Source organism: Phocoena phocoena, chromosome 8 (assembly GCF_963924675.1).
Source record: "Phocoena phocoena chromosome 8, mPhoPho1.1, whole genome shotgun sequence".
NCBI lineage: Eukaryota > Metazoa > Chordata > Mammalia > Artiodactyla > Phocoenidae > Phocoena > Phocoena phocoena.
The window spans coordinates 71,034,942-71,095,889 of record NC_089226.1 but is presented as its reverse complement, the minus strand read 5'-3'; the positions used below and the strand labels follow the sequence as shown (position 1 = coordinate 71,095,889).

The 60,948-nt window shown below is 37.2% G+C and overlaps 1 protein-coding gene across 1 annotated transcript; it reads right to left on the bottom strand.

Moving 5' to 3' along the window:
- Nucleotides 1-233: 233 nt before the first annotated feature.
- On the bottom strand, nucleotides 234-30,388 carry C8H11orf58 (chromosome 8 C11orf58 homolog). Its single transcript, XM_065882275.1, has 5 exons — nucleotides 30,195-30,388; nucleotides 25,249-25,332; nucleotides 5,049-5,109; nucleotides 3,436-3,545; nucleotides 234-2,714 (listed from the first exon to the last, which is right to left on the bottom strand). The coding sequence occupies exons 1-5, from the start codon at nucleotides 30,255-30,257 to the stop codon at nucleotides 2,484-2,486; spliced, it is 549 nt and encodes a 182-aa protein (XP_065738347.1). The 5' UTR covers nucleotides 30,258-30,388; the 3' UTR covers nucleotides 234-2,483.
- Nucleotides 30,389-60,948: the final 30,560 nt, after the last annotated feature.

Here is a 60,948-nt window from a genome sequence, read left to right as displayed (position 1 = left end):
TGATAATGACCTGATTTGAACTTGTGTAAAGGAATACAACTGTTATGGTCAGAGGTGAGGTTTCTACATTTGTGATTTCAGAGGTAAAGTTGTTTTGGGATATTGAAAGTAGCCAAGATGTGGCTGCTGTGGAGACAAGAGTAATGGAACTAAAGCCCTGTAAGTGGCCACTGATGTCAACCAGGTAGTTGCAATTTATTTCCTCAAAATTTACTCAAAGAATATGACCTTTCTGCTCTCAAACTGTTGTTTAATCAGAACAGCAATCACTTCAGACTTTCTTCTGTACCTGCAATTCATCCGGATTTAAAAAATTAGATTTGAGAAGAGGATTTTTACCTATCAATACACACAAAATTGGAATCTGTGTTCCTGAAAACCTTTACAATAGAAAGATCACTGGATCACTGGTATAGTCAAGCACTTGGGAGAAGTGTATTTCAGGTAAGAAATTATCAATAGTAAGAAAAAGTTGCCACTCAACTTTCCCCTCAATAGCATGTTTCACTGCCCCCCCCCAAAAAAATGTGTTTTCCCTTATGGTACTTCAGTAGGGATATCAAAATGCCATGGCATCTCTCTTCCTTTAATCCACCCACCACACACACACAATGATAAGGAAAAAAAAAGCAAAAACCAACCCAGTGTTCATGCTTAAAAGACAGCCATGATATTTAATGTGGTGCTGGGACACTAGGCCACATGGACCAACACACCTAAATTTATTCCAACCCTGAATTTTGTTAATGTCCAATAATATATGAATTGGAATGAGAATTTCTTTCTCTGAAGATGAAGAAAAAAGGTCTTCCAGTGTAGTTATTTTAGAAGGAGGCTCTTCTATTTACATATAAGAACCAAGACTTATAAATAACCAAGCATATTTAAATAAATTGATGAAAATACCTTTTAAAACATAATACTGGTCTCTCCCTCTTCCATTCTTAAACATATATCAGTCTTCACTTTCTACTTAAATTAGTTGTAATAAGCAACCCTACAGACTAGCTATTTGACAATCAGTGGCCAAACTGAAATTTGAACAAAGCCAAACTTGTTTAAACCAGATACTATTTTGTTAAATGTTACACATTCTACTAGTCACTGACTCAGTATTTTACTATATAGGGTAGCACCTATTATAAAACAATGTGAGACATAAGAAAAAGTGAAATGTTGGGGGTCTGATACATGAAAAAAATTTCAGGATAGATTGCATAATCCAGAAATCACTTGTTCTATTTGCTACATTCCTCGAAAATTCTAAACTTCAAAATGACACAGGAATTAAAAAAAAAAAAAATCAACACATTAAACACATACTTAAGTATCTAGATGTGTAACAGTTCAGCAAACAAAAAGGTTTAACTCAAAGCCTTTGAACATGTCACTTACTTAAACATTAAGATTTTGAACCCAATTACTCAAAGATCATTGACTAGCCCATACTGCAGTTTGTGTTAATCTGCTGTACAAATTGACCACATAATAACAGTCAGATCTTACTCCAACAGAAGTGGTGATAAAATCATACAGCAATACTCCTTTTTGTAATTAGATAATCAGGATAACAGCACTGGGATAAAATGAAGAGAATATCTTGTTTCAGCTTCTTGTTCAATAAGCCTATTCCTCATTTTCAGATAATGAGGATAAAGGTATCAACAACCACATATGAGAAACTGCTTTCTCTTTATTTAGGTGTTAGGAAGAAAATTAACTTTGGTCACATATTACCTTAAAAAAAAAAAATCCAGTTTTACATATTCCTAAATAGATAGGACCAAATGATCAGAGAAAAAATTTCTTCTGTAAAAACTGGCCAATTTTATCAAAAATCTAACATACAGTGTCATTCGAATTATGTGAAGACTGCTTGGGATCATAACATTCCAAATATATGACAACTGCAACTCCATCCTAACCGGTGTGAAAAGTATTTGCTCTCATGTTGCTTTGGTCCAAAAGAGTAGAGCTGATTCAGTAAGAGTAAACTAAGTACCTAATCTTTTGCCAGCATTAATTTAGATTTTTACTGGCAGCAGAAATATCCATGGTGAATAGTTCTACTATAAGAGAGTATAATAAAAGAATATTTTTATGAACACATCACAGTACCAGATAAACTTTTATAAGAGAGAAACATGAAGGAACAAAAAAAGATAAACAGCTACCACACAAAAAATACTGTTTCCCCCGTAACTGTATTTGAAGGGGTAAAAAGTTTGATGATGCTAACATGAAAGGAAGTTGAGTACTGTATTTATTTCTTATTTTATACAACTCTTACTGTTTACAAAAATGGTTATAGTCATGCCCATAAAAGTGTAACCCATGGCATCTGAAAGCAAACACTCTTTGTAATTATTTAAAAGGGCCTTTTTAAAAATTATAATACAAAGGTCTGTGCTCTATAAGCAGTCCTCCACTGTGCATTATAACAATAAGGCTTACTTTTAATACAAAGACTAAGTGTTTGGGAGTTATGAACCACTGGATTTAACAAACATCATCTTATAGTTGCTTTTTGCATCTTTTTTGTTTTTGGGATCCTCCACTTCATCAGGGTGCTCAGTAGCTTGGAGTTCTTCAGCAGATTCTTCTTTCTCTGACTCTGAATCACTTTCAGAGTCATCTGGACTCTCAGGATCAGGTGAATCATCATCATCATCATCATCTCCAGCCACATCACCTTCTCCATCATGATCATCTACCTAAAAACATCAATCAACAGCTATTAAAATACATTATCCAGTACAAAAACTGGAAAAGACCCCAAAATTTTTCTCTCACTCCCTAGCCATTAACAGTTTAAGATCAGAGGCTGCCTAGGGAAGAAATGAGGACTCAGGCACCTCCATGTGTTTTATACACTGGGACTTGAGTAGGATTTTGGTTTAAGAAAGGGCTCTGAAGACCACTCACCTTCTCCCCTCCCCCCTAGTTTGAAAATAATATATTATCTTCCTGATGGAAACAGTATTATTTTAAGTAAATAAGGCAAGTTAACCACTGATCCATGGGAATATTTAAACAGCTATCAATGTTTTGTATATTACATTACTTTGGAGTAATGGACCAATAGTTATTATATGAAAAGAGATGATGTAGGAAACAACCAAGAAAACTCTCCTGAACCGGTATTTACATGAAATATTTCATGTAACTTGTATGTTGTTCATGCCTACTTAAGATGTGCCCTAATGATTATCTAAGCAGAATTTATATTAAGCTAGTATCAGAAAACATATTTCTAAAACTGTCAAAAATATCTATTCTCATTATCTACAGAGACCTAGTTTGGCATGTAAAAATGTAACTTCATAAAGAAAGCTTTCTACATAGGATTCTTGATCGCTAGAGTAATTTAACACAAATAAATGATAATCAAATTGGAAATTATCTTCCCACTTAATGAAAATACATAATTACTACCTCACTGAAGCCAAGTCCACAATGTCGTCGATATCTTCCTGATAATTTACTGTCCATACTTTGTTGATATTGAGACTCCAGTTCTTCATTAATTTTCTTGTCTTCTTCCCCTGTATGTCCAGTGTACTTTGATTATGTTTCAGTCAAATTAATAAAAATATTTGATTACACAAAAAACCCACAATACAGATGCTATTATATTCAGGGCTGATTTCTCTAACTGTGACTAATTTTACAGCGAATTTTGTGGATGGGTTTATAAACCATAGGTAGTTACCCAACAGATAAAATAATTGAAGGATGTATTTATGATTACTTCTTTAGTAACCAACCCCTTGAAGCACAAGTTGTTTATTAAAGATGAAAAACTTAAATTTTCCCATGTAATAATTCAAACCAGATACAGGAATCTCAGAACTGCTTAAGTTTACATATTGTAACTATTAATTACTAAGAACTTTGGGCATCATGTTTTAGTTTATTTATAGTCTAATAATGGTTCTCCTGAAAGTTTCCTCCTAGTCATGCAGAAAAAATCCTCCAACAAACAAAAGCTTCTGTCTTTGAACAGAAATAATGAAAAGGCACACAATTTTGTTTAGAGAATGGCTAAATAAAATGTAAAATGACCTTGGAATGGCTTCCCTTTATGCCTTTCTTTGCATATCAGTTTACTGCACCAACATAAACTTATTTGTAATTTTATCATGCAACATTTGATATATAAATTATTTTTAACATATATTGTTATATATATAAGTTATGAAGCAGAATACTAAACAACCACCTATAAACTTACCACCCAAGAAGTAGAACATTACCAGTACCAGTGAAGCTTTCTGTACATGACATTTTAATTTGTAAATACAAGAAGAATTTCATATTTTAAAAGAATGAATGCAATATATTTCCATTCTGCCAAAGCTCAGGGACTCTTTTGCCTTTTGTAGCAGTGCAAATCAATTTGAAATAACTGTTCAACACCAGAAATATAAAACGCCTATTAATTTCTAATGTCTAAGATTAGGGCCAATTTTAAATGGGATAAAACTTTACTTTTCAGTAGACTGAATTCAAATCCAAATTCTAATGCATTTTCTGTTTTTACTTTTAAAGTTTTTCCCCCAAAATCAAAAGAAAAATTAATTTCTTCAGGCATTCCAATGAGTTTATACTCTTCGAAGATTTCAGAGCAAAACTCAGTGAATAAACTAAAAACCAGTATAATATGCCAACTACAACACTGTATATTAAATAATTTACAAAATACATGTAAACTCTAGATACTATAGTTGGCAAGATGAGGCATAAAACCTCACTACAATTAAAATACTACATGTTGTGAGTTAGTAAAAATGAAGACAGAAACTGGTCAGTTTCTTGGTTAGAATATCATATCGATGTACATATACTCAAATCTTTTATGAAAGTATATACTAACTGTTAAATGATATACGTAACATGTTTACATATACTACATATATTTCTAATATTTATTAATCATTAGAACTAATCAACAATTATACATGAAAGTTAGAATATCCCAAAATATGTACAAATATTTCATATTCCAAATTTAGCACCTCCACTTTAATTATATTTTACTTTCTTACCTGTTCGGAAGTGAGATGTGGATTTGTGATCTCCTATAACAAGACGACCAGTATGTTCTTTCTGTAAGAAGGCAGGAAATTTATTAGAATTTGAGACCACTAATTCAACATAATTATTAAGTGTCTACTATGTGCCTGACAATATCCCAGGCTTATGGGATACAGTGAAGAAAAAGAACTAAATTAAGATCCCTGTCTTTATGGAACTTACATTCTTGCATGGATAGGGATGGGGAGGGGAGACAAAAATCAGTAAGTAAATTACAGTATGTCTGAAGGCAGTGTAATTACAATAAACCAAGCAGAGGAAGGGGATAGAAAGTATGTAGAGTTCAAGCTGGAATTTTAAATGGGATAGACAGCTAGAAAAGTGGATCAATCTAAACATTTTCTTTCCTAAAATGCCAGTAAAATGAGTTGCTTTGATTTTTCCACCTTTTCTTTCTGATGTCTCAGGCAAATATCATGGAAAGAAAGCAAATGAGATTTAACTGAATAAAAAGAATAGATTTATAATGAACAATGTGATCGAAATTTAAAATATAAAACATAAAAATAACCATTACTATTTAACAACATACCACAAATAGCTAGCTCATTACTTTTGACTACAATAAACACCCACTTTCAAACTATCAAAAAGCACAGAACTTAAAACAATCTAGTTCTATAAAACATAAAAATAAATCTGACTCAACTAATTGGTAATTAGTTACCAACTAATCAGCTTACATAATTCCTCTCAATTTATCAGTTCCAATCCACTCTTCATGGTTCATATTTAGTTTTGAAACCAAGCATGAGCCTGTGGGGCTCCCGGGCATGGAAGGCTTTCCGTGTCCCCAGTTTCTTGTTTATAGGGAACAGACTCCAGCCTCCGTGACACTCCCTGAGTTCCAAAGGGCAGATTTGAACTGTTGCCATGCAGAGACAAGGGAGGAGCAGTCAAGAAACAACAGTGTAGCCTTTGGATAGGGTCCTGGTTCTGCCTGAAGGGATACACATAACAATGAGTTCTTTACAGAACGAAAACCCCCAACAAATGTAAGATGTTAGCATTCTTTATCCCAGATTAAAGGAACCAGAGAAGCTCTTCAAGAGACCATCTGAGGCCAGATTAAAGGAGTCACAGAAACTCATCAGACCACCTGAAGCCAGGCCCTGCACACACCCTGATCCTTATCAGCAACCCTGCCTTTGAACCACTGCTATAAAACTCCTCACCAAATGAGAGGTACTGAGTCTGCTGTGTCCCCCTTTGCCTGGCAGAGCAATAAAGCTGTTCTCTTCTACTTCACCCAAAACTCTGTCTCTGAGATTCAATTCCATACTGGCACACAGACGCCGATTTTTCGGCATCAGTTTCACAAGGTAAATAAAGTGTTTGGGAGACTGGCCAAGATGGCAGAGTAGAAAGATCTTGAGCTCACCTCCTCTCATGAGCACACGAAAATCACAACTATCTGCAGAACAGCTATCGATGAAAAAGACTGGGAACCACCAGAAAAGATCTTCTACAACGAAAGACATCAAGAAGGAACCACAACAACCTGGATATAATCAAATTCCATACCCCTTGGGGTGGGTGATCCACAAACTGGAGAATAATTACACTGCAGAGGTTCTCCTACAGGAGTGAGAGTTCTGAGTCCGACATCAGGCTCCCCAGCCCAGGGGTCTGGTACCAGGAAGATGAGCCCCCAGAGCATTTGGCTTTGAAGGCCACTGGGGCTTAACTGCAGGAGCTCCACAGGACTGGGGGAAATACACTTCACTCTTCGAGGGAGCACACAAAATCTCACTTGCACCCGGACACAGGGCAAAAGCAGTAATTTGATAGGCACCTGGGCCAGACCTACGTCTTAGTCTTGGAGAGTCTGCTGGAGACACAGGGTGGTAGGGGGACTGTGGCTCACCCTAGGGACACAGACACTGATGGCAGAATACCGGGGAACACTGTTGGTGGCTGACATCTTGGCTCATTAGTTCCAAGACCTTATCCCACCCAACAGTCTGTAGGTGCTAGTGCTGGGACTCCTCAGGCTAAACAACTAACTGGGCAGGGACACTGCCCCACCCCTCAGCAGACAGGCTGCCTAGAGACTTACTGAGCCCACAGCCACCTCAAGATATGCCCCCTAGACATGGCTCTGCCCATGAGAGGACTAAGACCCAGCTCCACCCACTAGTGGGCAGACACTAGCCCCTCCCTCCAGGAAGCCTGCACAAGCCTCTAGAGCAGCCTCACCACCCAGGGGGCAGACACCAGATGCAAGAAAAATATGATTCCCGCAGACTACGGACCAAGTCTGCCCACAGCAGGCCAGACTGTGCCCGCTAGCAGGCTAATGCAACCTTCAGGACACCCTGGACCCCATAACCAACTGTGTCAAGAACCACCTCCTAACCCCAAATCTTTTATGTGCTCTGGGATCCAGGGGCCCTGCAGCCAGACTCCAGGAACCAGCTCTGACTGCCCAGTTGCCTCCAGAATCCGGCTTAACCTGCCAATGGGTGGGCAACAGCCCCAGAGTCTTCATGAACCTGACTCTGACCACCCAGCCAGCACTAGCCTTGGGGCCCCCTAGGGTTCTGCAAGCAGTCACTTCATGACCAGGGCCTGTTGAACAGCAGCCAGCAGCATCCGCACAAGGCAGGGCCTGGCAACCAACCAGACTAGGGGCCAACCAAGCCCACCAGATCACCCACATAGTCAGGCCACCACAACAGAAGGACCCACACAGCCCTCTTAGGAGGAAACTCTAGAGCATATAGCTTGGGTGGCGAGAAGGGAGTGCACTGCTGGGATGCATAGGACACATCCTAGAGGGCCACTTCTCCAAAGTCAAGAAATGTAACTAACCTACCACATACATAAAAATACCAACTTAGACAAAATGATGTGGCAGAGGAATATGTTCCAGATGAAGGAACAAGATAAAACCCCAGAAGAACTAACTGGAGATAGGCAATCTACCTGAGAAAGAGTTCAGAATAATGATTGTAAAGATGACCAAAGAATTTGGGAGGAGAATGGACGCCAGAGCAAGAAGTTAGAAGTTTTTAACAAAGAGTTAGAAAATTTAAAGAACAACCAAACAGAGATGAAAAATACAATAAGTGAAATGAAAAATATACCAGAAGGAATAAATAGTAGACTGAGTGATATAGAAGAATGGATCAGTGAGCTGGAGGACAGAGTACTGGAAATCACTGCCACTGAACAGAAAAAAGAATGAAAAGAAATGAGGACAGTTTCAAAGACCTCTGGGACAACATCAAGCACACTAATATTAGCATTAAAGAGGTCCCAGAAAGAGAAAACAGAAAGAAAAAGCCTGAGAAAATATTTGAAGAGATAATAGCTGAAATATTCCTTAACCTGGGAAAGGAAACAGTCACTCAAGTCCAGGAAGTGCAAAGAATCAAGGAACACACCAAGACACAATGTAATCAAGATGACAAAAATTAAAGATAAAAGAGAATATTAAAAGCAGCAAGGGAAAAGCAATAAATAACATACAAGGGAATTCCATAAGGCTATCAGCTGATTTTTCAACAGAAACTGAAGACCAGAAAGGAGTGCCACGATATATTTTAAAAAAGTGATGAAAGGGAAAAACCTACAAGCAAGAATACTCTACCTAGCAGAGCTCCTGTTCAGATTTGATGGAGAAATCAAAACTTTTACAGACAAATAAAAGCTAAAAGAATTCAGCACCACCAAGCTAGCTTTAGAACAAATGCTAAAGGAACTTATCTAGATGAAAAAGAAAAGGCCACAACTAGAAACAAGAAAATTAAGAAATGAAAAAGCTCACAGACAAAGGCAAACATAGGAAATAATCCAAATGCAAACCAGTAGGGAAGCTGACAGACAAAAGTAGAAAAATTATCTGTATCTACAATAAGCAGTTAAGGGATACACAAAGCAATTAGATATGAAATATGATATCAAGGGCTTCCCTGGTGGCGCAGTGGTTGGGAGTCCCCTGCGTCGGGTTTGTGCCCCGGTCAGGGAAGATCCCACATGCCGCGGAACGGCTGGGCCCGTGAGCCATGGCCGCTGAGCCTGTGCTCCCCAACGGGAGAGGCCACAACGGTGAGAGGCCTGCGTACCGCAAAAAAAAAAAAAAAAAAAAGATATCAAAGACAGTAATTGTGAGGGGAGGAGAGTACCAACACAGGATTTCAAAAATGCATTTGTAATTAAGAGAACAGCAACTTAAAACAATCACGTATACATACAGACCGCTCTACAAAAATCTCATGGTAACCACAACCTAAAAATCTATAATAGATATACACACAAAATTATCCACAACACTAGAGACAGTCATCAAATCACAAGAGAAGAGAACAAAAGGTGAAAGACCTACAAAAACAAATCCAAAACAATTTTAGGAGAGGGAGCTGTGTAAGAGGAAAGGTTCTCTAACCTCAGGAACCCCCTTCACCAGCTGGGAAAAATCAGCCAGGACAGAAAGTGAGCTTCACTGGCTCAGAGGAGTGCAGCAACAGGCTTTAGGAAGGCAGAACAAAGAGAGACCAGCACTGATGGTCCTGGCCACCTCGCTCTACTTACTCCCCAGCCTGAGATGTGTGTCTGCTGGTGCGAGGGGGCTGGGTGCTAAAACTCAGGCTTTAGGGGACAGACCTGGGGAGAGGACTGGGGTTGACTGCGCGGAGACAGCCAAAATGTACTGGAGTATGGCCCAGGCCACAAGGAGTGAGCAGGATAATGCCTGGGTCCACCATAGAAGCCCCACTGGTAATGTGCTCATGAAGGGAGGGTCAGGACCCCACCACAGCAGCCTCATTCTCTTTGTGCTCACAGTGGGCACAACTCTTGACTCTATGAGCTCTGCTAGTAGACAAGCCCTGATGGTTGCCTACACACAGAGGTGGGGCTGAAATATGAGCTGTGTCCAGCCAGCACCTTTGAGACTTTGGCAGATTTATGCCTCTGGTGCCTTTGTAAGCTCAGCACCTGGGGGACATCCAAGCAGATTATTGGTGCTTCTGTGACTAGGGCGGGTCCAGGGCTAATTCCATAGCTCCCAAGGTGGGTCCAGGTGTCCGACTATGGTGGGTCATGGTGCCTGACTTTGGCAGATCTGCACTGGTTGCTTTCTGATAACTGCGCCTGAGGGGCATCTGGGCCAACTGACTGCATTCCCACAGCTGAAGCGGGGCCAAGAGCAGTGTAAACAACAGTGTACTTTGTGAGTACTCATGACAGATGACAGGAGACACCACAGAGCATACTTTCCAGTGGACAGCTCCTGGGAAGAATACCCAGTGGCTCCTCTCCCAGTGGGAGCACTCTAGTCCCATCTACCTCACATTGCAGTTTAGCAACGGATCCGAGTGCTTTTACTCCAACACCTGGGGAGCAGACCCTGCCCCTGGCAGGGCTGTGACAGCTACAGGGCAAAGTGGAGGCCCCTGTTCAACATCCAGTGCAGGCTCTGGTCACCACAACACCAATCACACCCCCTATCAAGGGGAAAAGGGCAAGCACACATTGAGGAAAGACGTGGCAGTCATCCATACTAAAAACAGCCTTTGTACCAAAAATATTAGACTCATCCAGGCTACACAGGGGCATTCCCACATAAAAACAGCCCTTTAAGACCACAGTAGATAACTGTTTCTCCTAAAGTCATAGAGTCAGAGAAACAAGTAAAATGAAGAAACACAGGAACTGCTCCCAACTAAAAGAACAAGAGAAATCCCCTGGAAGTACAAACGATGAAACACCTCTCCAGTCTACTAGACCCCGAGTCCAAACAGAAGGTAATAAAAATACTAAAGGAATTAACAAAGACTATCAGAAGAAACGCAGATCACTGTTACAAGAAACTAGAACTATAAAGAGGAGCCAATTAATATTAGAAAACTCATCTGCCAAGACAAAACTTGAGCTAAAGGCAATAAATAGCGAACTAAATAATGCAGAAGAACAAATAAGTGATCTGGAAGACAGAATAATGGAAATCACCCAATCAGAACGGCAGACAAAAAGACAAGTGAAAAAAAAATGAAAGCAATATACGAGACTTATGGGATAAAATAGAGCAAGTCAATCTACACATAATAGGATCCCAGAAGGAGAAGAAAGAAAAAAGGGGATTGAAAATGCATTTGAAGAAATTATGGCTGAAAACTTCCCAAACCAAAAGGAAACAGATATCCAGGTACAAGAAAAACAGAGTCGGAAACAAGATGAACCCAAAGCAAAGCTACACCATGACATATTATAATTAAAATGGCAAAAGTTGAAGTGAGGATTCTAATGGCAGCAAGAGAGAAAGTTACTTACAAGGAAACCCTCATAAGTCTATCAGCTGACTTCTCTATAGAAACACTGCAGGACAGAAGGGAGTGGCAAGACATATTCAAAGTCCTAAAAGGGAAAAACCTGCAACCTAGCATACTCTATGCAGCAAGATTATCATTTAGAATAGAAAGAGAGATAAAGAATTTCCCAGACAAGTGAAAACTAAAAGAATACAAAACCTAAACAGACATTTCTCCTAAGAAGACATACAGATGGCCAACATGAAAAGATGTTTAACATTGCTAATTATTAGAGAAATGCAAATCAAAACTACAGTGAGGGATCACCTCACACCAGTCAAAACAGCTATCATCAAAAAATCCACAAACAGGGCTTCCCTGGTGGCGCAGTGGTTGCGAGTCCGCCTGTTGATGCAGGGGACACGGGTTCGTGTCCCGGTCCGGGAAGATCCCACATGCCACGGAGCGGCTAGGCCCGTGAGCCATGGCCGTTGAGCCTGCACGTCCAGAGCCTGTGCTCTGCAACAGGAGAGGCCATAACAGTGAGAGGCCCACATACCGCAAAAAAAAAAAAAAAAAAAAAATCCACAAACAATAAATGCTGGAGAGGGTGTGAAGAGAAGGGAACCCTTCTATGCTGTTGGTGGGAATGTAAACTGGTACAGCCACTATGGAGAACAGTATGGAGGTTCCTTTAAAAACTAAAAATAGAGCTACCATATGACCCTGCAATCCCACTCCTGGGCATATATCCAGAGAAAAACATGGTCCGAAAGGATACATGCACCCCAATGTTCATTGCACCACCGTTTACAACAGCCAAGACAGGGAAGCAACCTAATGCCCATGACAGAGGAATGGATAAAGAAGATGTGGTACATGTAAACAATGGAGTATTACTCAGCCATTAAAAAGAAGGAATTAATGCCCTTTTTAGCAATATGGATGGACCTAGAGACTGTCATATTGAGTGAAGTAAGTCAGACAGAGAAAGAGAAATCTCATATGATACTGTGGTGTGGTACACATATACAATGGAGTATTACTCAGCCATAAAAAAGAATAATGTCAGTTGCAGCAACATGGATAGACCTAGAAATTATCATACTAAATGAAGTCAGACAGAAAAAGACAAACATCATATGCTATCACTTATATGTGGAATCTAAAAAAATGATACAAATGAACTTATTTACAAAACAGAAACAGACTCTCAGACTTTGAAAACAAACATATGGTTACCAAAGGGGAAAGGTGGGAGGGGAGGGATAAATTAGGAATTTCAGATTAACATATACATGCTACTACATATAAAATAGATAATCAACGAGGACCCACTGTATAGCACAGGGAACTCTACTCAATATCCTGTAATAACCTATATGGGAAAAGAACCTGAAAAAGAATGGATATATGTATATCTATAACTGAATCAGTTTGCTGTACACCTGAAACTAACACAACACTGTAAATCAACCTTACTCTAATATAATATAAACATTAAATTAAAATAAAAAATAAAATAAACAACAAAGTCCTAGTGTATAGTACAGGAACTATATTCAATATCTTGTAGTAAACTATAATGGAAAATAATATGAAAAAGAATATATATATAGTACAGCAAAGTATCACTTTGCTGTATGCCAGAAAGTAACACCACATTGTAACTGAACTATATTTCAATAAAAAATATATAAGTAAACAAAATGAGAAAAAACAGAAAACAAAAGCAGTTATAAGAGGAAAGTTAATAGCAATACAGGCTTACCTCAGGAAAGAAGATAAATCTCAAACAGCCTAACTTACACCTAAAGCAACTAGAGATAGAAGAACAAATAAGGCCCAAAGTTAACAGAGGGAAAGAAATCATAAAGATCAGAGCAGAAATAAGAAAATAATAGAAAAGATCAATGAAACTAAAAGCTGATCCTTTGAAAAAATAAACAAAATTGATAAACCTTTAGCCAGACTCATCAAGAAAAAAAGGGCTCAAATCAATATTAAAAATGAAAAAGGAGAAGTTACAACTGACATCACAGAAATACAAAAGATCACAAGAGACTACTACTACAACCAATTTATACACCAGTAAAATGGACAACCTAGGAAAAATGGACAAATTCTTAGAAAGGTACCATCTCCCAAGACTGAACCAAGAGGAAACAGAAAATATGAAGGGACTAATAACAAGTATTGAAGTTGAAACGGTGATTTAAAAACTTCCAACGGACAAAAGTCCAGGACCAGATGGCTTCACAGTGGAATTCCATCAAGCATTTAGAGATGAGTTAACACCTACCCTTCTAAAACCTCCTGCAGAGGAAGGAACACTCCCAAACTCATTTTATGAAGCCACCATCACCCTGATACCAAAACCAGACAAAGATAACACACAAAAAGAAAATTACAGGCCAATATCACTGATGAACATAGACACACAAATCCTCAACAAAACACTAGCAAACTGAATCCAACAAAACATTAAAAAGATCATACACCATGATCAAGTGGGACTTATCCCAGGGATGCATGGATTTTTCAATATCTGCAAATCAATGTGTGATACACCACTTTAACAAACTGAATAATAAAAACCAAATGATCATCTTGTATTCACAAGATGCTGTGGCCTGCTGTATCAGTAAATGAAGGATATTGTGGCCATCAAACCAGCAGCCACCCCCAACTGTGCACCCTGAGGGGATTCAGGATGGTGAAAAGCATGAAACTGGCCCTAGATAGTTAAGGTGTACATCAAAGGAATGATTTCAATGAGTCCAGACTCTTGAAACTTCCCACACGTGGAAAAGTGTTAAATTCATTAACTTGACATGTTTGGATTTCCATAATTAAGTTTCTTTAATTAACAGTAATCCTTTGATGTTTCAACTACCTAGTTTTTGATGCAAAATGCGTATATCCTGGCTCCTCCCTTACCTCTTTGGAGCAGTCCCTCAGAGCAATATGAGAGGCTGACTTAAGTCCTCAGGAAATCCGCCAAATAAAACATAATTCTCCACTTTTAGGCTGTGTATTTTTTTCAGTTGACAGTTTTGGTGACCAGGAAGGGACTCAGAGCAGACGTCTCTGCTTTGCCTGAACTCTACAAGGAACTGGGGCCTTGGTACCAGCAGAGGCCTGTTGTGCCCATCCGGCTCCGCAGAGTCCAGATGAATTTGGGTGAGTCCCTCCTGGTTCTTGGATCTCCCAATTACTGGCTGATGATCCTGAGTTTTATTTGGCGGTCGCTAACAGGTACTGGCTCCGCAGTTAAAAGATATTGGGGAGGGCTTCCCTGGTGGCGCAGTGGTTGAGAGTCCGCCTGCCGATGCAGGGGACACTGGTTCGTGTCCCGGTCCGGGAAGATCCCACATGCCGCGGAGCTGCTGGGCCCATGCGCCATGGCCACTGAGCCTGCGCGTCCGGAGCCTGTGCTCCGCAATGGGAGAGGCCACAACAGTGAGAGGCCCGCATACCGCAAAAAAAAAAAAAAAAGAAAAAAGATATTGGGGAGTGGCCCCTGCTAGTTGAAAAATACTAGGGGAGCCCAGTTGAAAGACACTGGGAGAAAGTGCCCCCTACCTGAAAGATACTAGAGTAACTCAACTGAAAGACACCAGGATTTCCTCAGTTTGAAAGATACTGAGCAGTCTCAGCTGAATGGTTGGTTAGGTAAGAGGTTTACCTGACATTTTCCTCAAATTGGCTATCTTGACAAGAATGTGTCAGGATAAAAGTGCACTAATAAAATTTTATGCCTGAGAAATTCAAGTTCAAATGGGAAACAGATTCTCTCAGAGAAATGAGGGGCGTCAGAAAGCCAACCTCCAACTAGCACTCTAGCCAGATTCATGTATGTACAGAGCTCATACCTGCAAGTAAATAAAGGAAATCTTGCTCTGAAAATGACTAAATGGAGCTCTTTTATTGTATACGCAGCTATGTTAGAAAAAGTTGGCTTGATAAAAACATATTTTCAGAATTCTGATGTTAAAAAAACAAAAGCCCTTCTAGGGGGAAGTTGCATTCCTCCTCCTGTGTCTTTGAGATGTAAACGTTTTATCTGATCTTCAGGCGTGTGCGAGTGTATGTGTGTGTTTTGAGTACTTGGTCTCTGTCATCCAAAAGGTACACATATGGTGTACATTTAGCAGCCAATCGAATAGACTGAGATTCTGAGCAGGCTTTTTTTTTTTTTTTTTTTTTATGGTACGCGGGCCCCTCACCGCTGCGGCCTCTCCCGCCGCAGAGCACAGGCTCCAGACGCGCAGGCCCAGCGGCCATGGCTCACGGGCCCAGCCGCCCCACGGCATGTGGGATCTTCCCAGACCGGGGCACGAACCCGTGTCCCCTGCATCAGCAGGCGGACTCTCAATCACTGCGCCACCACGGAAGCCCCCTGAGCAGGCTTTTGTCTGAATTTTTGCCATCTTAACCTTCATTGCGTCAGCCTGTTTAGTGAGGGCCTTTACTTTCTTAGACTATTTTTGGGAGTAAACTTTCTGGATCTGTTTAGGTCGCATCCTTCACACTCTCCTGTGGGGAAGCCTCTTGCATCCTATTGGTTTAAGTCACTATTAACATATATCTCATTAATGGCCAGACGACAGATCCTTTAAATTGGAGAAACTTCTAAATTGGTAAATTTTTAGAGAACTCTCATTATCAACAGGTGTTTTATTGATATCTATGGGGAAAAAAAAATTAAAGGTGGGAAAAAAATATATAATGGTTTACCTAAGAACTCGCTTAGTTTAAAACAAACCAAAAAAACTGGTTTGGGAAACCTTATTGTGGTTTCTGCTTTCCCTCTTACAGATGCTAATAAAAACATTAGATTAATTAGGTTAACAGAAAAATAAGAGAAAAAACTAAAGGGAAAGTCTAGAGACTCTTTCCCCACAAGGTAAACTTTTTAATGGAACTTATCCCAAATGGATAAAGAAATCTTAAGATGATTACTTTAAAATGGGATAAATAAAATGAATGTTAATGGGATTAAAACAAAACATCTTGATACAACATTACCTAAGGTTCAATGGGCCAAATGGAACCCCCCCTCCACTGTACTGGTACCCAACATTAAAGGACCCCAAGCAAGTCCGCTCTCTTTACCCCTGTTTAAAATATATATATTTAAATGGTGGAAGAAAATTACACTGAGGTACCTGACCAATAATTACTTGGGGCAACAATTAGGCCAATTAATGAAGTTGACAAAAGGGCCTGAGTCAGTTGGCTCAACCCCTCACTGGGCACCCCAGAGCCTTTTATACAAAATAGATAAAATGGTCAGAGAATAAAAGGAAAGCTTCTAGGACTCCTTGTAATACCAAGACTTGTTGATTGGGTCCTAAGAGAAACTAACGTCAAATGTGTAAAAGTTGGCAGAATTGAGAAGAAACTTTATAAAAATTGGTATTTATGTTCACCAATCTACAGAATGCTAATGTAAAAGACAGTTCATAATTGCTTACTTCTTAGTATTCACTAGAAATCGAAGTTTTTAAGGGTTGAGAATTCTAATTTAAATATGAAATTAAAGCTACTAGAAATAATACAGAAAAACAGTTCAGTATGCTAGAAAAATAAGTGTTGTGAACAAAGAAGGTATGAGGAATGGATCTGCATTTTGTTAAGGGAAAAGAAAATAATTTTGTCCTAGAGCTAGTTGTTTCTAGATGAGAAAAGTAAGAGACAAAATAATACGGATATAGAAAGTGATAGAAGGATTGTGGAAAAGGAACCCTGAGAAAAGAATTTTGTACACGGTCAGGATTGACTAAACTCAGGTTGAATTTAATTACGTAAATGGATTTTGTTATTAAAAGTAGACTGGTACACGATTGGATTTGGTTCCTCTGTTTAAAGAACAAAGGTTTCTTAGAACACTGCTTCTGACAATGGATTGTGTGAGTTTCTCTGTCTTTAAGTGATCTATATTTGCTTTTGAAATCTTTTGTCACTGTGGTTAAGTATTATTTCACAGTGACATATGATCCTATTTGACCAAGTGTTGATATTTTTGACAAACTCCCCAAATATCAAATTCTAAAGTTCTTTTGACCTCCAGCTAACTCTGGGATGCTTCAAAGGAACCAAGACACCTCAGAGAGTAATGTCAAACTAATTAGCTTATCTGGTATGATAAATTAATCAGTTGGCCAAAAAGTTCATTCTGTTTTAAAGTAAAAACAAAAGACACCACATTTTTCATTTTCACCAAGAACTTTATTTATTTTTAAAAAAATATTTAGGGACTTCCCTGGTGGCACAGTGGTTAAGAGTCCACCTGCCAATGCAGAGGACACGGGTTCGAGCCCTGGTCCGGGAAGATCCCACATGCCGCGGAGCAACTAAGCCTGTGCACCACAACTACTGAGCCTGCACTCTAGAGCCCACGAGCAACAACTACTGAAGCCTGTGCACCTAGAGCCCATGCTCCACAAAAAGAGAAGCTACCACAATGAGAAGCCTGTGCACTGCAACAAAGAGTGGCCCCCCTCACCGCAACTAGAGAAAGCCTGCGTGCAGCAACGAAGATCCAATGCAGCCAAAAATAAACACACAAATATTTATTTGGCCGTGTTGGGTCTTAGTTGTAGCACACAGGATTTTTAGTTGTGGCATATGGGATCTTTAGTTGCAACATGTGAACTCTTAGTTGCGGCATGTGGGATCTAGTTCCCTGACCAGGGATCGAACCTGGGTCCCCTGAATTGGGAGTGTGGAGTCTTAGCCACTGGACCACCAGGGAAGTCCCACCAAGAACTTTACTGAACGTATTCACTGTTTTGTTCCACTACCTTCTGCCATTTTTCAGGCAACTTCATAATTCCATCTTCCTAAAAATTTTATCTTTTTGAGCAAAGAACTGTTCCAGCTGCCTTTTACAGTATTCCAGGGAATTGAAATTCTTTCCGTTAAGAGAATTTTGTAAAGACCGAAATAAATGGAAATCCAAAGGTGCCATGTCTGGTGAATATGGCAGATGAATCAGAATGTCCCAGCCAAGCTGTAACAGTTTTTGCCTGGTCATCAAAGAAACACACAGTCTTGTGTTATCCTGATGGAAGATTATGCATTTTCTGTTGACTAATTCCAGATGCTTTTCGTCGAGTGCTGCTTTCAGCTGGTCTAACTGGGAGAAGTACTTTTTGGAATTAATCATTTGGTTTTCTGGAAGGAGCTCATAATAGAGGACTCCCTTCCAATCCCACCATATATACAACATCACCTTCTTTGGATGAAGCCCGGCCTTTGGTGTGATTGATGGTGGTTCATTTCGCTTGCCCCATGATCTCTTCCATTTCACATTATTCTACAGTATACACTTTTCATTACCCATCACAATTTGTTTTAAAAACGGAACATTTTTGTTAGGTTTTAGTAGAGAATCGCATGTGGAAATACGGTCAAGAAGGTTTTTTTCACTTATGAGGAACCCAAACATCAAAGCGATGAACATAACCAAACTGGTGGAAATGATTTTCAGTGCTTGATTTGGATGTTCTGACTATGTAGGCTATCTTCCATGTGGTGTAACACTGACTGTTCTCAATTAATGTCTTGATTTGATTGCTGTCAACTTCAAATGGTCTACCTGACCACGGAGCATCGTACGGCGAGAAATCTCCAGCACAAAACTTTGCAAACCACTTGTGACACATTCAATCAGTCAAAGGTACTTTATCACAGTACCTTCTCCATACACTGCACAAATCTTTTTTTGCGTTTTAGTTGTGTTTCTACCTTTCTTGAAATAATAAAGCATAATATGCTGAAACTGTTGCTTTTTTTTCCTCTTTAATATTAAAATGGCTACACAAAAATTCACCAGTTTTGATAAAGTTTTTTTAAAATGCACACTGATATGACAACTGTCACAATACAATCTAACAAAATTGTTTCGAATGAAGTTAAAGACAACTAAGTGCTACTAGAGACAACCTATGGAAAAACCAAACGAACTTTTTGGCCAACCAATACTTGCAAAGCACTGCCAAGTAACTAGTGATGAACCTTATGTTATATTGTATGTATAAATGTCATTAATACAGATATTCCAAAATTTATATGAAATTACTAAAATCTGAGATATCCTGGTATAATGTTATCAATCATAATTCTAGTTATTATCAAAATATCCAACTTCCTTGTCAACTGCATTGTAATCAGATCTTTAACCATGGCATTTTAAGTCCTGTCATTTATAGTCATTGTTTTATTCTGATGCTTTTATAAAAGGAAGATCTTCAAGATGATTCATAAAAAGGACTTTTTAACAAGTATAAGTTTCTGATAACTTTTAGATCATACCACTGAACTGGGTAAGAAATGACAAAACTCTAATGTAAAACCTGACTACTTCATCCAAATCAACAGGAATTACATGGGACTGAATGAATTTATAAATATGATTTATAACTTTATGACTTTTTTGGGGAAATATATTGGCTTTTCCTCTTTGTTTTTCAGAAAAACTTTTCCTCTATTATGCTATGACCTACAAGTTGATCAAGTATTCTTTTATAAACAAAAATAAAACATTTTTTCCTCTCTACCTAATCCTTCCATATTTGGCTTCTCCACCTGGCTCTCCTATGGACTTGATGGTTTACTGTGACCAGATTACAACTAGTTATACTAATCACTGTTTTCTCTTTGAATTTTATTTATTTTTTTATACAGCAGGTTCTTATTAGTTATCTATTAATCATTGTTTTAATTTGTTCTCTTTGTTCCTGAATTGTTTATGCTCTGTGTCTCTCTCTGCTGTACTATGACCTTATTAATGTTACTGACTATATTAATTATCCTGTCTAGTTTATAAGATTGTCTCTTACCCAATGTGTAACCAGGTCTCCAAAATAATTAATGATGGCTAAAGGTCTTGAAACAGTTGATCATACACAAACACACACAAATATATATATATATATATATGTATATAAAAAACTCTACACAGGATAACTGTAACAGTGCAACTCTCGTATGGAAAGAAGCAACAAGAGAAAACATTTTCTAGGTCATAGCAGACTAGCAAGATAGGTGATCCAGAGAATTTTAGATTATTAACAGGTCCTAATCCAAAAATCTGAGTGGCCTATCAACAGAATCTTTGCCTGATCTAGGAATGAGCCTTCCTAACACTGTGGGACAAAATTGGTCATGAAATGCTTCCCAAATGTTGGTTGAATTTATGATCAAGGGGAAGCACTGTGAATGAAAAATGCTGCCCTATCAGTAAACAAAGGATGTTGCAGCCATCAAACCAGCAGCCACTGCAGCTACTCCCAACCGTGCACCCTGTGGGGGTTCAGAATGGAGAAAAGAAGGATACTGGCCCTAGATAGTTAAGGTGCAAATCAAATGAATGATTTCATTGAGTCCAGTCTTACATCTTCCTAGATGTAGAAAAGTGTTAAATTCATTAACTTGACATGTCTGGCTTCCCTTAACAGTTTCTTTAATTAACAGTAATCTTTTGATGTTCCAACTATCCGGTTTTTAATTGCAAAACTCCTATACATCCTGGTTCCTCCCTTACCTTTTTGGAGCAGTCCCTCAGAGCAATCTGAGAGGCTATCTTCTAGGCTTAAGTCCTCAGAAAATCCGCCAAATAAAACATAATTCTCAACTTCTAGGTTGTGCACTTTTTCAGTTGACAATCTCAATAAATGCAGAAAAAGCTTTTGATGAAATTCAACATCCACTTATGATAAAAACTCTCCAGAAAGTGGGCACAGAGGGAACCTACCTCAACATAATAAAGGCATACATACATGACAAACCCACAACATAATAAAGGCATACATATATGACAAACCCACAGCTAACATCATACTTAATGGTGAAAAGCTGAAACCATTCCCTCTAAGATCAGGAACAAGACAAGGCTGCCCACTCTTGCCACTTTTATTCAGCATAGTACTGGAAATCCTAGGCACAGCAATCAGACAAGAAAAAGAAATAAAAGAAATCCAAATTGGAAAGGAAGAAGTAAAACTGTCACTGTTTGCAGATGACATAACACTATACATAGAAAATCCTAAAGATGCCACCAGAAAACTACCAGAGCTCATCAATGAATTCAGTAAAGTTGCAGGATAAAAAATTAATATACAGAAATTGGTTGTATTTCTATACAGTAACAATGAAGTATGAGAAAGAGAAATTAAAGAAACAATCCCATTTACCATCACATCAGAAAGAATAAAATACCTAGGAATAAACCTACTTAAGGTGGCCAAAGAACTGTACTGTGAAAACTATAAGATGCTAATAGAAGAAACTGAAGATGACACAAACAGATGGAAAGATATACTGTGTTCTTGAAGTGGAAGACTCCGTATTGTTAAAGCGACTACACTTCCCAAGGCCATCTACAGATTCAATGCAATCCCTATCAAATCACCAATGTCATTTTTCACAGAACTAGAACAAATAATTTTAAAATTTGTATGGCCCCAAATAGCCAAAACAATTTTAAGAACAGAGCTGGAGGAATCACATTGACTTCAGACTGTACTACAAAGCTACAGTAATCAAAACTGTATGGTACTGGCACAAAAACAGACAGAAATCAATGGAACGGGATAGAAAGCCCAGAAATAATCCCATGCACTTATGGTCAATTAATCTATGATGAAAGAGGCAAGAATACACAATGGAGAAAAGACCACTAATTTCAAGAAGTGGTGCTTGGAAAACTGGACAACTACATGCATAAGAATGAAATTAGGACATTCTCTAACACCATATACAAATATAAACTCAAAATGCATTAAAGACATAAATGTAAGACCATATACCACAAAACTCCTAGAGGAAAACACAGGCCAAACACTCTTTGACACAAATCACAGCATTATTTTTTTGGATTCGTCTCCTAGAGTAATGGAAATAAAACAAAAATAAACAAATGGAACCTAATTGAACTTAAAAGCGTTTGCAGAGCAAAAGAAACCATAAGCAAAATGAAAAGACAACCTATGGAATGAGAGAAAATATTTGCAAATGATGCAACCAACAAGGCATTAATTTCCAAAATATACAAATAGTTCATATAGCTCAATACCCAAAACAAAACAAACAAAAACAACCCAACCCAATCAACATACGAGCAGAAGACCTAAAGAGACATTTCTCCAAAGACAAACAGATGGCCAACAGACACATGAAACAATGCTCAACATCACTAATTACTAGAGAAATGCAAATCAAAACTACAAGGAGGTATCACCTCACACTGATCAGAATGGTCATCATCAAAAAGTCTACAAATAATAAATAATGGAGGGGGGTGTGGAGAAAAAGGATCCCTCTGATGCTGTTGGTGTGAATGTAAATTGGTGCGGCCACTATGGAAAACAGTATGGATGTTCCTTAAAAGACTAAGTGTTACCACATGATCCAGCAATCCCACTTCTGGTCATATATCTAGAGAAAACTAACTCAAAAAGATATATGCATCCCAATGTTCATAGCAGCAGCATTTACAACAGCCAAGACATGGAAGCAACCTAAATGTCCATCAACAGGTGAATGGATAAAGAAGAAGTGGTACACACACACACAATGAAATACTACTTAGCCATAAAAAGGAATGAAATAATGCCATTTGCAGCAACATGGATGGACCCAGAGAGTATCATACTAAGTGAAGTCAGACAGACACAAATATTATGATATCACTTATATGTGAAATCTAAAAATTATGATACAAATGAACTTATTTACAAAACAGAAACAGACTTACATAGAAAACAAACTTATGGTTACCAAAGGGGAAAGGAGGTGGGAGGGATAAATTTGGAATTTTGGGTTAACAGAGACAAACTACTATATATATATAATAGATAAACAACAAGGTCCTACTATATAGCACAGGAAACTATATTCAAGATCTTATAATAAACTATAATGGAAAAGAATCTGAAAAAGAATATCAATCTGTCTATCTATATATATGCATAACTGAATCACTTCGCTGTATACCTGAAACTAATACAACATTGTAAATCAGTTATACCTCAATTAAGAAAAAAAAAAACCAACTGAAAAAAAGGGAAATTGTTCACTAAAACTGAGTGAAAGTGAGATTAAATTTGACTTTGCAAAGCAATCTTAACCAATTATCTGTGTATATAGTAAATAACAAATCACCCTATTGTGAAATCATGACACATTCTCCATACCCAAAGATGATACTCCTGAAAAGGTTCAAGCATTAATGTTTATTGCCTTACATGTTATTAGCACAAAAGCAAATCAATAATTCAGTAGTTTGTTCCTTTATTGCAGAAGACACCTCATGACAAGATTTGAATATACATAATGGCATCAAGTTATTCTAAGATGATAGTATTATACTGGTCTATCATAATTTCTCAGCTGGTTCTCCCTGTGACCAATAAAATACTCAGTGGCTAGGATTAGGAATGTACTTTGGGGCCACAAAATAGTATAAATCTAAACAGCCTACGTAAAAGATCAAAGCTATGATCTTTGCACTTGTTAGCAAAGAATTTAACGTATGCTATGCCCACTGATCGGCAGCCAAATTTTTTTTTTTAATTGTTCAATTTGTTCTCCACCCACCCCTGCCCTGTTTTATTGAGATATAATTGACTCTTGGTAGCTAAATTTCATACATTTTATGTTACGGTGTTTCTTCCTAGGTACTTAAAGAAATGTGATCCTACTAGGTTGAGCATACCCTTAAACTATTACTTTATATATCCTTAGCAAAATCTTTTATTTGCATGAACCAAGAGAAACTTCAGACTACTTTCTATGACAAATCACAAATTATTGGGAAATCTGGATTAATGTGATATTATACAAATGCTTCCTTTGTATAGGGCTTAACATCTTACATGATCTCTCCCTATGCCCAAATCCACTGTTCTAGTCTGGCTAACTCTTAATCCCCTCAGATTCAGATCAATTCTATTTCTGGGAAGCTTTCTTGTGCTGCTAAGCCAGAGTGAGCTTCCCTTGCCTGTTGATTCCACAGCATTATGTGCATAGCTCTTCCATAGCAATTATAATTCTATATTGTTATTATCTGGTTTCCTCCAGCACATGATAGCTCCAAACTTATGTTACTGATCTACGTGACCCCCCCACCCAGGACCTAGTACAGTGCCTGGCATGTAGTAGTCAACAGCTGTTGGTAAAATGCATTCCCATACAAATAAAAAACAAAGGGCAGAACTTATTTCTAAAGAGCTTAAAAGAGAAAAAAGTTTTCCTTTTTCTTCCACATCAGGTTTGCAGAAAGATTACTGGGACAGTGTTAGGAAAATAAATGTACTTGCTTACAAAAAAAAAATCAGTATTTAGAGATCACTGTATTTGCATGTAAAAATTAATTGCTAGGAACAAGAGTTTTTTCCAACACGTGGTGTCTCCTGGCACCTATATTTTATATCTTCTATTACGTTAGTCGAACTGAAAATTATTTCAAAATATACTGAACATTTTTAAAATTAAGTTTTTGACAAAGGCTATTCCCTTGGCTACTACTTCAAGGGCTGGAAGGAACTATAAAATATGAAAGACCTACCAAATGGTCTGCCCAGAAGTACCTTGTATCAAATTATCAGGCTAACAGATGGCAAATCATGAACTTTCACGTTTTCTTTCTTCCACGGGAGTCTCCTCAAACCAAATTTTTTCTCTATGCAGTATCTAAACATTACCAGCCAGTGGCACTGAGCATCCTAGAAGCAGCTCAGTGAGGTCAGCTATATTTCCGAAAGCCTAAAGTAGTCATGCAGAACAGTAAAATGGGATCCAAGTGTATTCATTCCTTCTCACTTAACATACATAAAAAAGGGCATTATCTTCACAGAAAAGGTAAAAATGTATTCTGTCTGATGCTTACCTTTCCTGCACCCATAAGTCTCAAGAACTTTTGTTTTCTTTCTTCATTACCTAAGTCTGCTGCCTCCCAATTGCTAGATCCAAGCTGGAAAAGAAATTAGCCAATTAATGTTTTTTGCATAGTAATAAATATTTAAAAATTTAGAGTCTACCAGTAAACCCCAAGCTTTTTCCCCCTGTCAGTTTTCACTACAAAATGGACTCACTCTTGCTTAGGAAGTTAAGCATATGCATAATATTCAAATTAGAATATGCTCCTTTTCTGTTACTTTAAGGGAAAGTCCTTTAGTTCTTTTGCAGCCAGAGATCTGGTTTTCAAAAGTTTATACTATAAGAATTACCTGGAGGGCTGGTTAAAACACAAACTGCTGGGCTACACCTCAAGAGTTTCAAACTTAGTAGATCTGGGGTGGGACTTGAAGATTTATTTCACTTCTAACAAATTCCTAAGAGATGCTGATGCTGCTGATGTAGGGTACCACACTTTGAGACCTACTGCCTTAGAGCCTTGCAGGGCCCTAGGGTACCTAATACTTTGAACCCAGGAGGCTGCTACAGCTGTTAACTGAACTTAAAACTCTGGCTATATTGATATTCTAAAGAACAGTACAATATCAGAGTCAACTGGACCCAATTTTAGTTTCTTTTTTGAACACTTTCCTTATTTGTAAGGACTGATGTGTGAGGACTTTTTTTTTTAAATATTTATTTGGTTGGGCCCAGTCTTAGTTGTGGCAGGCTGCCTCCTTAGCTACTGCATGCGACCTCTTAGTTGTGGCATGCATGTGGGATCTAGTTCCCTGACCAGGGATTAAACCCAGGCCCCGGGCATTGGGAGTGCAAAGTCTTAACCACTGTGCCACCAGGGAAGTACCTGTTAGGACTTTTATTCTTACTTAAAGGTCTTCCAGAGAACAAAGAGAAAATTTACTAATTTTTTTTAAAAAAAGAATAGAACTCATTCTATCTTGTAATTATCAAATGGGTCTATTGAACCCTTTTATAAATCTAATATATATTATGGAATCCTAGCGATATTTTTCCCTACATATTGAAACAAATTTAAGAATTATTTCATTATAATTCATTAATCATTCCCAAATATGCTAAAAATGACTAAAATAATAAGATAGAAAAGTGGTAGAAAAGTTTCCTCATCATGTTGTCCAAAGTGCTGCATCATCTTTCAAGAAGACATCACCCCTCTGTTGTATGCTTCTAGCTCTTTGGACCCAGTTGAAAATTTTAATTTCTACTCATGACAACCGAGTAAAAAACTGAAAACTGACAGAAGGCATTTCACAATTATTAGACGAATAACAAGGTGAATGCAAAATGACAGGTAGTGTCTAAACTAATGATAATAGCAAACTTAACTGCAATTAAATGAGTTTTTGGATGATGAAATACTAGATAACATTTCTCCAACCGGGAGTCAATGAGAGACAAAATAACAAAAATATATGGTACTTTCATCTAGAAAGCCATTCAATAGGAAGAACTTCATCTTGCAATATTTTGCAATATTGCTACAACAGCCTGGACCATCCTGTTTTTCTAAAGAGGTATGTGACTATTTAATATCATCTTTTATGATATTTGTACACCAAAATTTACTTGATATGGTTTGTAAGTGGACAAGTACCGAGGGCAGGTGACTAGAAGGAATATAGAAATGAAAAACATTCATTGGATTGATCATTCTAATTGAGTTTATAATCTAAAAATGAAAATGTTTTGCAATTATAGAGCAAAGAAGACAAACCCCGTTTGACACAAAACTATGAGCAATGAAAACACTTCAAAAAAATTCTTCAAGTATCATATTTTGATGATGCAAATCCAAGAACTAAAATAAAGCTAAAATCTATTAGAAACAGATTTGAAATCTGAAATTATATGTTTCAGTTTCACACATGACAACTGATAAGCTGTTAGCTATATTCAGAAAATGCTAAACATTTTGGGTATATATATAGTGAAAAATCAAGAAAACTAGGTTTGCTATGGTTCAGTTCATATCAAAATTTCTAATAAAGCTGTTCTTACTATCCTTTTATTCTTTTGAATATTATTCATAAAAGACTAATAGAATAATACATATATCAAACAATGATGACCCTCCCTCCGGGGCATATGAGAGTTGAAGTATTTGTACCATACTGGACACCCACTTATGGCTATTCCTTTTGGCTACCTAAGTTCCAAATCTCTACTTCTTTCCATCTGACAGTTCATATTTTTTCATAGACTAGTTAGTTCTTAACTGTTTCTGGCTCAATATAGTTAAAACAAAACAAAAAACAAAAAAACAAAGTACCAATGAAGCTTAAGTTCTGATTCTCACTAAATCACTGTTCCCTGGACCTGGCATAGAGTAGCAAGTACCTTGCTCAAGTGCCGCATTCTAAAAAGCACATGGGTGCCTGATACATTCTTAGAGATTCTCCACCAGTTACTGAAATTAACCTCCCCATTCCTCTTACTTCCTGAAAGATAGCTTTCAATTCTGCCCTCCAATCAAACCAATGAAACCATTTTTAAGTTGGCTTCATCCTTAATACCCTTATTATAGAACAGCAGTCAATTTACCTCCTCCTCAGTACACACTGTAGTAACTCTTAGAATTTATTTCTACTATTGTCAGTGTTTTCCTACAACTGGATTCAATGATTTGTTACCCCCATTAAATGTGTGAGGTCAGTGGGCAAAGAAAACTTTATCTTTTACATGCAGAGGTTTATTAGAAATTGCTGACCAACTACACACTATAATTGGGTTATTTTCTAAACGTAGACATATATTTAAAAAACTTAAATATATTATATTCTGGGGTTTCCCTGGTGGCGCAGTGGTTAAGAATCCGCTTGCCAATGCAGGGGACTCGGGTTCGAGCCCTGGTCTGGGAAGATCCCACATGCCGTAGGGCAACTAAGCCCGTGCGCCACAACTACTGAGCCTGTGCTCTAGAGCTCGTGAGCCACAACTACTGAAGCCTGTGCCCTTAGAGCCTGTGCTCTGCAACAAGAGAAGCCACTGCAATGAGAAGCCCTTGCACCGCAACAAAGAGTAGACCCCCCTCTCCACAACTAGAGAAAGCCCGCGCACAGCAACAAAGACCCAACGTAGCCAATAAATAAAATAAATCTACTAAAAATATATATTATGCTTAAAAGATTAAAAACACAAGCACTTAAAGATAACTCCCAATTACCAACAAAAACAAAATTAATATTAAAGAAACTGACTAAAAAAAAAAAATCACTGTCAAGGGACAAGTTACTACTGTATTGCACTAAAATATAGAATTAGCAACATAATCCTTTTCAGATAATGTGTGAAGGTCCTAGGACCTAATCTTGAATTGCAACCGTAACCACCTCTTTTAAAGAAAATGCTTATAGGATTGGAAAAGGTCTTAAAGGTCATCTAGTTAAAACTGATCCCATCAAAAGCTGTAGAGATTTAATTACTTAATCCCTTTACCTTTGTTAAATTACCTAATATCACCTAGAGTTTTGTGTCAAACTAAAAGATTATTTCTTTGATTCTAGCAAAACAGGTGCTTGACATTCTAGCAATCAAGTCACAGTTAAATACCAGGAGGAAAACAATGTAATAGTTTTTAGAAGGGCACCCAGATTACTCAAAAGCCTAGATACATTCCTGGTAGGTACTGGCCTACCACATTAACAAGAAAAGATCTCAAAGCCAGTTGTAGGGAGGAACAGCGGGTATGAGTAAATCTCACTATATAACTATTTGTCCCCAAATCTTTACTGATTACTAATCTTTCTGCACAGCTAAAATCAATTTCAGTAAAGAGCCTTACTATTCTGGACCTAACCCCACCACTTACCCAAAGAGGGATGAGTCTTAGCATCATCTCATTTGCTACAACTGATGCACTAACAGTGTTCAGTGAGCTTTTTATAGTTCGCAAAGTAAAATATTATGAAAGGAACTCAACTGCACTATAGAAAATAAACTCTACACATTCAGAAACTGACAGCACTTTAAACAACCTAAAGAATACTAGATGTCCTCCCTTCTTCACTCTTAACTATGACCTCTCCATCGCCCCCCCCCCCCCGCCCAGTTTCCCCATCAACGTTTCCATGGCATTTATCCATTGTATGAAGGACCCAGTTTTACGTTTACTGGTTACTGCAGCGTCCATGACACCGCGCTAGGGGCTAGTACAAACACAAAAGGCCTAGGATAAACACCACAGTTATTCATCTTTGAATTCCCAACACCTGGCACAGCAGTAAATATTTAATGGTTTACTTTAAGGAATGAATGCTTTGCAATTTAAACTGGCAACTGTAGGGGGAGGGAGGAGAGGGAAGAGAGGTACTTGACATCGAAACGGGCTTCTACGTCTCAACGTATTAGGCCTCAGCACGGTGCGCCAGAACCAAATTATTCCCCTGGTACCATTTTTCCGTTCAATATTTTCTTGGTTTACTCTTAATAGTACAGTTAAGTTTAACTCTTAACAGTACATTGCAAAAATAATCCCGGCCAGAAAAATCTTCCCAAATTTGCATGAACATCTTGACTTTATCACAGTAGCATTTTAAGCCTAAAACAGGGAGGATCTTGCCGTTTCTACTGAATAGAAAGGCCCCATAAAGAAGCTGCATCAGCCCACGAACAGGCAAACATGGTCCCTTGACTAAGCTCTTTCACTTCTCAACCATTCAGGATTTCCTTCCTCGATTCCCCTTCCTACGCAGGCCTCCGGCTCTTAGCATGCGGACCTCTTCAAACATTCCAACTCAAATTAAGCAAAAGGGATATTTCCCATTCTTCTCGGTCCTCCCCCTCGGCCCTCCCCCTTCAGGTCACCTCAGACGCTTCCTCCGTCTTCATCCACCCTTCCCGGCCTACCCGAGCCTTTAGTAGGCCTCAACCCTCCACCACTCCGCCATTGTTATTTACATCGTCGTCTGGGGAGGCTGAACGCTTCACCCCGTGCGGATGGGACTCTCTGGCAGCACTCATCGTTGCGGAGACCCCAACGGGAAATGCCGAACCCACTCGCCGTTCTCCTCAGCCGCGGCGCCAGCACCCCTCAGTCCGCCACCAGCCCAAGGAGCGCCACTCCACAACGCAGAGCCTCTCCGGGTCTTCTCCGCCACTGTCGTCACCGCCGCGTGCGCTCTCCACCCCGGAGCGCTCTGGGAGTTGTAGTTTTCTGGTTCACCACATACCGCCTGAACAAAGGGGACGGAGGGTTGACTAAAACTACAAATCCCAAGAAGCCCAGCGGCGCAGCTCGCGCTGTGTGGCGGGAGTGCCCGCCGAAGCTGCGTCTTCCTCGGCTGGTGGAGGGAGCTTTTCCTCGGGTGGATATGGCGGTGATCCTTGGGCTCAAGCTTCGTCGCTACAGAAAGAGACTTAGGCCGGCTTTTCGCATTTCCCTGTGAGACGCTGCCCCATTGACAAATGCATTCGTTATAGTTAAGCACCTAGGTTTAAAGGTAATGTTTGAGGCTTATTGAATCCTCACGAGTACAGTCACCGCAAGACAAAAACCGTTCAGAAAAAAATATGGCTCCTACCGTTTCCCCCGTGGTGTTCTCTTGCTCGTAGGTGATTTCTAAATCGGTGGGGCAGCTTTTAAAAAACTCCCGCCAAACATTTTCCCGCTTTCTCATTCTCACTGAAATGAGTTCATATTGGTGGTAAATGCCACTTAATTGGCCATTATTGTAACTAGGGTTCGTATGAGGGAATCCTGTAAGCTTTCCACGCGGCTTTATGTGAAGTGGGAGTGACCCTCTTCAACCTCGCTGCTGGTATGTAGGCTTTGTACTTTGGGGGCCTTAGCAAAGTGAAGTCCATCTCTGCGAAAAAGCCCTGTATCTTTTTCTTTTCTTTTTAAGAAATATTTACTTTAAAAAAAAATTGAGGTGAAATTCACATTATACAAAATTAACCATTTTAAAGTGTACAGTTAAGTAGCACTTAGTACATAAACAGTGCTGTGCAACCGTCACCTCTTACTAGTTCCAAGACATTTTCATCACCCCAAAAGGAACTGTCAATACCCATTAAGCAGCCCTTCCCCCATCTCCCCTCTCCCCACCGACCACTGTCAGAAAGAAAGCACTGAATCTATAGGTATTACTAGGATACTTGAGTTTAATTCATGGAGTGTCAAGGTATCTGAAGATTTAACTAGGCCTGAATCTGAACCTTCTTTTTCCTTACTTATTCTGAAGCTTTCTGACCTTGTTCAGAATTTTAATTTTGTTCTAAAACAAAAGTAAGTACAGTCTGTACAGACAATACAGATGAAGAGTGCATTTTGGTACTGAGAGCAGCCTGTGAAACTGCTTAACTATTAGCTTATGATCTCAGCAGTTACACTAGTTTGCCTGCCTGTGCAGAAATAGTATTACTTTCCTAGATTTCAGATAATCACTGGATCTTTTATAGAACTGTGACTAGTGGAAGACAGTTCTTTAACTTATGCAGTCATGTATTCAAATTTTGCTCTTTTATTTTGGAAGCAAAGGAATAACAATTCTAATTAGGGTAATATTTTTAAAAATCTAAGGTAGGGTCATATTTTATAACCAAGCAAGGGTATCTTTATCAATTAGTTCTGTGGTAAGAATAAACCTTAAGGAGGAGAAGAGTAAACCCCTGAGGAGAAAAGGTATTTTTGGGAAGTGGTTGCTTGCTCTTTACTATTAATTAAATTATTTATAGTGTTTTGCCTAACTCCATGATTCTACCAAGTTTCTATTATCATAACTACAATGAAATAGTTAAGTTACAGAATTTTCTAGGATGGACTACAGTTCATACTCAAAGGGTTGGACAGACTATAATATATATAATTTAGAATCCTTACTTTTATTATCAATAAACAAATAGGATGGCTGAATAGGTAATGTAGACTTCTGAAAGAATTCTGAAATAAAAAAGGGCCATCAATAAGGTTAGTAGTTAGTAAATAGTTCAAACTTTACTAATTGATGAAAGTCCAGAAAAGTTTAATGAGCTAGTGACCTTTTATTTCTTCACCAGAATTGTTGGCACTTGGACGGGTAAATTTTCAAGTTATCATAAAACAAGATTAAAATCCAAGAAGTAACGTAGGAGATAATAAAGTCTGGATCGTTTCATCAGATTTTATTCAGTTTCATATACAGAAGGCTATAGGTAAGGATGAAATTATGCAGTGTAATAGAACTGCATATGTGGCAGAAAAACTCGGTAATACTCTTCTTCCTTGTATTTTTTTTTAACATCTTTATTGGAGTATAATTGCTTTACAATGGTGTGTTAGTTTCTGCTTTATAACAAAGTGAATCAGTTATACATATACACATGTTCCCATATCTCTTCCCTCTTGGGTCTCCCTCCCTCCCACCCTCCCTATCCCACCCCTCTAGGTGATCACAAAGCACCGCTGAGCTGATCTCCCTGTGCTATGCGGCTACTTCCCACTAGCTATCTATTCTATGTTTGGTAGTGTATATATGTCCATGCAACTCTCTCACTTTGTCACAGCCTACCCTTCGCCCTCCCCACATCCTCAAGTCTATTCTCTAGTAGGTCTGCGCCTCCATTCCTGTCTTACCCCTAGGTTCTTCATGGCCTTTTTTTTTTTTCCTCAGATTCCATATATATGTGTTAGCATACGGCATTTGTTTTTCTCTTTCTGACTTACTTCACTCTGTATGACAGACTCTAGGTCCATCCACCTCAATACAAATAACTCAATTTCGTTTCTTTTTGTGGCTGAGTAATATTCCATTGTATATATGTGCCACATCTTCTTTATCCATTCATCTAATGATGAACACTTAGGTTGCTTCCATCTCCTGGCTATTGTAAATAGAGCTGCAATGAACATTTTGGTATATGAATCTTTTTGAATTATGGTTTTCTCAGGGTATATGCCCAGTAGTGGGATTGCTGGGTCATGTGGTAGTTATATTTGTAGTTTTTTAAGGAACCTCTATACTGTTCTCCATAGTGGCTGTATCAATTTACATTCCCACAAACAGAGCAAGAGGGTTCCCTTTTCTCCACACCCTCTCCAGCATTTATTGTTTCTAGATTTTTTGATGATGGCCATTCTGACCGGTGTGAGATGATATCTCATTGTAGTTTTGATTTACATTTCTCTAATGATTAATGATGTTGAGCATTCTTTCATGTGTTTGTTGGCATTCTGTATATCTTCTTTGGAGAAATGTCTGTTTAGGTCTTCTGCCCATTTTTGGATTCGGTTGTTTGGGGTTTTTTGTTTGTTTGTTTTTGTTTTTTTTGTGGTACGCGGGCCTCTTACTGTTGTGGCCTCTCCCGTTGCGGAGCACAGGCTCCGGACGCGCAGGCTCAGCAGCCATGGCTCACGGGCCCAGCTGTTCCGTGGCATCTGGGATCCTCCTGGACCAGGGCACGAACCAGCATCCCCTGCATCAGCAGGCGGACTCTCAACCACTGTGCTACCAGGGAAGCCCGGGTTGCTGGGTTTTTTTGATATTGAGCTGCATGAGCTGTTTGTAAATTTTGGAGATTAATCCTTTGTCAGTTGCTTCATTTGCAAATATTTTCTCCCATTCTGAGGGTTGTCTCTTGGTCTTGTTTATGGTTTTCTTTGCTGTGCAAAAGCTTTTAAGTTTCACTAGGTCCCATTTGTTTATTTTTATTTTCATTTCTCTAGGAGGTGGGTCAAAAAGGATCTTGCTGTGATTTATGTCATAGAGTGTTCTGCCTATGTTTTCCTCTAAGATTTTGATAGTTTCTGGCCTTAAATTTAGGTCTTTAATCCATTTTGAGCTTATTTTTGTGTGTGGTGTTAGGGAGTGTTCTAATCTCATACTTTTACATGTACCTGTCCAGTTTTCCCAGCACCACTTATTGAAAAGGCTGTCTTTTCTCCAGTGTATATTCTTGCCTCCTTTATCAAAGATAAGGTGACCATATGTGCGTGGGTTTATCCCTGGGCTTTCTGTCCTGTTCCATTGATCTGTATTTCTGTTTTTGTGCCAGTACCATACTGTCTTGATAACTGTAGCTTTGTAGTATAGTCTGAAGTCAGGGAGCCTGATTCCTCCAGCTCGATTTGTCGTTCTCAAGATTGCTTTGGCTATTCGGGGTCTTTTGTGTTTCCATACAAATTGTGAAATTTTTTGTTTGTTTGTTTTTTGCAGTACGTGGGCCTTGCACTGTTGTGGCCTCTCCCGTTGCAGAGCAAAGGCTCCGGACGCACAGGCTCAGTGGCCATGGTTCACGGGCCCAGCCTCTCCGTGGCATGTGCGATCCTCCCGGACCGGGGCACGAACCCGTGTCCGCTGCATCAGCAGGTGGACTCTCAACCACTGCGCCACCAGGGAAGCCCTTATACAAATTGTGAAATTTTTTGTTCTAGTTCTGTGAAAAATGCCAGTGGTAGTTTGATAGGGATTACATTCAATCTATAGATTGCTTTGGGTAGTAGTGTCATTTTCACAATGTTGATTCTTTCAATCCAAGAACATGGTATCTCTCTCCATCTATTTGTATCATCTTTAATTTCTTTCATCAGTGTCTTATAATTTTCTGCATACAGGTCTTTTGTCTCCTTAGGTAGGTTTATTCCTAGATATTTTATTCTTTTTGTTTCAATGGTAAATGGGAGTGTTTTCTTGATTTCACTTTCAGATTCTTCATCATTAGTGTATAGGAATGCCAGAGATTTCTGTGCATTAATTTTGTATCCTGCTACTTTACCATATTCATTGATTAGCTCTAGTAGTTTTCTGGAAGCATCTTTAGGATTCTCTATGTATAGTATCATGTCATCTGCAAACAGTGACAGCTTTACTTCTTCTTTTCCAATTTGGATTCCTTTTATTTCTTTTTCTTCTCTGATTGCTGTGGCTAAAACTTCCAAAACTATGTTCAATAATAGTGCTGAGTGGGCAACCTTGTCTTGTTCCTGATCTTAGTGGAAATGGTTTCAGTTTTTCACCATTGAGGACGATGTTGGCTGTGGGTTTGTCATATATGGCCTTTATTATGTTGAGGAAAGTTCCCTCTATGCCTACTTTCTGTAGTGTTTTTATTATAAATGGGTGTTGAATTTTGTCGAAAGCTTTCTCTGCATCTATTGAGATGATCATATGGTTTTTCTCCTTCAATTTGTTAATATGGTTTATCACATTAATAGATTTGCGTATATTGAAGAATCCTTGCATTCCTGGAATAAACCCCACTTGATCATGGTGTATGATCCTTTTAATGTGCTGTTGGATTCTGTTTGCTAATATTTTGTTGAGGATTTTTGCATCTATGTTCATCAGTGATATTGGCCTGTAGTTTTCTTTCTTTGTGACATCCTTTTCTGGTTTTGGTATCAAGGTGATGGTGGCCTCGTAGAAGGAATTTGGGAGTGTTCCTCCCTCTGCTATATTTTGGAAGAGTTTGAGAAGGATAGGTGTTAGCTCTTCTCTAAACGTTTGATAGAATTCACCTGTGAAGCCATCTGGTCCTGGGCTTTTGTTTGTTGGAAGATTTTTAATCACAGTTTCAATTTCAGTGCTTGTGATTGGTCTGTTCATATTTTCTATTTCTTCCTGATTCAGTCTTGGCAGGTTGTGCATTTCTAAGAATTTTTCTGTTTCTTCCAGGTTTTCCATTTTATTGGCATTGAGTTGCTTGTAGTAATCTCTCATGATCTTTTGTATATCTACAGTGTCAGTTGTTACTTCTCCTTTTTCATTTCTAATTCTATTGATTTGAGTTTTCTCCCTTTTTTTCTTGATGAGTCTGGCTAATGGTTTATCAATTTTGTTTATCTTCTCAAAGAACCAGCTTTTAGTTGTATTGATCTTTGCTATCGTTTCCTTCATTTCTTTTTCATTTATTTCTGATATGGTCTTTATGATTTCTTTCTTTCTGCTAACTTTGGGGCTTTTTTGTTCGTCTTTCTCTAATTGCTTTAGGTGCAATGTTAGGTTGTTTATTCGAGATGTTTCCTGTTTCTTAAGGTAGGATTGTTTTGCTATAAACTTCCCTCTTAGAACTGCTTTTGCTGCGTCCCATAGGTTTTGGGTTGTCGTGTCTCCATTGACATTTGTTTCTAGGTATTTTTTTATTTCCTCTTTGATTTCTTCAGTGATCACTTCGTTATTAAGTAGTGTATTGTTTAGCCTCCATGTGTTTGTATTTTTTACAGATCTTTTCCTGTAAGTGATATCTAGTCTTATAGCATTGTGGTCGGAAAAGATACTTGATACAATTTCAATTTTCTTAAATTTACCAAGGCTTGATTTGTGACCCAAGATATGATCTATCCTGTAGAATGTTCCATGAGCACTTGAGAAAAATGTGTATTCTGTTGTTTTTGGATGGAATGTCTTATAAATATCAATTAAGTCCATCTTGTTTAGTGTATCATTTAAAGCTTGTGTTCCCTTATTTATTTTCATTTTGGATGATCTGTCCATTGGTGAAAGTGGGGTGTTAAAGTCCCCTACTATGAATGTGTTACTGTTGATTTCCCCTTTTATGGCTGTTAGTATTTGCCTTATGTATTGAGGTGGTCCTATGTTGGGTGCATTCTTCCTTGTTTTTAAAAACAAGAAGATACTCTAAAATACCTTCTTCAGTATTGGAACTGTTCCATCTTCATTTTTTTTGTTTCTGTATCTTCTAGGACAATGCCTGCCACAGGGTAGTTAATATTTTTTAAATTAATATAGGAAATATGAAATTATACAGTGTAACAGAGTTGTATCTCGTATAAGGCCCAGAAACTCTGCAGTGTCCTTCTTTCTTGGGTAGTAAAGACAAGGAAAGGAGACCCTGTTACTAATAGGATTTTAAAATAATTTTCCTGAGTATAGAGACCATGCCTTCCTCAGTTTTATATACTCAATGCTTAGTATGTAGTAGGCATTCATAAATGTTTGTTGAGTGCATACATTGATATCCCTCAACTAAGGGGAGTCATAACTGAGCATAGTTAACAAACCTAAAGAAGAAATAAAAGCTCTGTACAAAAAAAATCTGTTTTACTTGAGACTAAAAAAAAATTCCTGAAGCCATTATTATAACTATTATATATTGAATTCCACTCTGTGCTATATACTTTGCTGGGTGCTTTTTAAATAACTGATATCAAAGCTTCACAACAATTTGCAAGAATCTTTATTTTATAGATAATGAAGCTTAAGAAATGTTAAATACTTGCCCATAATCATAGAGCTACCAAGCGAGTGGCTCAGCTGGGATTGAGTCCTTAAGTCTGTCAAACTTCAAAAACCCATGCACTTTCCACTGTGCCAGTATAACTCAACATTTATATAGGGTACTTAGTATGTGTCAGGCAGTGTGCTAAATTTCTGGAAAACCAGAATGAATAATGGATAATCCCTTACCTCAAGGAGTTTACAGCTTGGTGGGGGAAGAATGATTAAATGGTACCAGTAAGTTACAGCAGTTCATTTTAGCTGAGGGAAAAGGGGAAATTCTTCCCCAAAAGTTTTTGAGCTAGGCCTTGGAAAACAGTGGAGGCAGGGTGGGGCATGTATTTGGAAATGGTTAGTGTCTTGTGTGACTGAAACCTGATAAGCACAAAAGTATCATAGTCCGAGACAAAACTCTGTAGCCTGATCAAAGCCAGCCTGATCAAAGCCTTGAGTTTCAGTCTTCCACTCTGTCTGTTCAGGTTCAAATCATCTGTTTAATAGATTTATTATATCCTTCTCCCATCCTTGAATAGTTCCCCAGTTAAATCCATTTTACACATCATGGCAGGATCCATCATCTGAAAATGGAATGTAGACACTCTCCTGCTCAAAAACTTCTGGAGCTTTCCATTTTATACAGATTTAAGTTGATATAATTAAGCCTATAATTAAGGGTCTATATTCTGACCTCAACATCCATTCCAATATTATTTTCTACTACTACCTTTTATTTATCTTGGTTAGTCTGTCATCATTATTTACAACAAAAATATATGTGCTATCACAGAGGTATGAACAAAGATATATGTCTTGCTGGCTATTCTAGGCTGTAAGATTCTTTTGGATAGGATCTAAGATTAGCATCATGTCTTGTGTATAAACCATGATTCAATAAAATTTTATTGTATTAATATATGAATGAATGTGGTGAGAGAGGAGTAGGTTTATGTGGTAAGAAGTTTTTAATTTTAGACATGTTAAATTTAAAGTATTAGTGGAATACCAAGTGAAGTTGTCTAGTAGACGGTTAGAAATATGGGCTTCAAAGTTAGGAGAGAGCCATAAATGTGGAAATCACCCATCTAGATATGATGGGCAAACTAGTAGAGTGATTGCATTCACCCAGTGAACATGTAGAAGACAGTTACTTGGAAAAGAAAAAAAAAAAAGTAGAATGAGGAAGAAGAGCCTGAGATTAAAAGATAGATAGTTTTTTCTCCAAAATCACTTTGCTGTTCTTGCCAATTATAAAAGTAGTATGTGAATATGAGGCTCAATAAATTATGGTAATCCGTACAGTGAACTACCATGTAGCCATTAAAAAGAAAGAGGAAGCTCTGCAGGTACTGATATGGGACAATCTCTAAGATACATTGTTGAATGAAAAAAGGAAGATACAAAACAGTGTATACATTATACTGCATTTGTATTAAAAAGACAGAAAAGAATTAATATGCATCAAATATGTCAACAGAGATACCCAAGAAGTAACTGCTAATATTTGTAGACTCCATGCTTGTGTTGGTGGCTGGGGGCTGAGTGCACGGGTAGCAGCAAGACTTTTCACCATCCTTTTTGTATCTTTTGAATTTTAAATTACCTGAATCTATTAGCATATTAAAAATTAACCATAAGTGAATACATAAGTAAATAAAATTAGATTTTAAAAAAGTCAGAGTCACAAAGGTAAGCAGACTTACACAAAGATAAAACAACCCTTTGTAGAAAATGTGGAAAATGAAGAGGAAATAAAAATCATTCATAGTGCCATAGTTGTGAGGTAACTAGTTAACATCTAAATGTAAATCCTTCTAGTTTCTTTTTTCTATTAATTTGGAGGATATACATTTTGTTTTCAATATTATTAATGGTTATACTTTAGTTTTTACTCTAATCAAGATTAAAACAATATCTCAGTGTCTCCTGACTCCCCTGTCAAATGTGTGAAGAATTTAACACTTTTCCTTTTGCCCTTTTCTTCCCTCCCTCACTTTCAGGATAATATAATTTAGGATTTAGGTACAGATTTTTGTTATTGCATCAGTTTTTATTTTACAAATATTTTCCATCAATAATAGTTTGGCATAGCTTTAGGCTTTTTAAGTAACAGGTTTATTGAGATATAATTCACATACCACATAATTCACCTATTTAAAGTGCACAATTAAATATTTTTGTAATATAGTCACAGAGTTGTGCAATTATCACCAAAATCAATTTTACCATCTTCTAAAGAAACCATGTATCCATCAGCAATTTTTCCTTCCACTTCCCCAAGCCCTACGCAACCACTAATCTACTTTCTGAATCTATAGATTTGCCTATTCTGGCCATTTCATATAAATGGAATCATACAATATGTGGTCTCTTGGGATTAAGTTTGACTTAGCATAACGTTTTCAGGGTTCATTCATATTGTGGCATGTATCAGTACTTTATTCCTTTTTATAGCTGAGTAGAATTCCATTGTGTCATATACCACATTTTGTTTATTCATTCATCACTTCATATGCATTTGGGTTGTTTCCACTATTTGGCTATTATGAATAATGCTGTTATGAACATTTATGTACAAGTTTTTGTGTGAAAATGTTTTCAGTTCTCATAGGTGTATGTCTCGGAGTGGAATTGCTGTGTCATGAGGTTACTCAGTGGTTATCTTTTTGAAGAACTGTCAGATTGTTTTCCAAAGTGACTGCGCCATTTTACATTCTCACCAGCAATGTTTGAAGGGTCCAGTTTCTCCATAGCCTGGGCAATACTTGTTATTATCTGTTTTTTTTATTATAGCTATCCTAGTAGATGTGAAGTTACCTTCAGTTTTGAAACCAAATCTTTGAGATGTTTTGTGGTAAAAAATGAGGTGTGCAAAACATCAAGTATACCAATGGCTATGTATACTAATGACATTGTATTGAAGTTCAGAGAGAAAGAGAGAAAACCTTATTAATTTACACCAATGGCTCTCAAACTTCAGTGTACATTGGAATCACTTGGAAGATTTTTTGTGAAAGCTTATTTTGTTGGGCCCTACCTGAGTTTCTTAATCAGTTAGGACTGTGATGTGTCAGAAGATTTTGTAACAAGTTTCTGGATGATGCTGCTGGTCTGAGGACCACATGTTTCGAACCAGTGATTTGACAAACATGTTGGTAATGCTTCCTTTGTGCCCAGTTTCTTCCTTAAGTGTTTTATATATGTTAATATCTCATTTTACAGGTGAGGAAATTGAGGCATATAGAGATTAAGTAACTTGCCAAGGAAATGGAGGCATATAAAGGTTAATAACGTGCTCAAGATCATGTATCTAAAAACAGTAGAGCTGATGGCTTGCTCTGGCTGTAATGTTTATGTTCTTAATCACTATGTTATGCTGCTACATGTAGAGTTAGTTCACACATGGCATACAGGATATTTATTGAAGGAAAACTTGCAAATAATCAATTTCCTACAAATTTGTGATGCTCAATTCCAAGAAATAATTGTTCTCTTTCAAGACAATAATCTAAAAAATCAAGGATTCCTTCAATGTGCTTGTGTCTAGTAGTTAATCACTTCATTCATTACCGTGTCCAGTAATTATTAAAATATTTTTGTGTTTATGTTTTTATGATATTTTATGTTTCATGTAAGGTAGGACTACTGTGAATTATAATTTTTATAACAGCAAGTATTGTTGAATATCTAAGTAGTTATATGACCTTGGAGTGTCACTGAAATACTTTGGGTTTCAGTTTCTTAGTCAAACTATGCTTCTGTGATGTGGTTTTAGTTGTTCCATTGTAATACTCAGATGATGAAAATCATTCTTTTTTTTTTTTTTTTTTTTTTTTTTTTTGCGGTACGCGGGCCTCTCACTGCTGTGGCCTCTCCCGTTGCCGAGCACAGGCTCCGGACGCGCAGGCTCAGCGGCCATGGCTCACGGGCGCAGCCGCTCCGCGGCATGTGGGATCTTCCCGGACCGGGGCACGAACCTGTGTCCCCTGCATCGGCAGGCAGACTCTCAACCACTGCGCCACCAGGGAAGCCCGAAAATCATTCTTTAGTTGAGAAGGGGAATTTAGTTCAGCAGATGGAATTTTCTCAGTTTTAAGATTTTCTCCCTTAAAATTTTCTCAACTTTAGAAAAGTTACTGATGGAAAAACAGAGTTGATCATGCTTTATTTGACAGCTTGTTTCTGTATGGACATTTGTGTTTGGGACTATGATTTTATATTGAATTACTCATCATTTCTTTATACAGTTTTTCCTATTTTGTATATCAGTATATCATGATGTTTTATAATTTATTAATGTTTTATCATTTAGACTGGTGTGAAGTTTCTAAAGCTTGTACTACCTCAAATATTTTGTGATATACCTTGACCATATACAAATTAAATTCAGCACACTTTACTAAACATTTCTAGGGGATGCATAAGAAAGAGAATTAAAGAAATTAAAATTTTAATTGTGATAGTTTTAATTCAGTTTACTAATTAGTAAAATGTATCAGAAAAATTTGTCAAAGACTTGGAAATGGGCAAAACAAAATCACTGGGTTTCTTTTCAAGGGAATGCTGAATGTTTAGGGGCCCTAGAGGGTTTATCTTATTCTATATGAGTGTGTACTTTTTGTCATGTTTGATTGACTAGGCTATTTTACAGCTCTGTAGGGATAAAAGTTAAATTGTAGAAAACTGAAAACAATGCAAATGTTTTCTGCCCATAGCAATGTAATTGATTCCTATTCTTGGCAATGCAAAACAATTTTTTTCCAGTAGAGAATATAAATCTCTGTAAGTCAGATTCTATTGTGAATTGATTTTCACTTCTTACTGGTTTCCTTGTTAATATGTTAAATAAAATCCCTGGCACTTAACATTTTAACTCATGATTGCTGTCCTTGTTTTTTGTATTTATATGAGAGTCATGATTTTACCATTTTGGAAATTATACTTTAGAATTTTTAACTAATAAAATGCACATGTAAATAGCTAAATGTAAGCATATGTGTATATGAATTTTTAAGAAGTACTCATATGATGTGCTGGAAGTATTAAAACAGCTCTTATTTTTTAAACTATGAGCAGCATTTTCCCTTATTACAAACAATGCATGTACACTTAAGATAAATTAAAATATATTCATAAGCAAGAAGAAAATTAAAAATTAAAAACATTTATGATCTCACCACCCAGAAATAATAACTGTTATGACCTTGGAATTCAGTGTTCCAGGCTTATATTTTGTGTTTATTTAATTTTTTTCTAAAATAGGATAAGATTGTATCATTTATTGATTTAAATGATTTAAGCCTTTTTTTTTTAAACTTAAGAGGATATAAATGAGCACCTTTTTGACACTTAGTCTTTGAAGATTGTATTTCAGCATTTCTAAGGAGAGGGAGCTAACAAAGCTTCTTGTCAGCAATTTTAGTTCTAATAACTTTGCAGGTGACATGTAATTATGTTAAAAATGAAAGGATGTTAAGTAGGCACATGAAAGCACCAAATACAGAAGAAATTAAAGCGAAAATATTTTAATACTCTATATTCGAGAGATGGTCACTCTGTATGGGATCTCAGAAGTCTGCCTATACACATTACCATGATGAATGAAATCTTTTTTTTTTTTATTGTTTTTGTTTTATTTTAGAAAAGAAGCTGGCATGGAAGTTATTGGGAGATTTTAAGGGTGGGGAAGAACCCAAGACTACAAAGGAAATGAAGCCTGGAAAATCAGTATGGTAAAGCAGTCCTATCCTAGCTGTTAACATTTAAAAAGCCCTTTCAAGGACTATAGAAATAAAGGCTACAAATGTCTGGAGCTTGAAATGGCTTTTATACTTTTGAACCTGTTATGAAAGCTCTTCTTAGAACTCTCCTTCCTTCCCCTCCCCCAAAACAAAATAGTTAAAAAAAAAAAAAGAGATTAAACAGGAAAAGACCAGACATAAAGGATGTTACCATAGCTTATTTTAAATTTCTGAGCCAGAAGAATGGCTTCTTCTTAAGATAGAAAGAAAGAAAGAGAAAGAAAGAAAGAAAGAAAGAAAAGAAAGAACAAAGAGGAAGAATTGCTTCAAAGTCTGAAGGAAACAAAGAGAATAAGTGGTTATAGCCTTGAATCTTGTGAATTGCTCGTAGCTCAAATGTAGCTGCATTTCCAGCAGGAATCAGCACTTTGATTTTGTTGCTACTAAACTGGTTTATGCACAAGTTACAAAAGTGAAAGAGAAAGAGGCAATGTGCATTGAGACTATTCTGTTTTTAATACAGTATTTGGTTGAACACAAATGTTCTGTATGTTTTCATAAAGAGTAAGTTTAAAAAAATGTTCAAAGGACATGGATTGCTAATTCTTATAAAGTTCCTCACCAAAAGGCTGAGTATGATGTTCCTTCCTTGTTTTATGATTTATTCATTATTTTATTACAACAGAAATGGAAGAATGAATGACCGACTTGTAGTTTTTGTCCTTTTAGCATTATAAACCATCAAGATTATAGAGGGACTCCAAGTCTCTCTAATGGAGCCTAACGCTACTTAAAAACTTTTAAAGTCCTTCCATGTAATATGGAAGTTCTAAATTTTAGTCCTATCACTGCTATCAATTTAATCACGGCCATGTCCCCTAAACTCTCTTAGAGCCAAACTAGTTTATTTTTCTTCCATCTGCAAAACTCTGTAATTCTGTGAATTTAAAAACTGTGAAAGTATTGTTAAGGATAAAATCCTCTTTAAAAAGCAAATCTCAATTAAAAAAAAAGATTCCTAAATTTCAGATGATGTCTTAATTTAACTAGTAATATAAAATGAAATTTTAGTGTGACCACAGAATTTTATTTTTTGAATTTTTTTAATAGAAATACTATAGATATACAGAAAAGTGTACAAATTCTAAGTATATAATTCAGTTGTCACAAAATAAACATATCTGTGTGATCACTGCCCAGGTCAAGGAATAAAACATTTTGGGACTTCCCTGGTGGTGCAGTGGTTAAGAATCTGCCTGCCAATGCAGGGGACACAGGTTCGATCCCTGGCCCAGGAAGATCCGATATGCCACAGAGCAGCTAAGCCTGTGTGCCACAACTATGGAGCCTGTGCTCTAAATCCCGTGAGCCACAACTACTGAGCCCGTGTGCTACAACTACTGACCCCATGTGCCACAACTACTGAAGCCTGCATGCCTAGAGCCTGTGCTCTGCAAGAGAAGCCACCACAGTGAGAAGCCCACGCACAGCAATGAAGAGTAGCCCCTGCTCACCACAACTAGAGAAAGCCCACACGCAGCAACAAAGACCCAACACAGCAAAAATAAATAAATAAATAAAATGGTTAACTTAAAAAAGAAAAAATAAATAAAATATTTTAAGTGCCCCTTAAGTCTTCCCTCCCAGTTACTACCTTTTCTTCCTTCCCAAAGATAGCTGTCTTGACTTTTAAGAACATAAATTAATTTTCCCTGTTTTTTAAAAAATTTCGCAATTTGTATGGAAACACAAAAGACCCCGAATAGCCAAAGCAATCTTGAGAACGAAAAAAGGAGCTGGAGGAATAAGGCTCCCTGACTTCAGACTATATTACAAAGCAACAGTAATCAAGACAGTATGGTACTGGCACAAAAACAGAAAGATAGATCAGTGGAACAGGATAGAAAGCCCAGAGATAAACCCACGCACATATGGACACCTTATCTTTGATAAAGGAGGCAGGAATGTACAGTGGAGAAAGGACAGCCTCTTCAATAAATGGTGCTGGGAAAACTGGACAGGTACATGTAAAAGTATGAGATTAGATCACTCCCTAACACCATACACAAAAATAAGCTCAAAATGGATTAAAGACCTAAATGTAAGGCCAGAAACTATCAAACTCTTAGAAGAAAACATAGGAAGAACACTCTATGACATAAATCACAGCAAGATCCTTTCTGACCCACCTCCTAGAGTAATGGAAATAAAAACAAAAATAAACAAATGGGACCTAATGAAACTTCAAAGCTTTTGCACAGCAAAGGAAACCATAACCAAGACCAAAAGACAACCCTCAGAATGGGAGAAAACATTTGCAAATGAAGCAACTGACAAAGGATTAATCTCCAAAATTTACAAGCAGCTCATGCAGCTCAATAAAAAAAACAAACAACCCCATCCAAAAATGGGCAGAAGACCTAAATAGACATTTCTCCAAAGAAGATATACAGAATGCCAACAAACACATGAAAGAATGCTCAACATCATTAATCATTAGAGAAATGCAAATCAAAACTACAATGAGATATCATCTCACACCAGTCAGAATGGCCATCATCAAAAAATCTAGAAACAATAAATGCTGGAGAGGGTGTGGAGAAAAGGGGACACTCTTGCACTGCTGGTGGGAATGTGAATTGGTTCAGCCACTGTGGAGAACAGTATGGAGGTTCCTTAAAAAACTACAAATAGAATTACCATATGACCCAGCAATCCCACTACTTGGCATATACCCTGAGAAAACCAAAATTCAAAAAGAGTCATGTACCAAAATGTTCATTGCAGCTCTATTTACAATAGCCAGGACATGGAAACAACCTAAGCGCCCATCATCGGATGAATGGATAAAGAAGATGTGGCACATATACACAATGGAATATTACTCAGCCTTAAAAAGAAATGAAATTGAGCTATTTGTAATGAGATGGATAGACCTAGAGTCTGTCATACAGAGTGAAGTAAGTCAGAAAGAAAAAGACAAATACCGTATGCTAACACATATATATGGAATTTAAGGGAAAAAAATGTCATGAAGAACCTAGGGGTAAGATAGGAATAAAGACGCAGACCTACTGGAGAACGGACTTGAGGATATGGGGAGGGGGAAGGGTGAGTTTTGACAGGGCGAGAGAGAGTCATGGACATATACACACTAACAAACGTAGTAAGGTAGATAGCTGGGGGGAAGCAGCCGCAAGGCACAGGGATATTAGCTCGGTGCTTTGTGACAGCCTGGAAGGGTGGGATGGGGAGAGTGGGAGGGAGGGAGACGCAAGAGGGAAGACATATGGGAACATATGTATATGTATAGCTGATTCACTTTGTTATAAAGCAGAAACTAACACACCATTGTAAAGCAATTATACCCCAATAAAGATGTTTAAAAAAAAAAAAAAATTTTCCCTGTTTTTGAGTTTTATTTAAGTAGAACCATACAGTATGTATAATTTTATATCTAGCTTCTTTTATGCAATGTCGTATTTGAAAGTACGTGGTAAAATTTAAGGTTGTTACCATGATCATGATCATGATCATGATCATCATAAGGAGAATTTAGTTTTTTGTAAGAGGAGGAGGGATAAACAGTTTAGGTTACACTAGAACTCTGTTTATTACAGTTGGGCCAGTGCTGTACTATAGAAATAAAAAGTAGTCACAAATATGAGTCATGTATATAATTTAAAATTTTTAGTAGTCATACTAAAAAAAGTAAAAAGAAACAACGTTAATAATGTATTTTATGAAAATCAGTATATCCAAAATATTACTGTTTCAACATGCAATCAATATAAAAACTATTGAGATAGTTAACATTATTTACTTATACTAAGTCTTCAAAACTCCAGTGTGTACTTTATTTTTTTTAATTAATTAATTAATTAATTTTTGGCTGCGTTGGGTCTTTGTTGATGAGTGCCAGCTTTCTATAGTTGTGGTGAACAGGGGCTACTCTTCGTTGTGGTGCGCGGGCTTCTCATTGCAGTGGCTTCTATTGTTGCGGAGCACAGGCTCTAGGCGCATGGACTTCAATAGTTGTGGCATGTGGCCTCAGTAGTTGTGGCTCGCAGGCTCTAGAGTACAGGCTCAGTAGCTGTGGCACATGGGCTTAGTTGCTCTGCGGCATGTGGGATCTTCCCTGACCAGGGCTTGAACCCGTGTCCCCTGCCTTGGCAGGTAGATTCTTAAGCAGTGCACCGCCAGGGAAGTCCTCAGTGTGTACTTTATACTACAGCACATCTCAGTTAGGGGTAGTCACATTTCCAGTAGCCCAATAAGCCACAGATTGCTATTGGCTACTATATTGGACAGCACAGGTTAGGGGCTTTCCATGATAGAATGGAAGAGTGCTCAGTGCTGTACAAACTTGATATTATTAACTCATGCTTTTAGCTATATTCCACTATAATGTATACTAATAGTGGGTTGTTAGTTTATGTTTGAGATATAGGATTTTGAGTTTCTAAAGTGAATAAGAAAGAGCTTTGAACTCTACCACTGAAATTTATTTTTTGAAACTTTTTCAACAGGACTGTTTTGCCAGAGTTTAAATGACAACTTTTAAATCAGAACCATGAACCTATAGGAGTCCAGTATATTCTGAAGTAATTTGCATACTAATGAGCAGCAGCAAGAGAGACATTTGGTGGACTAAAAAGACCTAATGAAAATTAAGAGACACAGGCACTTCCCTGGTGGCACAGTGGTTAAGAATCCACCTGCCAATGCAGGGGACACGGGTTGGAGCCCTGGTCCGGGAAGATCCCACATGCTATGGAGCAACTAAGCCCATGCGCCACAACTACTGAGCCTGTGCACTGCAACTACTGAAGCCCGTGTGCGTAGAGCCAGTGCTCCGCAACAAGAGAAGCCACTGCAATGAGAAACCTGTGCACTGCAACGAAGAGTAGCCCCCACTCGCAACAACTAGAGAAAGCCCAAGTGCAGCAACAAAGACCCAACGCAGCCAAAAAAAAAAAAGAAAACTAAGAGACACAACATTCAGAGCAATTGGTAGGTAAATAACAAAGGTTATATAATAACTGTGAAATTTTAATGAGGGAAAAACAATAGACATGACTGACTATATGAAAATAACTTTGCTGTAAACTGAATGTTTATGTCTCCCCAAATTCATATGCTGAAACCTAATCCCCAATGTGATGATATTTGGAGGTAGGGCCTTTGGGAGATGATTAGGTTATGAGGGCAGAGCTCCCTTGACCCTTCCACCATGTGAGGACACAGCAAAAATACAGCCATCTATGAACTAGGAAGTGGGTTCTCACCAGACACCAATCTGCCGGGGCCTTGATCTTGGACTTCCCAACCTCTAGAACTGGTAGAAATAAATGTTTGTTTTTTAAGTCACCGAGTCTATGGTATTTTTGTTATAGCAGTCCAAATGGACTAAGACAAACTTTGAAAATTTAGCATAGTAACTTTAGGGAAGTTGGAACTCAAACAAAATTTCCATAGAAGCAGATTTTTTTTTTTTTGAGAACAATGCTATAAATAATGTCTTGTTCACTAGGATAGCCTACATAAATCTATCTGAACTGTAATATAGCTGAAATATTTATCATTTGCAGTAATAAATACTATTATAATGCTAAAAGTAAAAGATTTGTATTTTATAGTTTTTAATACTTTTGAAAAATTATGTAGAATTCTTTAGAAGATGAGGAAGGAGGTAGATGATGACAAAGCTGTTTTTAAGGACTAAATGGTTAATGATAGAGCTTAATTTTTCTAAATTTTTATCTTGGAAATTTAAATATATATACACAAGTAGACAGAATAATGAGTATTGATACTCTGTGTTTAGTAGGGAAGTAAAAGTTGTTGGTGAGAAAGGTTGGATCATAGTTTTCTCCATCAGTCACCAGGTGACAACTGCAGCTTGAGATGGTTTAGTAGCTATTTGATTTGGGTTCTGGAGGAGTGGAAGGAGCTGGAGGTAGTATGTAGTTGTGACAGTGTCGACTGCATTGATTCATAAACTGAGTAGGTAGACTTATGGCTAAATGCTTTACAAACCAGAAATTAGATTCCAGAAGTAGGCAGTATAGGATCCTGGGTTTGATTGTTTCTTCTTTTACCTGTGGTTATTACTAACTGGATATTTTGCTTACTTTCTTGTTTAGTTTCAAAATTACATGAATTTCATGTTTTGCGGGAATTTTAGAGAGTTACTGGCTATTGGGAAAACTTACAGTAAATTTTTAGGGACAAAATATGATTCCCTAAGAAAGTTTATTCTAGATGTATTATCCATATGAAATAAAACTTTTTGTTTATATTGTGAAGTAAATGATTTATGTAATGTAAAATAGAGAACCATTTGTCTATATTTTCAAATTTTTCTCTAAAAACAAAAACAATTATGTAAAAGATTTTGACAATCAATGCTTTGTGTACCACTATTTTATATACGTATGTGTATGTACAAATATATAGATGTATATCTATTCCTTTCTTATATTATCTGATTTTGTAAATGGTTGCAAAAGTTTTTAGTGATATTTTTGGCCACTTTGTGGAAAACTTCTTAGTCATATTTTTGGATGGGGCTATCAGCATAGAGCAATGTGGTCTAGAAGAAAAAGCCTGAATCAGAAGTAAGAAAGCCTGGAGTTATTGTGGTTCTGTCACTTATTATGGTGTGATCTTGGGTAAATAAATTATCTTTCTGGATCTCAGTTTTTACTTGTGTAAAAAGAGAAGTTTGGACTAGATAATTTCTAAGATCCGTTAAGGTGGCAGCATGATATAGTGAAAAGAATATTGGTTTTAGAATCAGACATATTTGGTTTTCATTCATTCAGCAAGTATTTATTGAGAGCTATATTGTGCCAAGCACTGGAAATACTAATAAACAATATAAATCAATCAACTAATTAGTCTCTACCTTTATAGAGCTTATGTTCTGTTTTGGTAGACAACAAAAAGACAAGTACATAAAACAATTACAAAATTTAATAAGTACCATGAGGAAACAAACAAAGGATTCTTGACAGTGTGGTTTGGGACTGTTTCTTTGAGGTTGTGACTAAGGAGGAAAAGGAGCTAGAATTAATAGGGAAGTGTTTTAGGTAGAGGGAACAGCATCTGAAAAGGCCTTGAGGCTGGGAAGAGCCTAGTGTGTTCTGGGTGCTGAAAGAAGAGCATTGTGAATTAGAGTGTAGTGAAAAGATAGGAGAATGGCATAAGATGAGGTTGGAAGGATAGGCAGGGTTTTGTAGATCATGCTATGGAGTTTGGATTTTATCCTAAGTGCCATGGTAAGCCTTTGCAGGGATTTTAGCAGAAGAGTGATTGATTTGATGTTTTAAGAAACTAACTCTTATTACAATATAAAGAATGGATTAAAGGAGGTTTGAGTAGAAGTGAAGCTTTTGCACAGTCCAGTTGAGAAATAATGAGGACCTGAGTTAAGGTGGTATGGTGGAGATAGAGAGATGTAGAAAAATTTAAGATATATTTTAGAATTAGAAGCAGCAGAACTTTCTGATGAATTGGACATTGGGGATGATGGAAAGGAAGGAATAAAAGATGATTCTTAGGTTTCTGACTTGAACACAATTGGTAGACAGAATTTCTCTTTACTCAGATGGGGGAAGATGAACTGATTTGGGTGAGTAGGTATCATGATTTCTTTTTCGATTTCTTTGTTGGACACAATAAGTTTTCAATGTCTTTGACATGTTTAAGTGATGATGTCAAGAAACAGAGTAGGTAATTAAATATTCAAATATGAAATTCATATAAGTCAGGGCTAGAGATACATATGTGGAAGTCATCAGCATAAGGATAGTATTTAAATCCATGGGAATGGGTGTACTATTCCAAGAAAAGAGACAAGTCTCAGGGGACTTTGGCCTGGGTCTGAGGAACTCTAGAACTTACAAGTCAGGTAGAAGAGGTAGATTTAACAGTGGAGACTAAGAGGTAGTGGGTAGCGAGGATGAAATAAACCAGGAGAGTATGGTATTCATAGGTGAAGAGGTCAGCGTTTCAAGAAGGAAGGAGGTGTTGATTGTGTTGAATGCTGATGAGAAATGCAAGTAAGATGAGCACAGAGAAATGACCACTGGATTTGGCAACATTTGATTTGAATTCTGGCTCTGCTACTTTCTATCTGTGTGAACTTGAACACTTCATTTCATATTATAGAGTCTCAATTTTCTTCGGAAAGGGGAATAACAATACTTCTCTCACACAGCTCTTGTAAAGTACATGATGAACTAACATGTCTTTACCTGGAGTTGTGCCTGACAAATCTGGGATGCTCAGTTGATACTAATTTCTTTCTTCTCTAGGTGTGTGATGCCTTTTGGAAATTTAAATAGAGTATACCTATCCCTTGCTTAAAGATGTTAATTTGTTTCTGAAAATTCTGTTTAGTGAAAACCCATAAAATAAAAAATATTTCCATTAATTTTAATGGTAAAAATTATGATATGTATCATCCCAACCCAAGATACCCAGGCTCTTTACAGATAGAAAAATATATTATTTGAGGAACAATGAAAGCAAGTTTGTATAAATGATAGATAACATTTGAAAGCAAATAATATACATAAACTATAAAATAATAAAATTTTATTGTATTTGTTGAAGGAGGAGAAGAAGAATGGATAATGGATGGTGGCTGGTGGAAGACGAGGTATTCATTCTTTGGAAGGTATGTTCTTTCTGTACCATTTCCCCATCAACTTTTTAGCCTTTTAGGGGCTCATAATTATCTTGTCTTCACATGAATTTAATATGAACATATGGCACACTTTTAGAGTTTTACAAGATGCTACATCTTCATTGTTCATTAACAAGGCAGAACATTTTGGGTCATGGTACAAAATGCAGAATTTTCCAGATGATATTGTCTGACTAGAAATTGTTAAGTTCGGTAAATTAGTGAGTGTTTTTGCCTGAAAGTGTAATATCAAAATATCACGTCTTATGGTATATTTATTTAGTGTGTTTTTGGGTGAAAAAGTTATTCTGGGAAAAAAAACGATGTCATTTGAAAAGTAACACTTTTTTAGAGCCATTTTAAACTAATAAGCTACTATCTGATTTAAGTCCTTATTTACTGATCATCTACCCCAGGCATGGCTATGTTAGACTCTGTGAGGATAACTAAAAAGTTTATAATTTAATGAGTGGCTTTTAGCAGGCAGAATTTTTAGGTAATTCTTAATTTTAAAGGAAAAATCGTGAAAAAGAAAAGCCACTTTTTAGTGTCATCTCTCTCTAATAATGTGAAATACTCTCTCAGTTGAGCAAAATTTGAAAGCCTAGTTTATATTAACTGGAAATGAGAGAATCTCATTACAAAAAAAATAGTTTTTTAAAATTTTCTTTTAGTTAACATCTAAACCCCTAAACTGGGAAACAATCTTGTGGGGAATCATAAAGCCACTCTGGGTAGGAGTATGCATGTACCAGAGAACCACTGTCCAGGAAGGTTGAATTTCCACTGCATGCTGAACTTATACATCTAAGGCACATGTAAGTCTTGGCAAAAATCTGAATTTCCTGCCAAAATCTTGGCATAGACAAGCATAAGATCAGTGAGTTCCAAGATAGGGCTCTGTGCCTTAAATATCCATGTGTAACTTCTTTTGGCATGATGCTTTCAAAAGACATATATTTGGTAAATTATTCATTTCCCCCTCCAAACTATAAAGTTGCTATATGGTAGCTTTAGTAATCTGTTGTGCAACTGTTATTACTGGTTTCTGTTGTTTAGAACTTAATCCCAGAGCAATAGCATGTGCAAATTGAAAATCAACCCTCAAGACTTCCTTAGGTGAATATTACAAACTGAGACTTAAATGTATTTCTCTCTGACCATTTTCTTTTTGTATGATATTAGATTTAGTATCCAGGTTAGTAGCCCATCCAATGATGGGGTTTATAGACGTCCCTAAACCTGAAAAAATGGTTGAAATGAACTCAGGGGCGTTTTTTACTTTGCTGAAAGTAATTCTGTGTGGCTTATTTCAATTTATTTACTTTTTTCTCCAGAATTACTGTAAAGATTTTCTATTTCACTCATTACAGCACAGTGTTTTTCACATTTGAATAGACTGCATCAACATGAATTCTTTATAAGGACCTTAAAAACAAACTTTGCCAAGTCCCAGAATACAGAAGTGAATTCACATCCCAATACTCAGCTGCCTCATGAATAAAGGAGAGCCTGTGCCTGACACTTTGAAGCTGTAGCTGTTAAACCATACAGAATATTTACCTCAATAAATCATTATAAGAAACTAAGGTACAATTATACCCACAGAGAAAAAGAATTCAAAACACTGATTTATGTGTTTCAGTGCCTATTCCCTTTTCCCACTGTTTTGAATTTTATGCATGTTTGTCATCTTTGGCTGCTCCTATGTATCTTTAAACTAATGGGTTCTGATTTTTTTTAACATTCCTCATTAAGTTTGTTATTTTCTTAGACACACAGACATGATTTGCATAGTGCACAACGTTTTACATTTAAAATTAACTATATCTCGTTTGTTAGGGCAGAAACAAAAAATGGAAAAAGTGACTTACTTTAAGTAAAACACTGACTTTGTGCAATTTGTGAGTGTTTAAACTGAAATTCCAAATTAAGGATTTCATTTAGCATTTATTTTGCAAATTTATTTTGAGAAAGAGTAAGGAACTGGGATGTAAACACGAAGAACCATCTTTTATTGAATTATTTTGTTTTTTTTAAGTGGTAATAGTCTATGGAAAGATACATTTGTTCACCAATGTGTATTTTGTCTTTCTGAAACTAAAAAAACCCAGAAGCAAAATAAACCAGTAATGTGGAAAAAGGAATGACAGTGAGGTTGACAAAGAATCAATGCACAGGGCTTCCCTGGTGGCGCAGTGGTTGAGAGTCCACCTGCCGATGCAGGGGACACGGGTTCGTGCCCCGGTCTGGGAAGGTCCCACATGCCGCGGAGCGGGTGGGCCCGTGAGCCATGGCCGCTGAGCCTGCGTGTCCGGAGCCTGTGCTCCGCCCCAGGAGAGGACACGACAGTGAGAGGCCTGCATACCGCAAAAAAAAAAAAAAAAAAAAAGAATCAATGCACAGATAGGAGGATTTTTGCCTGGAATAATTAATTATGGTCACCCAGGTATAGTAGGAAAAAAAATGGTTTTATAATGGTATGTTATAAATTGAAAGAATAGAAAAAGTATTTTAAAACAGCTAAATAATTTATCAAAAAGAATAAAATGTTTCATTGGTTTAATTTAAAACAATTTAAAGTTTATAATTTTAGAAAAACAAAGTACATGCTATCTCTGAGCCTTATCTATAGAAATAAGGGGCTGAATTTATTTTATTGAAGTTAGGTGATCAGTTTGGGTCACAGAGTTGTACTTTTAAACAATGTAATGTTATCTAAATGTTACCCCCTTTTTCTCTCCATGTAAAATTGAAGATATTAGTTGGATTAGAGTCAGAGTTTTAATGAATTCTTTATTATCCAAGCACTCATGCTTATAAGATTTCTCTTATTTTACCTTTTCAAGTGGTAGGAATTTAAGGATACATATAGATTGTAGGTTATCTGAGATTCTGGGATCTTCTCTTCCTATTCTCCAGTATTGCAACCTGTTTATTTCCTTTCAATCTGAGTAAAATTGATGGTTCCTTCCATAGCAAATTAGACTTGTTTGTTTGACATGGAGCTGTTTAAAGGTGAGAGGTTAAAGTGGAAGTTCTATAATTGGCAAGAGAAGTTAAGGCACTTCATTGAGATTTATTCATTCATTCAACAAGTGTTTACTGAGCACCTGCTGGTGAGAGAAAAACAGAAAAATTATAGTTATATGACAGCTATTTGCAAGGTGTATCACAGAGGGATACTTTTGAGAAAATAAAAATTCCTCTGTGTTATAATTCACAAGTGATGCTCCATGGGTAAAATTTTAAAGCATAAGCTATCAGGTATGAGCACGTTATAAAAAAGATGAAATAAACAACTAAGCACAAATACATTTTTTAAAGTAAGTTTGTGTTTGATGGGGGGAGAAGTAAAAGCCAAACATATATCAAGTTTATTTTATAGCACTCAAGCTTTCCATTAGCATTCTCCTCTACTTTCCAGCTTATATTTCTAGTTTATATTATTATGAAACACTTTGAGAAACTCAAAAGTGAAAAAGGCCTTCGTAATTTAAATAAGTCTTTGTAGTTAAAAATTCCTCTGGGCTGGAACCAGGCACAGAGGTCTCTTTCTATCTTGAATAATTTTTTTCATAAAAAATATTCACTAGCCATTTTTTTAATCAAACGATTTAAAAGAATGTTTCTGGCAGTTATAAAATAATTAAATGTTTCATTACCATGTGTTCAGAGAATCTTACAATGACCAGCTTACAAGTATAGTTTAATCATTTAACATTAACATATGAAATATTTTGTGACACCCTCATGGTCATTAATCCATATTTGTGAACTGTATATTTTCCATGTATTATATTACACTGATCAGTGTGATTTGATCATGTAGTAACACATTCTATGGACACACTCTGTAACTTATTAAAGTATAAGCAAATAAGGTATATTTTTAATGCTGCAGGAAAGTAAATTCAAATTTCATGCCACTTGTGACCTTATAATAATTGTTTTATTATTTATTTATTTGCTAAACATTCAAGGGAAATCTATTCCTTAAACAGATGTATGGAGAAAAATTTTATATATATGTTTATTGCATAGGTAGTTTCTTTGACATGGACTGTTTCAGTTGAGATGTAAAATCCAATATTTAGGATTTTTCTTTCCTTGTTCATAAAATATTACAGTACAACACAGGCTTTCTGAAGGTGTCTGGGACATCAAACACCTTCAGAAGATTGGGGTCTCAGGAAAACAAGAAGGCTGGCCAGTGGGTTTGGAATAGGGAATCTTCCAAATTCTCCATGCCTAGAGGGAATGAGTGATTGAACTTCAGAGCTAGTCAGTGTCCTTGGACTGGAAAAAGGTCTGTAAGAGGAAGGTTCTGATGTTTGTAGAAGTGTTTTCCAATGGTCTGACTCAGAAAGTCATATAGAGTAAATTTAACAATTTACATAGTCAATGTGTTTTCCTCAAGTAGCATACTCATTAATTGCTGGTACAGGGATATAGGCTGTATTTCATAGAAGGGTTAAAGCACTTCAGAGAAATTATCTCTTCTAATAAACACCAGCGTAGTGTTTTTAAAAAATACATGGAAGCTTTTCTTTAGAATATAAAGTATTAGCTGATAAGAATTTGGGAGTTTGTTTTAAATATGTATAGTGGCTAGCAAAATTGCATGAACATTAGCATACGTAATTGATATTTTATAATTAAAAAATACAATTAGATAATCCATCAATTCTTTTATTAGTTTGTAAATCATTTGTGAATTTTCTCAAATTATTAATAAAATATTTTCATTTCATAAACACTTTAAAATAATTAAATTCTTTAAATATTTAAATTTAGGCTAACTCCAGGAACTAGATAAGTGTGTTTTAAAGTCAATAATAGGGAAAAAAATATATGTCACATCTGAAAAGTTTATTCTCTATTTTGAATTTATAATGTAGGAGATGATAACATAGTATGATATAGTTTGAAGTGCTCTGAAATTGTAATAGAAGACAGAGGTTTTTGTCTTTGCTCTACATTAGGGAAGTAACTCTCTAGGTCTCAGTTTTAGTTGGTTAGTTTTTTGAGGAATGCTGTGTTTTTAAAGTAAACTTCACACTAAAAGCTACAGCATAATGAGTAATTAATTGAAAGTGAATAATAGTATACAAAGTTAGAAAACTCACAATCAAGTTTATAAAAATATCAAAAATTTTTTCAAGGAAATCAAAGCATCTACGTGTATGCTATCCAATTTGGTTGCCACTAACCACATTTGGCTATTTAAATTTCTATTTAAATTAACAAATATTAAATAAAATTCAGAATTTAGTTTCTTAGTCTCACTTAACCATGTTTCAAATTCTCAATAGTCACAAGTGGCTAGTGGCTAGACAGATACAGAACATTTCCATCATGGCAGAAATTTCTATTGTACAGCACTAATCTAGGTGCTCAAATGGTCTTGATTTCTGTAGTAGTCAAGAGGCATTATAGGTATAACCTATAATCCAGATTTCCTACTGTATATCATTCTATCACAGGCATGTAAGTTGATATCTGCTTTGGTCAAATGGATTATTTTTGGGCTTGGGGCTAGTGCTGTCAGTCCAGAGAACTCCCAGTATTTATTAGTTTAGGGGAAATCCCTTGAATTCTCATATGCTAAGGAAAGACCATGGGTTGGTTGGGACAGAGAAATTCAGATCAAACTAGACTTCCTTTTGGAAGTATATGTATATTATATATTTATGTTTGTATTTTATTTTATTTTTAAGTTTGTGTATACTCCTACCTTGTTCTAATAATGATTTAGGGCAACTTCTCCTTAGAATATTTTTCTGTTATTTTCTTCAAGGTGAATCAGTTAGGTCTATTCAACATATATTTATTAAGCGCTAATGCTCAGCTGGATATAAAAACTCTGGGAAATGTTCAGGTCTTTGAAGAACAATTCCTGTCATTAATGAGTTTGTAATATGAATAAGAAAAAGGTATTTTTACATGAAAAGCTTAAAAATGGAAGATAATTTTAATTAGGTCCTTTTTTTTTTTTTTTTTTTTGCAGTATGCGGGCCTCTCACTGCTGTGGCCTCTCCTGGTGCGGAGCACAGGCTCCGGATGCACAGGCCCAGTGGCCATGGCTCACGGGCCCTGCCGCTCTGCGGCATGTGGGATCTTCCCGGACCGGGGCACGAACCCGTGTCCCCTGCATCGGCAGGCAGACTCTCAACCACTGCACCACCAGGGAAGCCCGAAAAATATGTTTTAAAAATTACATCCTTAACTCAAAAAAATGCAAGATAATATGGGTTAAATGTGTAATAAATGGTATAGCACCGTATGCATTGTAGAAGTTCAATAGAAGTAGAGATCTGTGAGCTTGAGTGGTTGAAGAAGTTAAGGAGGAAAGGGACTTGAGCTGAGATTGAGTATGTTAGAAAGAATTTTCTAGTAAGGAGATTCTATGAGCCAAAGATCATAGGTACGAATCAACAGGTATGTTTGGATACTGTATTAATGAGGGTAGGCTAGGCTGTGTAACAAATAGCACACACACTCACACATTCCTCTGAAGTCTAGAACAAAGAGTTCTGCCCCTTTGCCTGCTTTTCTCTCTACCATCTTTGATTCCTTCCTCTTCCTTACTTCCCTTAGCTAATTAATCCTGTATTATGTAGATTCTTCCTTTCCAGGGGGTTATGAGTAATTGCCCTTATTTCCAAAAATGCCCAATATCTCAACCACAATAGAAATTGATTTTTCATAAAACAGTCTAAGTCCTGGTCTGGTTGGTCCTGGTTGGTGAGTGGCTTTCTTTCATGTAGTGATTCAGGAATCTAGGCTCTTTTGTGGCTCAGCCATTCCTTAGATCAGGCAGAAGGGGAGCATGCGGAACAGTATATCTAGAAATTAAAGTTTTGTCCTAGAAATGGGCTTTATCACTTCTGCTTACATTCCATTGGCTAGGATCAGTTACGTGGTTAGTTACATACTCCAAACAGCAGAGGAGGCTGGGCAATGTAGTCTAACTGTGCTCAGGAAGGATATTTTGTGATCACCTAGCAGCCTTTGTCATACACAGGAAGCCAATAAATCTAGTTTGGCTGATTTGGAGGGTTAGTGTGGGAGAGCAATGAGAAGTAAGCCTGGAAATTTAGCATGGGGTCACATTTTGGGAGACTTTGACAGTCTAAGCATCGTGAACTTTATAATCATTTGTGTGCTGTTGAAAGCTTTTGTACAGAGGAAAGATATGGTAACAGTGGGATTTTACAAACATCAATCCAGTATACAGAATGACTTGGAAAAGGAAAAGTTTATTAGAAAGGAAAAGGTAATCCAAGTTATAGATGACAAGGACTTGGCATATGGCGGTAGAAGTGGAAATGAAGGCATAGATTTATAATCAACTAGAAAGAAATAATAAAATATGATTAATGATTAGTTTGTATCCTATGGAAGAGGGAGGAATTAAAGTGGTGGGGAAAAGGGAGAGAATTTTTCTTTTTGTTCTAAACATTCAAAGAAGTATATGTGTATGTGGTATTTGCTACACCCCTACTATTATTTATCTTAATTCATTTGCAGTCTTTTAGACTGCTTAAGGATCTAGGGCATATGTTAAAGGGGAGATCCCTGGGCCTTCTTTCCAGAGATTCTGATTTAGAGGTGTGTCTTTTTTATAAGCATGCTGAATGATTATGATGCAGATGTGGTCTGCAGACTACACTTTGAAAAACATTGCCTTAAATATATGTATTGACTCGTGGCAAGTCGATGCTTTACTTTTTCTGTAGTAAGCGATTGGAAATTTTCTATAGGCTGATAAGATATGCTTGAGTCTCTAGGTTCTGAGTAGAATGATCAGAACCATTCTTGACAGTGTGTTTTCCCTATTGTCTCAGTACTCTTGGGACAGTCTCCTTTTATTTTCTTCAGCTCCCTGAAGTGTTGGTATTAAGAATCAGAAGTGGGCTTCCCTGGTGGCGCAGTGGTTGAGAGTCCGCCTGCCGATGCAGGGGACACGGGTTCGTGCCCCGGTCTGGGAAGATCCCACATGCTGCGGAGCGTCTGGGCCCGTGAGCCATGGCCGCTGAGCCTGCGCGTCCGGAGCCTGTGCTCCACAACGGGAGAGGCCACAGCAGTGAGAGGCACGCGTACCGCAAAATAAAAAGAATCAGAAGTGTTTACCGTCCTGTTCTAAATTAGTCCAAGTGATTCTCCAGCCAGAGAAATAGAAATAACAGTTTGCTCACTTTATTTTCAAAATTTTACCTTTTTGTGAACTGCTTTGATATTAGGGTGGTGTCTGAGTTTTGTAGGATTGTTGTGATGCACACACTTCTCTGAATATCTCAATCAGAAAGGAGGTGTGCTGATTGTTCCCCTTCCCAGCATGTGTGATTTAGTCTTCTTCATTCTCCATATGCAGTGTATATGTATAGAAATGACTATAAAGATACATATCCAGCTTTTTTTAAAATATAAATTTATTTATTTATTTATTTTGGGGTGGGTCTGCGTTGGGTCTTCATTGCTGTGCGTGGGCTTTCTCCAGCTGTGGCGAGCGGGGGCTACTCTTCATGGCGGTGCGGGGGCTTCTCATTGCGGTGGCTTCTCTTGTTGCAGAGCACGGGTTCTAGGCACGTGGGCTCAGGAGTTGTGGCTTGCAGGCTCTAGAGCACAGGCTCAGTAGTTGTGGTGCACGGGCTTAGTTGCTCCGCGGCATGTGGGATCTTCCCAGACCAGGGCTCGAACCCATGTTCCCTGCATTGACAGGCAGATTCTTAACCACTGTGCCATCACGGAAGTCCCCATATCCAGCTTTTAACAGCACTCTGAGAGGTGGAATTGGGATGTGAGGGAAAGAAATGGGGGCTTTTATTTTATATTCTTCCATACTGTTTTTTAAAAACCTGAATATATGTCAATTTTAAGAACTCATCATTTCCTTTTTATCCATATTAAATAGATGTAATAGTAATAGTAGCTACCACTTATTAAGTGCCTCGTCTCTACCAGTCCCTTCACATTATTTTACTTAATATTCATAAGAATTCTGCAATATAAGTATTAACATTTTACATAGCAAACAGAGATTTAGACTGTTTATAAAACAT

Coding starts and splice junctions, on each gene's coding strand:
- C8H11orf58 (XM_065882275.1), bottom strand. CDS start 30,257: ATGAGTGCTGCCAGAGAGTCCCATCCGCACGGGGTGAAGCGTTCAGCC. Junction 25,333..30,194: donor CAGCCTCCCCAGACGACGAT/GTAAATAACAAT, acceptor TTTCTTTTCCAG/CTTGGATCTAGCAATTGGGA. Junction 3,546..5,048: donor CACATCTCACTTCCGAACAG/GTAAGAAAGTAA, acceptor CTGGACATACAG/GGGAAGAAGACAAGAAAATT.